This window comes from Monodelphis domestica, chromosome 4, assembly GCF_027887165.1.
Source record: "Monodelphis domestica isolate mMonDom1 chromosome 4, mMonDom1.pri, whole genome shotgun sequence".
Classification (NCBI taxonomy): domain Eukaryota; kingdom Metazoa; phylum Chordata; class Mammalia; order Didelphimorphia; family Didelphidae; genus Monodelphis; species Monodelphis domestica.
The window spans coordinates 271,510,938-271,583,026 of record NC_077230.1 but is presented as its reverse complement, the minus strand read 5'-3'; the positions used below and the strand labels follow the sequence as shown (position 1 = coordinate 271,583,026).

The following is a 72,089-nucleotide window of genomic DNA, read 5'->3' as shown; positions in this document are numbered from 1 at the left end:
ATAGGCAAATTTGGAAAGCAGTGGATATGTGGAGAAAGATAATGAGAAACCTCAAGGACATTCAATCTGAAATGTCAAATAGGTAATTGGGGATGAAGGATTTCAGCTCTGGTGAAAGACTGGGACTGGATATATTTCTTTGAGGCATCTGCACAGATAATTACATTGAGGGGAGCTGAGGGGGTTACTGAAAGAGAAAAGAAAAGGAACTAGGACAGATTTGTGGAGAATAATTAAAGAAAATATATAATAGGGATTAAATCACCAAAGAATATTGAGAAAAAGATAGAATCTGCAGAGCAGTGATCCATGAGCCTCTAAGTTGCAAAGATGAAATCACAGATCCAGGCAAAAATATATAAATCCTTATGAAAACCTAGGTGCTCGAGTAAAGCTAAGATCATTTCAACAAAAAGAGATCATGATAAAGTTACGTAATTTAAAATACCCCTTACATTCAGTCAGAATCAATACCAAGTATCGGTTAAAAAGCAGAAGAGCAATAGGAGCTAGACAATTGGAATTAAGTAACTCGCCCAGGGTCACCCATCTAGGAAATACCTGAGGCTCTTTTTTTTTTAACAGGTTATTGCACAATTATATCAAGGGACTTCTATAAATATGCCAGACTTAGATTTTAGTAAAGCACTTGATAGATTTTTCCATGTTATATTTGTGCATAATGTGTAGAGTAATTAGCTAAATGATTTCATTTATAGATGGATCAGTTTTAATGATTTAATTACAAGTCTCCAGTATTCCTTAATTTTCATTAATAGGACGATATCAAATCAAGGTCTCTGATGAAGTGATCAAAAAAATTTTTTTTAGTTCTTAAACATTCTTATAAATTATTTAATTTAAGGCTCAGATAGAATGCATGGAAATGAAAGACATATTCAAATATATTCAAAAATATATTCCTGGCACACAATAATCTCACCATGATGGAATGATGTGCTAAATTTAATAAGTGACATCTTAATTAGTATAAATGTAAAGTTCTATAGCTGGATTAAAAAGAAAATGCTTACTGTCTGTCTTGCAATCAATATTATGTTTTAATTCAAGGCAGAAGAGGGAAAGGGCTAGGCAATGGGGGTTAAGTGATTTGTCCAGGATCACATAGATAGTAAGTATCTGAGGCAAGATTTGAGCCCAGGACCTCCCAGGTCTAGGCCTTGTTTTCAGTCCACTGAGATAGTGGTAGTAGGTGCCCCCTACAGTTGGATTTTTAAAAATAAATTTTACAAATATAGAATGGGAAGACCTAAGACTAGTTCCTGTGAAAAAAATCCTGAAAATTCAAGAGGAATGCAAGCTCAATATGAGCCAATCATGTGTAATGGATGACACAAAAGTTAAAAATATTCTAGGATACACTGAGAGTCAAAGTTCCATCTCAAATATTGTATTCAGTTTGGGGACAGGGAAAGTAAGATAAGGGACAGGGAAGTAAGTTAAGGGAAGTAACTGGAGAGAGGGGGAATTGAGGGGATAAAAAAGAGCAAAATACTGTTGAGGAAGAATAGAGGAAAAACAGGATTTAAAGGAAATAATATGATGGAGGGCAATAGACAGTAATCATAATGCTGAATACGAATGGGATGAACTCACCCATTAAATGGAAGCAGATAGCAGAGTGGATTAAAAACAAGAATCCTACTACAAGTTGTTTACAAGAAACACATTTGAAGCAGGGTGACAAAATAATAAGCTAGGGTCTAAATCCTCACCAAAGGCTCAGACTAGGACTCCTGTCTTCCTCTGAGCCCCCAAAGATCAATCCACTTCAGCACAGACTGCCTTAGGTTGGGATTCCAGACATCACCACAGGGTTTAAAACTCAAGGGTCATGGGTTGGCTTGGACCTATATTTGCCCTGGCAGGGTCTCAGGATCTAAATATTTGTTTGGGATTAGATTCTGAATCTAAGACAGCAGATGAGGGATGGGGGGGGGGGTGTTGCTTGCTCTTGACTTGGTCTTTACTCCTTGCTTACTGTGCTCCCCTTTGACCCCAGTACCCCAGATGTTCTCTGCCTATCTTTTAAGTCTTTCTTTTCTTAAAAGTTGTTTCTGTCTGTCTCTTCGTTGGTTCTTTCCCTCTTGTATTCCTTTTGTAGCTTTTAAAAAGATTGATTGGAGGGGATTATGATGGTAACCTTGAGCTACTCTGCCATACTCCACCATCTTGGCTCTTCCCCCAGAAGTCCTTCTAGACCCTCAAAGCATACTATTTTTCACTTTAACTTATTTAGAGTTTCATTTTGATATTTTGGTTTTATGTGATCATTCTCTTATAGAAATGAACATTATGGAAATATGTTTTACATGATAATATATGTATAACCCAGATTAAATTGCTTACTATCTCTGGGAAGGGCAGTGAAGGGATTCAGAAGGACCGTTTGGATCATATGACTTCAGAAAATGTGTAAAACTGTTATTACATGTAATTGATAAAATATATTTACAAAAAACAAGTTTTATTTTTGAGAATGGATTTGGGAAAATAATAAAATTTTGGTATTTCTAAAATAAAGAGTGGTTCTCCTATATAGTAGAGGGGTCAAACAAATAGAAATGGGAACCACTAAACCATACATAAGGATGTCTGTGGGGAGCATATTAACTTAGAAAACCATATTGATATTTTCTATGTTCTAATCTATTTTATTTTGTGACATATTTGCCAATCACATTCTTAAACCCTTACTTTCCATCTCTGAATAAATACTGAGTATTGGTTCCAAGGTAGGAGGGTGGAAAGGACTAACTAGGAAATGGAAGTTAAATGACTTGTCAAAGTCATCCAGCTAGAAATTGACTGGAGACAGATTTAAACTGAAGACCTCTTATCTCTAGTCATTGTTCTTCCCTCCCAAATACATTTTAATCTGGTTCCTGTGCACTAGGGTGTTAACAGTTGCATGTTTGACACTTCCCTTCAACACAGCAAGACGATGGTAGGTTGAGGTCTTAAAGTTCTCTACAATGGGCTATCACCATTTAGTGGGGCATAGAGTCAGGAAATAGAGATCCAGTTAGGAAGATTGAATAGGAATTTCTTTTCTATAGTGATAAAAGTTGTTATTCCACTGGAAGCTCCTTATATCAATGAAATAAAAAGTTAGTAAAAAATGAATAATTTAAGAGCAAACTAAGAAATAATGAATGGTTTATTGAAATTTACACTGACTTGAAATTTATGAAGGATCATAAACAAAATAGTATACTAGATGCTTCCATTTTACTCAGTTTAATTTTTCCCCAAAAAAAGAAAATTAGGACTTTTTTGTCTTCTTTCCATAATTTTAAAGTCTTCAAAAATACCATGTTTCTAGGACCTAGCTAGTTACAAATTCAGTCTTCTGGTTTCTAAGTATCTGATCTGTTTTAATTTCAACTCTAAAATTTAAGAGAATATGAGAAAAATACTAAATACTATTCCATAAGGAATTGCATAAGGAAACACAGCCAAGGGGATAATAAAGTTCCCTGTTGAATGGTGAGCTTTTGGGTCATGAAGGGAAGGTTACTTCTGGAACATGGTGGAAAATAACAATGATTTATTCCCAGAAGGGTGTGAATCCCTAAAGAGATAAAATCTCAGGCAGACTCTCTGGGTTTCTAATAAAGTCTCTGGAAACTTTCTGCTAATAATAAGACTCTTATCCCATCAATGAGCAGTTACAGTGAGATTAAGAGATGATAATCTCTATCCTAATGTTAAAGAGAAAAGTTGAGTTAAAGTATTAATAACAATGTCATCTCTCAGAACTCCTAGAGTAGCTATGGAATCAAAGAACTTACTTGTATTGCAATAGAACAAAAGGAAGCAGAAAGGTCTGTGCTGAGAATTATCATTCCTAACTTCATTGCTCCGTTTTCCAAAGACTCTTTCAATGAAGACTCAGCAGTGGAGGGTAAGTACCATAATTCAGCACTGATCCTTTCTATCAAACTCATCACAATGAGAGTCCAATTCTTGGTGAGATCTCACTTCCTTATCTCTATTGACCCATTGCTAATCATGAGGAGCATACAGCTGGAAATGCATTGATGTGGTGGGGATGTGGGAGAGAGAAATGTTCATAGATATTGGGATTCATAGAGGCTTCAATCCCTGAATCCATTGGAAAATTGTTTCAATAGAGAAAACTACTTTGAAAGACTTCGAACAGGAATTGATTATCCCTAAGAACCTGTTTTCTTTTCTCTTAAAAGCCACTGAAGCCCTGGATACGAACTGATGAAGATGAGTCACATTTAGTTTCTAACAAAAGTTGATGCAATATTAAGAGTAGAGTTTCACAAATGTAATCTAAATTTAATTAAGTGGTATATTAACTAATTAATTTATATCTAAATATAACAGGGCATAAATAGATTAGAGTCCCCATGAGTGGATAATCAGAGAGCTGGAAGTCATCACTTTCTATTATCCCTGAACTCTCATCCCTGATCTGTTAGCAGATCCAGTTTTCTGTATCAACAATACATTCATCCCTTGGGGAGAATAAGGAAACCTTTTGTAAGACTCTTTTCCAATACTTTTGTTCACATATCTCTTCACTGAAATACTAATACATAGTAAAACTGGCACTGACCCTCTAACATAGTGAATCAGTGACCAGAGACAGTGGTGATAGACACCCCTCCCCCAACCACGTCCAAAGCAGACCTGAATTCCAGGATTTTTGGAGTTGTACATTCTTTGTCAACATATGCATGTGTGTGTGTGTGTGTGTGTGTGTGTGTGTGTTGGGGGGCTTATTGGTGGTGGTAAAGGATAATTCTCTCTAATATGTTACTTCTTTTCTATTGCCATAGATTCATCATCCAGAAAATGGAAATCAAACTTCAGTGACTGAGTTTATCATTGCAGGCTTAACAGACCGACCAGAGCTACAGGTTCCCCTATTTTTACTTTTCCTTGGGATTTATGTGGTCACCGTGCTAGGAAACCTGGGGATGATTCTATTGATTGGCCTCAGTTCCAACCTTCACACCCCCATGTACTATTTTCTCAGTTGTCTGTCCTTCATTGACTTCTGCCAGTCCACTGTCATCACTCCCAAAATGTTTGTGAACTTTGTGTCAGAGAACATCATCTCCTACTCTGAGTGCATGGTCCAGCTCTATTTTTTCCTCATTTTTATAATTTCTGAGTGCCATATGTTGGCAGTGATGGCATATGACCGCTATGTTGCCATCTGTAGCCCTCTTCTATATAATACCATCATGTCCTATCACATGTGCTCCCGATTGCTGGGTGGAGTGGGTGCTATGGCTGTGGTTGGTGCCACAGTTCACACGGGTTGCATGCTTAGAGTTTACTTCTGCAAGGACAATATTGTCAATAATTTCTTTTGTGATCTTCTTCCCCTCTTCAAGCTCTCTTGCTCTGACACCTATATCAATGAAGTAGTGCTTCTGGCTTTTGGTTCATTTAACCTTTTTGTCCCATCCCTGACTATTTTTAGTTCTTATGTTTTCATCCTCTTCAGCATACTCCGTATCCAGTCCACTGCTGGCAGATCTAAAGCCTTTAGTACTTGTAGCTCCCATATCATGGCTGTTTCTCTATTCTATGGCTCAACTGCCTACATGTATCTACAGCCTTCTACCAACTCCATGGACCAGGGGAAAGTGTCCTCCGTGTTTTATACCATAGTTATCCCCATGCTGAACCCCCTGATCTACAGCCTCAGGAATAAAGATGTCAAAATTGCACTGAAGAAAATCCTAGAGAAAAGACTGTTTTTATGAAGACAGAAATGGCCATGGTGTTGGCAACAAAAGTTCTGCTGGTGCTATTTTCCTTTTAAAGTGATCAGTCATATTTTCTTCTTAGGGGGCAGGATCCATTCATCTTCTCAGAACCCCTCTTCTATAATCTCCAAAGTCTCCTGTTCATCTTCTTATTCAAGTAAATATTTTTTGGATGTATCACAATTAGAAGCTAAACAGCTCAGGCATTAACTAGATGAACTATTGGCACTTTAGAATCAAAGTTTAGAGTAGCTATGAAGTCACTCTCATCCTTTTATTTCCTTTGATGTTGTATTAAATTGCTTGTCTGGAATTCCAGTGGATTATAGATATTGGACAGGAAAGGACAACTAAGTTTCACAAAGGATTTCACAAACAAGATTTAATTTTATTCTGACAATAACCCTAGGAAGAGGGTGTTGTTATTATCCCCATTTTACAGACGAGGAAAATGAGGCACAGAGAAATTATGATTTGCTGTGAGTGACAGAGCTTATAAGTGTCAGGCTAGATTCAAACTGAAGTCTTACTCAAGGACCAATGTTCCTTCTGATATACCATCTACATGTCTTTTAATTCAAATCCCTCATTTTATAGGTGAAAAATGTGAGGCACTGATTCATGAGCTAGTTCTCTCTTATTCCACACTACTGTCTCTCTTTGATCTATAGTCCAACTGGCATTATGTATGGGCAAAGAAATCTTCTAAATGTCAAGAAAATTTGTGTTCAAGTTTCACCTCTGATGCATGCTGATGTAACTAGTTAAGTCACTTAAATGTTCCCACTTGGAAAGAATTTCCTATATTGATGAAATTACAGATTCAGTACCTGGCCCTTGGGCAAGATATATAGTTTATTGTGGTAGGTAGGTGGTTCACTGGACAGAATGCTGCCTCTACAGTCAGAAAGATCAGAATGCAAATCTGGCTTTAGATACTTTCCAACTTGTGATCTTTGGTAGGTCAAAATCTTTGTTTACTTCAATCTTCTGAAATGTAAAATGGGGATAAAAATTATATGTAACTCCCAGGGTTGTGGGGAGGATCAAATGAAATAATCTTCGTAAAGCACTTAAGTACAGTCCCTGTGGCAAGAACCAAATTAAAGTGTAGTTGGGAAATATTCTACAAAATCAATTCAAGTAGAAGTAAAATATATATCACTTAATTATTTGTTACTAAATTAATATGCAGTTGACAGGGCTGTCTATGTATGGTTGCTCTGCATCTATTTCATTTTGAGACTCCAGATCTGGGTGCTCCAGGAAAATATGTTTGAGGAGAGAACACTTTTAGCTGGTAAGAATAACTGATATGTTTATTGTATTCATGGAATAGTAACTCTCTCAAAGGTGCTAGTGTCCTCAGATCATACCTATAAGCACAAAGCTCATGAGAATACTCGACTTTGTTCTCTGTAGGTCTCAGAACAACCTGCAGATTTGCTGCAAGTCACAGATTTCCAGTTTAACAGTGTCCTAGGGCTTCATACAAAGTCATGAAATCTCCAGTCCCAGCCTTGCATATAGGTTCTGATGCATTATGCTCTAATTTCATAGGGATGTGGAGGGATATTAGAAAGTTTGCATTTGCTGTCATGGTTGTCATATACACTCTCATCACACTGTGTTATGTGTGAAGAGATTCTTGGTAGAATAGCTCTTCCAAGGACATTTCTCCAGTCAATTTTGGAAAGGCTTCTCTGCATGCAACAGCTGTCAATTATCTGACTGGCTTTACAGCAAAGAGGAAGTGTGAGGAGATCTGTATTTATGCACATATAATGCAGCTTCATCTTATTCTGACTTGGGAAGTATAATTCTCAGAGCTGGTTCTCTATTTTGGTGAGTTTAAACTGAGCAGGATTATTCCTGACTGTCACTCAAAGGGCATCTTACTATAGGAATTTTCATGATCATTGTAGAAATTATTAGAGAATTTTGAACAGAAAGGTAGCATAAATTTCATTTAAAAACTCAAGTACATGAATTCAAAGAGATTTTTTAAAACTTCTGACCATACTAAGACTAAAAGAAGTTTTGAAATTAGCAGGTAATTTTCTGGGATTGCCAAAAATGAGCTCAAATGTTTTGCAAAAACTACAGGTTACTCAAAAACATGTTTCCCTCTTCTTTACATGCCAGGGTTGTGGTGGTAGATATTTTCTTGACCCAATAGGGACATCTAGCTATGAAGTTGCTCTCATTGTTTTTTTTTCCAGACTATTGTTTCCTAATATTTTTTGAGTTCTCATATTCTATCCTTTTCTATGAACTGTATAAACCTACTGTCTCCATTGTTTATTGTGGTTTCTTATTTCAGTTTAAGTGAAATTAAGCAATTTATTATGAGACCTTCAAAGTAGCCCTTGACATAAACAGTGATTTAATGGGGTGTTATAAAAGTAAAGATAGGATTCTTTCTCCTATAAACATTGTCCATAATAGTGTAACTCAGCTTGTCCAGGTATTGCATCTGACTCCACTATCACCAAACCTACTACTATTTTGCGCTACAATAAGTACCTTCCTTTCTGATCCCTGATGCCTCAATTGGCTCTGAATCAAATGATGAAGCAATAAATGCACCTAGGCTGATGAACACAAGACTGGATATAGTTCTATTAGATCAATACCTATCAAGGAATTAGGGAACATGGAGACCTCAATCTCCAAACCCTCAGATGGGTGTATCTATATGGTTATAAATCTAACTTAGTCTTAGTTTATGAATATGATGAGATTATTTTTCTGTAAGAAATGAAAAAATAAATTTTTTCAGAGAGATTGAAAGACAAATGAACTCATGGAGAGTGGTTTATGAAGAATCAGATGAAGAATTTATATTATAACATCAATTTTATAAAAATAAACCATCATGAAGACTTTTTGAAAACTGATGACAAACAAGATGTGGAGAAACCAAATAGTGTGTACATTAATAATAAAACTGTAAATACATACATCTTTTAAATCTTTAAGAATTATGATTCAATGATTTGATGACCATCTATGATTCCAGCGTATCAGTGATTAAACATACTCTCTTCTGACATCAATAAGGTGATGAATTTAGTGTGCATAATCACACTAAACACATGTACATCATATATTCACACCATATATACCTATACCAATATATGTACATATATATATCCAATAAGACAATGTGCTTTGCTTGACAGTGTATATTTTTTACAGGAATTTTTTTTTCTTTTTTCCCTCTAATGGCTTAGAGGAGAAAGGAAGGAAAATAGATTTGTGTTAATTAAAAGTAAAATACCTGAAGATATTACAGATGTTAAATGCTGCATGTGTTTTCAGATAAGGTCATTTTATTGTTTGTTTTGCTTAATAGTTTTACTTTGTTACAAGAGAACTCTCATGGAATGGGAGTAACCTGTAAATGCTGGTAATGTAAACATAAAATATACCAATAAAACTTAAAAATAAAAAGAATCTGTATGCTACATATATTTGAGCACTGTGTATTCTTATTTGTGAGGAAAGATGACAGAATATGGTGAGTGAAAATTAAGGAATCTCTAGACATAGTTCTTAACTTGGGCATTTCTTAGTGGCTGAAGTCAGTATAGCATTATGGGGACTTTAATCCACCTGGTAAAGTACAGAAACATATTCTGTGATAGTATACTCTAGATCCAATACAGAACTTTCCCTATGTCTCCATCAGATATCATGAGTGGACTCTGGAGTGAGACAGTCAATAGTATTTTGATAGTAGGAGATAGTAGGATCTAGTTAAGTCTTTCTCCAAGGAAGATGACTAAGACACATATTTTAGAGATCTATTTATTTTCATCTGTGTATAAAGTTGATCCTTTTTCAGAAGATTTAATTTCTTCTAGAACTGAACTAGCATTATTTGAATTAAACTAAATTCTTTAGCAAATTAATTCTTCAACTATAATCCAGTAAGATTGGCATCAGCTCCTGGAATAATTATAGAGCCCATTTTTAAAAGATGTGGTCTCTAAATGCTTAAATAAAAAAGCCATAATCACCATAATCTGAAATGTATTGATTTTAAAGGAATTCATATGGAACAAACTATTTTTAAAAAGAATTTTAGACACAGGTATTTTTATAATTTTGTATAGAGAAAACCTCAATCTAAATGAATCATTTATTTTCCTAATGATTTCCATGTGGAAACGGAATAAAAATGTCAATTAAGTGATAGCACCATTAGGCACATCCAGACTGTTAATAATTACAAAATTATTATTTTAAGACTTCCTGAAGTTCTGCAGAGAGTTGTCTTTGGTCATGTTTCATTTAAGATGTTATCAATGACTGAGATGGAAGCATAGATACCATACTTATAAAGTAGACAATTGACTTGAGGCTGGGGTGCATAATTAATAGGAAACATTATAGAATTTGCATCTAAAATTATTTGGACAGACTAAAACAGTATGAAAATTCCAATAATATGAATTTTATGGAAATTTTTACTACATTTTTATGGGAAAAAGGAACTCAAAAAATAAAAAGGAATAAATAAGAAACCTACATAATACTAAAAGCATCAAAACCAACAAATGAATATAATTAATAATCTTAAAGGCACCAAATGATTTGACGTTACAATGCATAAAAGGAAAATTATGTGAAAAACAAAATATGAAGAGTAAATAATCACGATAAGATACTTCTATCCCTTTCTCTCAATTCTGAATAAGTTCATGCAAGTTTAAGAAACATAAACAAAGGGGAAAATAGGAAATTGAACACATTTCTGGAAAAGACTTATGTCATGTTCTAAATGGAACAGCAAGACTTTATGTATTCATAGCACAATATAGAATTTTCTCAGAGATTGATCATATAGTATGGTATACAATTATTGGGGTGTATGGGGTGTTCAGGGAGGGGTAGTATCTCTGGTATGGAGGGCTTGTCGTGCCCTTCTTGGGCAGCTTCCCAGCCTCTGACCCTCACCTGACACCCAGCTCTCACTTGTGGCTCCTAGTAGCTGCTAGCATGCGGCAGCGGCCACACCCTGGGCAACGGCTTTGACAGGCCAGCTTCCAACACTGAGAGAGAGTGGGACTGTCTCTGTGCATCAGCTTTTCCACTTAAATCTCCTTCACACACAAGTGTCTTTGTGCACACTGTAAAGATTAAAATTTAGGGGAGACTGAGGCAGATAGAAATTAGTTTCTCTCTGCAAGGAGTATTATATTTTAGAGGTTTATTGAAGATTAAGGATTAAAGAAAATACAGAATAAGAAACACGTGCCTAGGCCAGAGAGGCCTAGATAAGACCTCACCTACATTATGGAAAGAGCCATGTCTGCTCCAAAACGGAAGTCCAAAAGAAGCACAAAAGCCTTTGCAGTCAGGTTAATTCTCGATCTCAGCCCACCTGAGAATTCCGTGAGATTACAAAGCATTTTGGGAAGTGGAGCAAGGCCTTGTGGGGATTGAAGTCCAGAGTTCAAGTCTATTTTTACATTTCACCGTTTGATCGTTTGAAAAAAATAATTTTTTTCCAAAGGATCATGAAATCATAATCAATTTAAAGATTACAATAATTTGAGGATAAGAGAAAAAAAGAAAAAAATAATAAAACCAATAATTGCTGAACACATTGACAAAAAGCCAGTTGGGGGAAGTTCCCTTTGGCATGAAAGTATACATACAAATAAATGTTCAATCAACCACACCCAAAGTTCAATTTTTGTGCAGCTGTCTGGTTTGGAGGCTTCTTCATGGTGGCTTCTCCAACAGTTCAGTTTCTGGATTCAGAGAGGTAGCATGATCTTTAACTAAAATTCTTCTCAAAAGGAATTTAAACTTTGCAATTTAAAATAATAATATTTTTTACATTACCCCGTTAAGAGGGTGATTGACAAATACAGGATCAGTTAGGGATGCATGGCTGAGGTATATGAATCAATTGGTAAGAGAAATTAACAAAAACATCAGAAAAATCAAAAAGAAAAGAAAAATTTCTGGATGAAAAGTCTTATGTGTAAAAAGTCCAAGTAAAAGAAAAATAAATCTATAACAGGTCCTTCAATCAGGGCCCAATCAAAATGATCTAAGCAATGATGCATTTACCCAGTCAATAGCCAGGACTACAGAAAGGTACCACACTATGAGAGGCAGAAAAGGGGACCAGATTATAGAAGCCAAGGTTTTGGGGATGGTCGTCTGTGAGTATCTTCAGAGTGAGTGTGGACACAAGGAAGGCCTACATCTTAACATAAGTCAAGTGTCGCAACCCCAAGTCTCACACTAGGTTCAAAACCTTTGTATTGGCCTAGAAGTGCATCAATCCATCCTGGATTGGCTTTTCTTTGGCCCTGTGCAATGGCTCTTTTGTGTATATCTTGTCCTGGAATCAGACAGAATCATTAAGCAAAGTCCCATAATTTATTTAAATAATTAGCGGCATCGTTTTTATAGTCACAAGCTTTTTAGGGCATGCATTAGCAAATGTATCTTAAACTTGTAGTACTGAAAAATCAAAAGGTTAAAGAAAATCTTAATGCTGGTGACATGTGCTTCAAATACAAAAAAGTAGAGAAAAAATAAAAAAAACTGAAAAAAGTATATTGTACATGCAAGAAAAATATAATAATAAAAGAGCTTTAAAAATTCAAAAATATAGCTTATAATCATTGACACTCTGTGTCAGCTAAGAAAATATAAAATACAAGGCTTTCTCACCAAAAATGAGATCCATTTCCTCTTCATGCCTGGCCATTATCACTGTGAGTAGAAGGCAAATGAATTGAACAAGGTAACAATTTTTCCATTTTTAAAAATACAGTTGTACAAATATGTAGATATCAATATCCCCAAAATTCTCAATAGCCCAATTAATTACAATAGCAAACAAACATACTATCATATTTCACATAAGTTGCTGATGGCATTTTAAAAACCTATGAATTGATGGACATTTGTCACAAGTTTTTACAAACATAGCAATCTTTCAACCTTGGTAATAAACATATTTTTAAACAAAGTAAAACTCATCTTGGGTTAAGAACATAATCAAGAAATATCATTCTGGTGGAAGTTAAGTAGTGAGCTGAAGAGTATAAATAAAGGGGTGCTCCATTTTTGGAGGCTTTTTAGGGGTACAAATGCCCTGAGATTAATTTCCCAACTTCCATTCACATGTGGGAAGTTTGGGGTTTATAAAATATATTTCACTTCAGCTATGGGCCTTACCTCGTGATAGGGGCAGGCAAAAATAACCAGAGATTGCTAAAAATAATTACAAAAATCATATTTAAAAAAACCCTTAAAATCATTTAAGATATTTAGCACATTAAATTTTCCAAAGGTTGTTATACAATTATAACCAATTCTGAAGTCCATCTACCCTCTGTGACAATTTACAAAGTGAAAAATAGAAAAACTGTTTTTTTTTCTTATATGGGCTTAATTACAATAATATTTTTTCAATATACAGTTATAGGGGAAAAGCAACAGAATTTTAAAACTCAGTACATTCAAAATAAATTCAATCAATCTTCAGTGTAACAGAATAATATTGAATCCAGTAATATGTGAACTTAAAATCACAAAATTATACCTTAAACAAAATGCATTAGAATACAGAGATTCATATAAACCATTGGTGTCTGAAATGCCTTAAAATCATAACCTCCAGTCTTTAGAGTTCCTTAGGTGTGTTTTTTTTAATTAATTATCCATTTAAATGTCTATTGTCCGAAGGCAGAGTAGTAAGGGCTAGGCAATGGGGGTTAAAGGATGTGCTCAGGGCCCCACAGCTGGGAAGCATCTGAGGCCAGATTTTAACCCAGGACCACATGTCTTTAGGCCTCGCTCTCAGTTCCCTGAGCCACCCATTTGCCCCTTCAAAGTTGAATCTTTTGGCTGAATCTTTCTTTTGGCACGCAGGTAAAATCAGTGAAATTACCAGAAAAGTCAAAAGGTATTCTTTTAAACAGCCCATTCCTTTTTAAGTTCTTGCTTAAAAGTCTGTTTCTTCTCATCTCCCTTTCTCTCTCCCCTCCTACATGCTGATCCACCCACATGGTCTATACACCGAGTTTGTTACCAGCTGGTAGAAATGAGTCCTGAGAGATCTGCTCCAAGGATCTGGGTGATGAGCCAGCTGGGGTCGTGCTCGTGGGTCTGGGGAGCATAAACAGGCAGGCAGCTGGCAGCAGATGGCTGCAGGCAGGAACATAGGCAGGCAGGGCCGGGAGAGCAGGCACCAGGTGAGAGGCCAGAAGCAAGAGCCAGAGCCAGAGAGGGCTGCCAGGGTGGGCAGAGCCGGGACCAGATCCAGGACGAAGAGAGTTTAGGATCGGGGGCTGCAGGCAGAAGCTGATCAAGATGGTTTTCGAAAAAAGCATCTTGGAGAAATGTGGATTAAAAAAATCATTATCTAGGCTAAGAAATTTGAGAAGTTCTCATCCAATCTAGTGGCCGCCAAAAACTGTAAAGATTAAAATTTAGGGGAGACTGAGGCAGGTAGAAATTAGTTTCTCTCTGCAAGGAGTATAATATTTTTAGAGGTTTATTGAAGATTAAGGATTAAAGAAAATACAGAATAAGAAACACGTACCTAGGCCAGAGAGGCCTACACAAGACCTCATCTACATTATGGAAAGAGCCATGTCTGCTCCAAAATGGAAGTCCAAAAGAGGCACAAAAGCCTTTGCAATCAGGTTAAATCCCTTCTCAATCTCAGACCACCTGAGAATTCTGTGAGATTACAAAGCATTTTTGGGAAGTGGAGCAAGGGCTTGTGGGGATTGAAGTCCAGAGTTCAAGTCTATTTTTATAACACTCATCTATCATAGATGAAAACACACAAAGACAATCATCATCCTTGGTTACTGAGAGACTACTACTATAGAATTATTGGCAATAAATGTGAAAAGGCAGAAATTGTCACTACATTCTTACAGATTATAACAAAATGAAAGAAATAATTAGTTCCATGGCCAAAAACCAAATATAGAAATCTAAATGAAGATTAAGGGATGGGATTCCAAAAAAATGAGTAAAGTCAAACAACAAATCAAAGAAACAATTAATTACTATGGAGTAGAGAGCAATTATGATGAAATAACGTAATAAAATTTATAGTATGCATCTAAAATAATCTTCAAGGTGCATCATATACTTACAAACATATATGAACAAAATAAAAATGAGCTGAATATACATTAAAGAAAAACTCCCTTACCTTCTTCCTTGGAAACAATACTAAATATCAATTCCAAGGTAGAAGACTGGTAAGGACTCTTCTGCCTTGGAACCAAAAATAGTATTGATTCCAAGATGGAAGGTAATGGTTCAATAAAAAAGGACTGCTAAGAAATAGCCATTTTGTATAAGTGACTTACCCAGGGTCATACTACTATGAAGTATCTGAAACTAGATTTGAACTCAGGACCTCCCATCTTGCAGACAAACAAATAGAGCTAAAACAAGAACAAAGATGAGATAATTAGGAAGTAAATAAATAAACTGTGACAAAAAGACATAATAAATAAAGCTAAAAATTCTTTCAATTGAAAAAAGTAATAAAACTGATAAGCCAAAGAAGAGTAGAAAATCAGATTAACAAAATATCAAATGAGCCAGATAACATTAGAGTAAAATGAGTAGCCAGAAAGAGATTAATGTATATCTTATAGAATTACATGCTAACAAAACTAAAAACAAAATGGAAAAAGAGGAGTATCTTCAAAAAATATAAAATACTTACAATATCAGAGGATTAGATAGAGCCCATAAATAACCCAATTTCAAAAAAGACAATAAATCTATCTGTAAAGGAACAAGCAAAGAATTTTTTTTTCCTGGTCATGATCAATTTATAGGAGAATTCTAGAAAAACTCTGAAGTTGATACTCAAAAAATTATTCTCAAAAATGAGAAAGAAGGAACCTTACTAAAAGTCTTATATGAGACAAATATAGTCTTAATATCTAAACCAGGGAATTAAAAAAATAGAGAAAGAAAATCATTGTTCACTGAACATTAATTAAAAAATTTTAGCCAAAATCCTCTCAGACTACAATGAGAACTTGATTATTATGATCAAGTGAGTTTTACCCAGGGGATGCAAGGATGGTTCAAAAACTGGAAAAAAATCAACTTAATTATTTATGTCAAAAACTGAATAATGAGTGGAAATAGTGGATACCTGAGAGTCAATGGACACCAGGCCCTGAGGGCATGACCTTAAGGTTTTCTGCTGACCAGTTACTACTTTTGGGTTCAAGGAACTCAGGCTAGACACCTTTATTCCTGGCTGTAGCATTAGGAGATAAAGAGTGATGAAAGAATACACAATAGTGTGTGTGGTCGCTGAGAGACTAGGGCCCTGTAGACTGTGCCAAGAGAACGTTAGGCCCTTGTTGGAGCCCCTGAGATCAATCACAGACTGGGGCTTGAGTGGGGGAATAGATATTATATCTGACCCTGGATTACAAAACTTGGAATGCTATAATGCCCAAAATATTATAAACAAACAAAAAAAAATACTCAAACCTGAGACACCATCCCCAGCACTCAAGAAACCTTGAAATCTAGCATAATGCTAATAATTAGTTCTTTTTGGTTTGGCTGCTAATTGCTTTTTTTAAATGATCAAGTAAAGTAGAAAAAACCCAACTATTGATAGTTATTATTGGACAGAGAAGATTTGGGTTCAGCTTCAGAGGACAGTGAAAAAGTACCTACTTCATATACAGCAAAGAAATATAATAAATGGTCATACACTCAAAAATAGATTTTAGAAGAGATTTAATAAAGATTTCAAAAACCAAATGAAAGAGGCTGAGGAAAAATTAGAAAAAATTAAAAGCAATATGAAAAAATTAAGGAAATCATGAAAGTCCACCAAAATGGAAAGAGATACAGAAACTCACAGAAGAAAATAATTTATTATAGAATTGGACAAGGAGAAGATAATGACTTCCTAAGACAACAAGAAATGATTAAGGAAAATCAATATAATGAGATAATAGAAAAGAATATGAAATAGCTTGTCACAAAAATAACTGACATGAAAAACAGAACAAGGAGACGCTATATAGGAATAGCTGGATTCCTGGAAATTACAGTAAAAAAAGAGAATTTAGACACCATACTCCAAGAAATCATTGAGGAAAACTGCTCAAATTCTAGAAACAGAAGGTAAAATAGAAATTGGAAGAATATACTGATGACCACCTCAAAGAGGCCTAAAGATGAAAATGCATAGGAACACCATTGTTAAGTTCTGTAGCTTCCAAGTTAAGGAGAAAATGCTCAAGCAAGAAGAAAAAAAATATATATATATATTGTGATATCTGCAATACACACACACTTACACAAAAAAAATAGATGGAAGATAATCTTAAAGTACAAAGCACTATCAGCTTATAGAACCAAGAAAGATTTTCTGGCAAAGGTAAGTTCTGATGTAATTTTTCAGCATAGTCAGGGAAACTAAGTTACATGAGGGAGGACATGATTCTGCACATGGTGAACAGTCATTGCAAAGACAGAGTCAAGAGATACAGCATCAGAGGAGTGTAAGTGACTAAGAGAATGCATGAAAAGAAGTGTCTTGGAAAGGCAAGAAGGAACTAATGTTGTTTTTAATAGGCTGTACATAGATTATTATATAATACATATTTCCATTGTAAGAAAATACTCTTACAGATGATATACCGGGTGTGAAATGGGGGAGAGGCATAAATGAGTACTTCAAGATGTAGGGTACTTGAGGTTATAGTGCACCTTCTCCCCTAAAAATTCCTTACTCCCTACAGGATCCCCTCACCCTTACAAAGATATCTGACTATGTTTAATTGATTGTAGATGAATTTAATAACAAGTTCAGACTGGAAAGGTATCAAGGTAAAGGGAATAGGGATTTTCCTATACTTTGCCAGAGATTGGGTTTGAGTCTCTCTCACCTTTTGAGCTGAGGCCAGGCCTCACAGACTGGTGGATGGTTTCTTTTATTCCTCTCTATGCTAATCTATGCTAGCTTTCTTAAATTCAAAATCTTAGTAGTAGATAGCAAGAGGAAGAAAAGATTTTGACCTTCAGACCTGGTTAGGCCTATCTCTTCAGGCTAGCACCCCTAATAACCAGCCTTAAGTTTAAACCACTCCCCTTAAATCCCTTTGTTTGATGACACAATCACAGGAATCCAGGTAGAGCACATAGTTTGGAAAAATCCAGAAATAGAGGTTCTATACAGAGATAGGGAGAGAGCACTCCTTCCAATCTGAGGGCAAAGAAAGAATGACCTTGAGAGCAAATGTCACTCTCCAACTCCACTCCCCCCTCCAACTGCCTCCACTGTCAATATCTTCAACTTTGTCCTTTATAATATTTTCTATTCTTTCAGAGTTCTGGGGGTTTGTGGTAGGTGGAACATCATTTTGGCAGCACACTGAATTATAATAAATCAAAGATTCTTTGGGTCAGCACCTTCTCTGACAAGTGGCAGGTTCCTGGATTTTCCCATTGAAGAAAGGTTATATTGGGAAAGGGGGAAAAGAACACATTCTATCCTGTCTCAAGGTTTTAATGTTCTTCCCTTTCAATGCAACATTGTTTTTGGTAAAGACAGTCACTCTAATTTAATATATTTCATGAACAGAAAATTCAGTTGAGCACACTATCCCCAGAACATACACCGTGACTATAAAACAACAGAATATCAAATCAGGAAACTATTACACTTAGTGAAGAATGTAAATTCCTCTTTTGTTGTTCAACTTCCGAAAGCGCTATGTCTCATTGGCCTTGTCAGTTCTTCTCATTCAGTCCTACACCTCTACATTTGCATATGGCACTATATTACCTCCTTCTTAAAACATGTGGGAACTTGAGAACACCATTCTAGTAGCTGCATCTCCAAGTTTTGAGTCATTTAAAATGCAATCCAATCACTGTCAATAAATCAATTATACTGACTTCCACATATCATGAATCTGTTCATCACAAAAGAGAAGGATGAGGTCTCTCTGACCAACACTAACACTGTATGATCAATCAGATATTATAGGGATGCACTTCCTATGTGACAAGAGTATACAGACATAATGGGAACAAACACCAATCTTATAGCACATGGTGTCTGGGCAAGCATTAAAAACACTGTGATGGATAAAAATTATTTACATCTTGCTTCCTCTTAGCCCTTTTCCTAGAGTTTCACGTAGCAACAATATCAATCAACATACATGGGAGAGGTGGGAGTTGCTGGCATTTGATCCAGGATTTTACAAATGTAGCATGCAACCTCCACTGTGTATTCTTCATACATCAAAATAAAGGGATGTTTCAGAAGTTCTTTATTCTTTGGCCTTTGGATTCATCCTTTGTAAGGCAGTGTGATCCCCAGACTCCATACATCAGAACAGATATAGTATCTTTGCCTCAATGCACTTGGGTCTATCCTTTCAGGTGCCATGTTTGGCCTGCACCCAGAATCTCTTGTTTTGTCAGTGGAGTCCACAAGTTGTCCACTAATACCAAAATCACAAAGTTTAATATTGTCACTTCTATACAGCAGAATATTAGAAGGTTTGATGTCTCTGTGAATAATTTTCAAGTTTTCTTTTATATGGTTTAGTGCTTTCACAGTTGCTAAAGTGACTTTGCCTAAAATTTCTTCTGGAATAACATCATCTAATACACTATATACATATTTGTAAAACTTGTCAAACGAGGTAGATATGAGTTCCATAGAGATCCAACAGTCACCCTCTCTGAAGAGTGCTCCATAAAACTGAACAATATACAGGCAATCTCTACTCCACATCACCACATCCAAGTCCATAAGTAGCTGTTTTTGCTCTTTTACATCCACTGTAGACCGAATTCTTTTAATTGACATTATTTGCCCACTTGGTTTGTGGACCATTTTGTTGACAGAACCATAAGCTCCTCATCCAATTTCTCAAAGGTCTTTCAAGTCCCCTGCAGTGAAATTCCAGTGCTGTTCAGGGGACATATTCAGTTTTCCTGATGATTCAATGTTGGGTGTTCTCAGTCTCTCTATTAGTGGGTTTTGGACTCCTGAAGGGTTCAGGGTAAACCATGTGGTAGATTTGAAAGGTAGATTTGCAAAATTCAGCTTCAATGCTTTACATTTACCCTGCATGCAGCCATGTGGCCTGGCCGAGGGGGTCCTATGGCACTGGGAGAGCAGCTCCTGCTCCCGCTGCTCAGGCTTGGAGCTGACATTGTTTTCCGTGAGGTGTGGAGCCTCCTTCTCCATTTCTGCCTACAATCAGGTCAGCTACCTAGCCACATGGTTAAAAAGGACATTGGACTTTAAAAAGGTCTTTGGACATTGTAAAAATTGCCCTAAGATATTTTCAACCTACATTGTTTTATGGGATTTAAAAAAAAGAGAAGAAAACCAAATCACAAGCAACAAAAATGAAAACTAATTTAGCAATAAAGAAAATGTAATTGAAGCAATTATTAGAAAGCAGGGTTTAAGGGGATATTCATGAGAACAGTGGCAAGGAAACACAATTGTCTGTTCTGGTATTAGGAACAATATAGAGAGCTGTCACCAATCAGCATGTACCCATGTTAAGAACTGGAGGTCCAATTGGAAAGAGCCATATCAAGAGCGATTGCCATAACTCTTTAAAGATGATATGCTGATATTCTTAGAGAATCCTAGAGAATCAACTAAAAAACTAGTTGAAATAATTAGAAACTTTAGAAAACTTGCAGAATACAAAATAAATCCACATAAATTATTAGCATTTCTATATATTACCCACAAAGTGTAGCAAGAGATAGAAAGAAAAATTCCATTCATAGTAACTCTAGATAATAGAAAATATTTGGGAATCTACCTGCCAAGACAAATGTCAAAGTAATGTAAACACATACACAAAATACTTTTTCGCACAAATAAAGTCCTATCTAAATATTTGGAAAACATTAACTACTCATGAGTATGGTCAGCTGATATAATAAAAATGCTAATTTAATGTAAATTAGTATTCTTTTCAGTGCCATACCAGTAAAGTTACTGAAAAATTGTTTTACACCAATAGAAAAAAATAATAACAAAATTCATCTGTAAGAACAAAAGGTCAAGTATTATCAAAGGAATTAATGAAAAAAAATGTGAAAGGCAGTAGCCTAATATTACCAGATCTCAAACTGTATGAGAAAGAGAAAGTAGCACTCATCAAAATAATCTGGTACTGGCTAAGAAATAAATTCATGGATCAATGGAATAAGTTATCAGTAAAAGACCTAATAATTTAGTGTCCGATGAAGCCAATTCATTATTTGGCAAAACCTACTGGGAAAACTAGAAAATGGTTGGCAGAAACTAGGTATAGAACAATATCTCATACAGTATACCAAGATAAGTTCATAATAAGTGTATGATTTAGAGATAAAGGGTGATATAATAAGTAAATTAGGGGAACATAGAATAGTTTACCTCTCAGATTTATGGAGAAGGAAAGAACTTATAACCAAGTAAGATATAGAGAACATTATATGATATAAAATGAATAATTCTGAATATATTAAATTAAAAAAGTTTTGTACAAACAAAATCAATGCAACCAAGATTAAAAGAGAAACAACTGTCTGGGGGAAAATTATAATGAATTTTTCTTACAAAGATCTCATTTCTCAAATTTATAGGAATACAAGTGTAAACCTCAAAATTTCTTAGACTTATAAATGTTGGAAATTTCACCATTGGGAAATTTCATACTTGAAAAATTTCCTATTGATAGTGGGTCTTGACTTTTGGAATGTGAATCCCATTGGCATGGGAGGTTCCTTCTCTTCCCTTCTTAAGATTACTTTAGGACAGAAACCTTTTGCTGAACAATGGAAAGGACTTTGACCTATGCTTAAGCATAGAACAGGAATTTCTTTGAGTCATGATTGATTTTAGAATTGATACAATGGAGATACTTGGAATAAATCTCCACCCTATTCAGTCCTAACAGGATTGAGTAAGGGCTGCAGCCTAGATCAAAATTTAATTATTCCAATCTCTACCCTACTCAGGTTAACAGGATTTAGAAAGGGCTGTAGCAAAGGAGCAAAGATTTAATCATTTGAAAATATGACCTTCAACAGACATGTGCAAAAGCCAGAAACCTCTGGGTGGTCCTGGGTTAAGCTAGAGCCTCCATTGGCACAGGGAAATTGATGAACAGTGATTGGTAGATGGGAGAACTGAGGGGAGGAACTTGGATGGTTTCCTGAAAGATAGGAGGGTCTGAAGACGGGAGGAGGGGGTTGAGTAGTTGGTCGGTGTGGTTCGTGTGGGCTCTGAGAAGCTTGCGCTGAAGGAAGCTGAAGGTGGGGGCCTCTGAGACTGTTTCTCCATTTTGGTCACGTGAGTAATAGGGACTGATCTCTTTTCTTTGCCCCAGCTATCTAAGGGCTTGGGCCTTTTGGCCCAGCCTAAACAGAAGGGGTATTTAAGCCCTATTTCCTTCTCTCCCTTTTCTCTCTCTCTATCTCTAATTACTTCCTCCTATTGTAATTAAACTCCATAAAAGATTGACGGCTGACTTAAGTTTTCATTTAGGAATTACATTGCTGATTCCTTGGCGACCTTAAATTAATATATATCAGTCTTTTAAAGTGATTCCCTTGTAACACAAGTCATTCCCTACTTGACAAATGATCAAAGCAATTGAATAGTACTAATTATATGAAAATATGTTCCAAATTACTCTTAATTATAAAAATCCAAATGAAACCATCTCTGACATACCATTTCAAACCTTTCAGATTGGCTAATAGGACAATAGAGGAAAATCATAAATGTTGGAGGGGATGGTGGCAAAATTGGGAAACCATTGCAATATTGATGGGGTTATTTGATCCAGTAATACCATTTATTAGGTCTATATCCCAAAGAGATAAAAATAAAGAGGAAAGGACTTACACAAAAATATTGTACCAGCTTTGTGTGTGTATGAGTGTGTGTGTGTGTGTGTGTGTGTGTGTGTGTGTGTGTGTGTGTGTGTGTGTGGTGGCAAAGATCTTGAAACTGGGAGGACAGTCATCAATTGAAGAAGGGTGGAAAAAATTGTGATATATGATAGTGATGGAATACTATTATGCTGTAAGGAATGACTAACTGAATGAAATGATTCAGAGTGAAATAAGCAAAACCATGAGAACATTATACACAGTAACAAAAAATATTGTACAATGATCAACTGTGAAAGACTTAGCTACTCTCAGAAATACAATAATCCAGGAAAAATCTGAGGAAGTAATGATAAAGAATGCTCTCCACCTCCAGGGAAAGAACTGTTGAAGTTAGAATGCAGATCAAAGTATGCTCTTTTTTACTTTAGCTTATTTGGGGTTTCATTTTGGGGTTTTGGTTTTATATGATTATTCTCTTACAAAAATGAACAATATGGGAATATGTTTTGTAGGATAATACATGTATAGCCCAGATCAAATTGCTTACCATCTCTGGGAAGGGTAGAGAAGAGAGCTAGAGAGACTGTTTGCTTATATAACTTCAGAAAAGTTGGAAATTGTTATTACAGGTAATTGACAAAATCTGTTTATAAAAATAAGTTTCATTTTTCAGAATGAATTTTGGAAAATAAAATTTTGGTTATTCAAAAAGAAAGAGTGGTTGCCCTATATAGTAGTGGTATCCTCCAGATAGAAATGGGGACCACTAAACTATTTGTAAGGATGCCTTTGGGGAGCATATTGACTTGAAAAATTTATATTGAGATTACCTATTTTCAACTGGATTTTTATTTTTGTGACATATTTCCTAATTAAAGTTATAAACCCTTATTTTCCATCTCAGAATCAATACTGTGTATTTGTTCCAAGGTAAGAGAGTGGTAAGGGCTAGGCAATGGAAGTTAAGTGATTTGTCCAGGGTCATACATCTAGAGAGTGTCTGGGGCCAAATTTGAACTGAGGATCTCCCCTCTCTGGGCCTGGTTCACAATTCACTGAGTGACCTAGGTGGTCCATCCCAATTATATTTTATTCTGGTTCCTGTGCACTAGGGTGTTAAAAGTTGCATGTTTGACACTTCTGCTCTTCAACATAGAAAGAGGACAGTATGTTGAGGGCTTAAAGTTCTCTACAATGGGCTATCTCCATTTAGTGGGGCATAGAGTCAGGAAATAGAGATCCAGCTAGGAAGATTGAATAGGAATTTCTTTTCTATAGTGATAAAAGTTGTTATTCCACTGGAAGCTCCTTATATCAATGAAATAAAAAGTTAGTAAATAATGAACAATTTAAAAGCAAACTAAGAAATAATGAATGGTTTATTTATTGAAATTTACACTGACTTCAAATTTATGAAGGATCATAAACAAAATAGTATACTAGATGCTTCCATTTTCCTCAGTTTAATTTTTCCCCCAAAAAAGAAAATTAGGACTTTTTTTGTCTTCTTTCCATAATTTTAAAGTCTTCAAAAATACCATGTTTCTAGGACCTAGCTAGTTACAAATTCAGTCTTCTGGTTTCTAAGTATCTGATCTGTTTTACTTTCAACTCTAAAACTTGAGAGAATATGAGAAAAATATTATTCCATGAGGAAACCTACTAAACAGTCAAGGGGCTAATAAAGTTCCCTGTTGAAGCTTTTGGGTCATGAAGGGAAGGTTACTTCTGGAACATGGTAAAAATAACAATGATTTATTCCCAGAAGGGCTTGAATCTCTAAAGAGATAAAACCTCAGGCAGACTCTCTGTGTTTCTAATAAAGTCTCTGGAAACTATCTGCTAATAATAAGACTCTTATCCCATCAATGAGCAGTTACAGTGAGATTAAGAGTTGATAATCTCTATCCTAATGTTAGAGAGAAATGTTGAGTTAAAGTATTAATAACAATGTCAACTCTCAGAACTAGAGCAGCTATGAAATCAAAGACCTTACTTGTATTGCAATAGAACAAAAAGGAAGCAGAAGGTTCTGTGCTGAGGATTATCATTCCTGACTTCCTTGCTAGGTTTTCCAAAGACTCTTTCAATGAAGACTCAGCAATGGAGGGTGAGTACCTTAATTCAACATTGAGCCTTTTTAACCAAACTTATCACTAGGGAAGTCCAGTTTTTAGTGAGATCATACTTCCTTATCTCAATTGACCCATTGGTAATCCTGAGGAACATGGAACTAGAAATAAATTGATGGTGGGAGAGGGTGAGTGAAATATTCAGAGACGCTGGGATTCATAGAGGCTTCAATCCCTGAATCCATTGGATAATTGTTTCAACAGAGAAAACTACTTTGAATGACTTTGAACAGGAATTGACTATATCTAAAAATCTGTTTTCTCTTCTCCAAAAAGACCCTGAAGGCATGGTTCAAAAGTGATGGAGATCAGACCCCTTTAGTATCCAACAGACACGGAAAAGTAGAATTTCACAAATGTGATCTAAATTTAATTAATGTATTAACTAATTAAGTAGTGTAAATCTAAATCGAACAGGAGTTAGCTAGATTAGGGTCCCCATGAGTGTGCAAACAGAGAGCTGGAAGTCATATCTTTCTATTATCCCTGAACTCTCATCCCTGATGTGTCAACAGATTCATCTATTTCTACCAACAATGCATTCATCTCTTGGGTAGAATAAGGCAAATTTTTGTATGACTCCTTTCCACTTTTGTTCACATATCTCTTCACTGATATACTAATACATTATATTAATAATACTGACCCTCTAACACAGTGAATCAGTGACCAGAGATAGTGGTTACAGACTCCCAGTTCCAAAGAAGAAATGGATTTCAGGATTTAGAGTTGTATATTCTGTGTAAACATGTGACTGTGTACATGGGTATGTGGTTGGAGAATCCTCTATAATGTGCTACTTCTTCCTTATTCCTACAGATCCACCATCCAGAAAATGGAAATCAAACTTCAGTGACTGAGTTTATCATTGCAGGCTTAACAGACCGACCAGAGCTACAGGTTCCCCTATTTTTACTTTTCCTTGGGATTTATGTGGTCACCGTGCTAGGAAACCTGGGGATGATTCTATTGATTGGCCTCAGTTCCAACCTTCACACCCCCATGTACTATTTTCTCAGTTGTCTGTCCTTCATTGACTTCTGCCAGTCCACTGTCATCACTCCCAAAATGTTTGTGAACTTTGTGTCAGAGAAGAACATCATCTCCTACTCTGAGTGCATGGTCCAGCTCTATTTTTTCCTCATTTTTATAATTTCTGAGTGCCATATGTTGGCAGTGATGGCATATGACCGCTATGTTGCCATCTGTAGCCCTCTGCTCTATAATGTCATCATGTCCTATCACATGTGCTCCCGATTGCTGGGTGGAGTAGTTGCTATGGGTGTGATGATTGGTGCCACAGTTCACACAGGTTGCATTCTTAGAGTTTACTTCTGCAAGGACAATATTGTCAATAATTTCTTTTGTGATCTTCTTCCCCTGTTCAAGCTCTCTTGCTCTGACACCTATATCAATGAAGTAGTGCTTCTGGCTTTCTGTTCATTTAACCTTTTTCTTCCAACTGTAACCATTGTTAGTTCTTACATTTTCATCCTCTTCAGCATACTCCGTATCCAGTCCACTGCTGGCAGATCTAAAGCCTTCAGTACTTGCAGTTCCCATATCATGGCTGTTTCTCTATTCTTTGGCTCTACCGCATACATGTATCTTCAGCCTTCTACCAACTCCAAGGACCAGAGGAAAGTGTCCTCCGTGTTTTATACCATAGTTATCCCCATGCTGAACCCCTTGATCTATAGCCTCAGGAATAAAGATGTCAAAATTGCACTGAAGAAAATCCTAGGGAAAAGAGTGTTTTCATGAAGATGGAAATGGCCATGGTGTTAACAGCAAAGGCTTTGGTGGTCCTATTTTCCTTTTAAAGTGATTAGTCATATTTTCTTCTTAGGAGGAAAGATCCACTCATCTCCTCAGAATCCCTCTTCCACAATCTCCCCAACCTCTTGTTTATTTTATTATTCAGGTAAATATTTTTGGATGAATCACAATTAGAAGCTAAGCAGCTTGGGCATTAACTAGATGAACTACTGGCACTTTAGAATCAAAGATTAGGGGAAGTAGTAGGTATTAAGTTCCTTCTCTGGATTTTTCAGAGGGATCATATATATATAAGGCAGAAAAGGACAGCTCTTTAATATTTGCAAATAATTCTACAAACATGGTCTGATTTTATTCTGACAACAACCCTTGGAAGGGGATGCTATTCTTCTCTTATTTCACACTGATCAATGTCTTTTCTCTCTCTTTGAAAGCCTATTGTCAAACTGGCTTCATATATATATTCCTAAAGAAATGTTGTAGAGGTCAGGAAAACATGAGTTCAAGTTCCATGTCTGATGCATACTGGCTTTGTGAGTATTTAAGTCACTTAACTGGTCAGATAATAGTCTAATTTTCCACTTTGAGAAAAAGAATTTCCTTGGAATTTCCTATATCAATGAAATTACAGGGTCAATCCCTCTCCCTATCTCTATTTAGCCATGACATGCTTTTAAAAAAATTGTGCTCTTAGGCAAGATATATGGTTTATTGTGGCAGATTGGTGGTTCAATGGAGAAAATACTGGCTCTAGAGTTAATTTCCAAATCTGGCTTTAGATACTAACACACTTGTGACGTTTGTTAAGTCACTTAATTTTTGTTACTCTCAATCTTCTGATGTGTAAAATGGGGATAAAAATAATGCTTAACTCCCATGGTTGGTGTGAGGATCAAGTGAAATAATCTTTGTGAAGCACTTAAGTACAGTCCCTGTTGCAATAATGACATTAGAGTGTAGTTAGGAATTATTCTACAAAATCAATTCAAGTAGAAGCAATATATATATATCACTTAATTATTTGTTACTAAATTAATATGCAGTTGACAGGGCTGTCTATGTATGGTTGCTCTGCATCTATTTCATTTTGAGACTCCAGATCTGGGTGCTCCAGGAAAATATGTTTGAGGAGAGAACACTTTTAGCTGGTAAGAATAACTGATATGTTTATTGTATTCATGGAATAGTAACTCTCTCAAAGGTGCTAGTGTCCTCAGATCCTACCTATAGGCACAAAGCTCATGAGAATACTCGACTTTGTTCTCTGTAGGTCTCAGAACAATCTGCAGATTTGCTGCAAGTCACAGATTTCCAGTTTAACAGTGTCCTAGGGCTTCATACAAAGTCATGAAATCTCCAGTCCCAGCCTTGCATATAGGTTCTGATGCATTATGCTCTAATTTCATAGGGATGTGGAGGGATATTAGAAAGTTTGCATTTGCTGTCATGGTTGTCATATACACTCTCATCACACTGTGTTATGTGTGAAGAGATTCTTGGTAGAATAGCTCTTCCAAGGACATTTCTCCAGTCAATTTTGGAAAGGCTTCTCTGCATGCAACAGCTGTCAATTATCTGACTGGCTTTATAGCAAAGAGGAAGTGTGAGGAGATCTGTATTTATGCACATATAATGCAGCTTCATCTTATTCTGACTTGGGAAGTATAATTCTCAGAGCTGGTTCTCTATTTTGGAGAGTTTAAACTGAGCAGGATTATTCTTGACTGTCACTTAAAGGGCATCTTACTATAGGAATATTCACGATTATTTCGTTATAGAAATTATTATTTTGAACAGAAATGTAGCATAAATTTCATTTTAAGAACTCCAGTACAAGAACTCAGAGATTTATTTTAAATTCTGATCATACAAAGACCGATAGAATTTTAAATCTAGTGGGTAGTTTTCTGGAATTTCCAAAAATGAGATTAAATGTTTTGAAAAAAACTAGATGTTAGGCAAAAAGATGCATCCCTCTGCTTCATATTCATGGGCTGTGGTGGTAGACATTTTCTTGACCCAATTATGGGTCTAAGACTATGGACTTAACCTCACTGTTTTCTCAGACTATTGATTCCCAATATTTTTTTTAATTCTCACATGTTATTCTTTTCTTCCAACTCTATAACTCTCCCATCTCAATCTTTCCATTTTTGTGTGGTGTTGTTTGTTATTTCAGTTAAAATGAAATAAAACAACTTTTTTGAGATCTTCACAGTAACCCTTGACATAAAGTGTGGCCTTATAGAATGTTGTAAAAGTAAAGATAAAATTCTTTCCCCCACAAACCTTGTCCATAATAGTATCATTCAGTTTGGCCAGGTATTGCATCTGGTTCAAATATCACCAAACCTGCTTTTCACTACATAAGTGCCTACCTTTCTGATACCTGATAGTTTTGTCAGCCATGATCCAAATGATGAAGCAATAAATACACCTAAACTAATAAAGGCAAGACTGGATATAGTTGTATTAGATAAATACCCATCAAGAAATTAGGGAATGTGGAAACATTCAATCTCCAAACCATCAGATAATGAATCTAGTGATATGGTAAATTTGAGTCAAACAGCATGTACTATTTGTAACTTTTGATGTACAAGTTAAGTTAATTTCCAGATTGGGTTGTACTCCTGTACTGGTCCACCAAGAGAGCATCAATGTGTCTGTATTCCCACAGTCCTTCCAAGAATTATTATTTTTTTCTTTTCTGTCATCTTTGTAAATTTGATAGGTTTGAAGTAGAATATTAGTATTGTTTTATTTACATTTCTCCAATTAGTCATCATTTGGAACATTTTTTCATATAGCTTTAGAGATCCTGAATTTCTTCCCTTGGTAGCTAACTTATTATACCCTTATGTAACTTACCAATTGGATATTGGTTCTTAGTCTTATAAATATGGTATATGTAATATTATTACATGTAGATGCATGTATTTTAATATATTTTTAAAAAGAGACCTTCACAAGAGGAATTTTATATGAAGTTTTTTTTTCCTCATATTTATCTGCTTTATTGGATTGGTTGTATAACAACTTTTAAAATTTTAGATAATCAAACATCCATTTTTTTCTTCTGTGATCCTATCTATATCTTTTTTTGTTCAAGACATTTTCTAGGATCTTATTAGTATATTTTCCCATATAGATTCAGTCATCAGATGGCTTGGAGATTGAGTCTCCACATTCCCTAATTTCTTGATGAGTATTTATCTAATATTTCTCCATTTCTCCTAATTTGTTTGTGATGTAACCTTTTACATCTAGGGCATCTATCTATGCATTACTACTGGACTTCTAGCCAAAATATATAAAAGAAAGAAGAAAAGGCTATGAGCATTATAATATATTAGTAGCATTTCTTTTAGTGATGTGAAAAAACTATGAACAAAAGTACTGCCCTTAATCTGGGAAACAGCTAAATAAGTGGTATTATGTGAATATAATGGAAAATTATTTTGCTGTAAGAAATGAAAAAAAAATAGATGATTTTAGAGACATGGAAAGACAAATGAACTGATAGAGTGATGAATGCAGAATCAGATGAAGGATTTGCATTATAACATAAATTTTATAAAAAATGAATCTTTATGAAGACTTTTAGAAACTGATGATCAATAAAATGTGGAGAAACAGGACTGTGTATATGTTAGTAATGTTATAAATAAAAACATTCTTTATATCTTTAAGAATTATGATTCACTGGCACAGCCAAGATGGTGACTTAGGAGCACCTAAAGCCTTAACCTCTCTGACAATTCTTCCAAATAAATATTTATATCATACTTCAAAGAAAAAAGAAATCCAAACTCAACATGAAGAAGTCATGAGACCCTCCTACTGAAAACAACTTGAAAGGTAGGCACAGGGTGTCTATTTTCATGGGAAAATGGAGACAGTCTCCTCCATCCAGCTCTGATACTTGCAATAAGACTGGGCTGACTGTATGAGTCCCTTGAAGAGAATGCAGCTACAAGGTTTAGCCTCTGACTCACCACATTTGGCCCAATGCTCTGATAACTACTGGCAGGAAGGAACTTTGGGGGGTGGCATCAGGAAGGACATCCTCCCCCACCCTCCTCATTGAGACCTGAGAAAAGATCAGGTTGTCTCTGTGAGACCTGGGCAGAGACTGTAGCCTTAAGGGTTCATCTCTGATCCACCACACATGGTCCAGGACTATACTAAGGACTGGCAGGGAAGAACTGGGGAAGGCCACCTGGCTGGGCACTCTCAGCCTGCAGGCTACAGTGAAAAATGTGCCCCAGAGCTGGCCAGCTCAGCAGGTTAGCTCAACTGGCTGAATTTAGTATTCTAGCAGAGGACTGAGAAAAGATAAGATTTTGTGTCAGGGCATAACAGTTCAAACATTTTGATTCAGCAAATCATCCAAGAGGCAAGTCTATATGGTCCATTGGGTATGTGAGGCAAGGGGAATTAAATAAAATGAGTAAACAAGAGGGGGAAAAGCTATAATTGAAATCTTCTATGGGTTTAAGGACCAAAGAACAAAACCAATGGATGAGGACAAATTCCAAGAAACATCAAAGCCCCTCCCCCAAAAAACCTAGGGAATTGGCTTCAGGCTATGGAGGAGCTCAAAAAGACATTTAAAAATCAAATAATACAGGTTGAAGAAAAATGGAAAAAGGAAAATAGTAGCCTGAAAAGCAAAATTAGTCATCTGTAAACAGAGGCACAGGCAATGAAAGCCAGAAAATGACATAAAAAATTGGAAAAAGAGAAGAGTGACTTGAAATGAAGAATAGACCAAAAGGAAAAGAAAAATCAAAAGGCCATAGAAGAAATTCAGTCTTTAAAATTTAGAATTGGGCAATTAGAAACTAACAACTTCATGAGATACCAAGACATATTAAAACAAAATCAAAAGAATGAAAAAAATGAAGATGATATGAGACCTTATTGAGAAAACTGAGATAATAGATCAAGGAGTGACAATTTAAGAATTATTGGTATTGGACTACCTGAAAATCATGACAAAAATAGCCTAGACATCATATTACAGGAAGTATGCAAGAAAGCTACCCTGAAATTCTTGAACATGAGGGAAAGAATCCATGGGTCATCTCCAGCATTAAATTTTTCCAACTCCCAAGAATGTCATAGCCAAGATCAAGAACTCCCAAGTCAAGGAGAAGATATTACAAACAGCTGGAAAGAAACAATTTGGATTTAATGGAGCACCATTTAGTATTATACAGGCTCTGGCAACATCCACAGTGAAGGAACAAAAGGCATGGGACATGATATTCTAGAAGTCAAGGGAACTGGGTCTGCAAGCAAAAATCAACTACCCAGAAAAAACTGGCTATATTCTTTCAGGGGAAAACATGGTTATTTAATAAAATAGAAGATTTCTAAGCGTTCCTGGGAAAAAAGACCAGACCTAAACAGAATATTTGATGCCCAAATAAAGAATTCAAGAGAAACATTAAAAGGTAAATAAGAAAGAGAAAAAATTTAAGGGCTTTAGTAAGGTCAAATGGCAGGCATTCCTATATGGAAAGGTGATGTCTGTAACTCTTAAAAATGTTATCATTATCATATTAACTAGAAAAAGGATACATAGTGGGTATGGCAATAAGCTGTTTAGAATGATATGTCAAAAAAAACAAAAAATAAGGGGTAAAAAAGAGAATAATACTAAGAGAAATGAGAAAAGAGGTAAAATAGAGTAAAATATATCACATAAAGAATCATTTGTGTGTGTGTGTGTGGGGGGGAAGATCAATACAATGGAAGGGAGAAAGAGGTTTGTGTCAGGTAATTCTTAAACCTTACTCTCAATGGAATTGACTCAGAGAGGAAAGAACAGTTAATACAGGGATACAGAATTGTCTCTTGTCCTATAGTGAAGTAAAAGGTTAATAATCAGGGTGGTGGTAGAGGAGTAATACAAGGAAAGGAGAAATGGGGGAGGGGCTTTAAAAGGCCCTATAGTAAAAGGGGAATAAGAAGGGAGGTTGTGAAATGGAGAGTAATATAATGGATGGGAAAGGGGGGAGACTGAGTAAAGGTGAAACACTGGAGGGGAGAGTAAGAGGGTAAGAAGATAGGATAGGATTAAAGGAAGAAGCCAAATGGAGAGGAATATACAGACAGTGGTCATAAATGTGAATGTGAACAGGATGAACTTACCCATAACACAGAACCAGATATCATAAAAAAAAACAAAATTCTTCCATATGTTGTCTACAAGAAACATACTTGAGGCAGGTAGATATTCACAGTGTAAAGGTAAGAGGCTGGAGAAGAATCTATTGGGTTGCAAGTGAAACAAAAAAGGCAAGAGTGTCAATCATGATCTCAGAAAACACTAAAGTAAAAATAGATTTGATTAAAAGAGATAAGGAAGGTAATTACATCTTGATAAAAGGCAGTATAATAAAGAAATATATCTACTTAACATATATGCTCTAAATGGTATAAAATCCAGATTTTTAAAAGAGAAACTAAAGGAGCTTAAGGAGAAAATATATAGTAAAACCATATTAGTGGGGGACCTGAACCTTCCCCTATTAGAACTAGATAAATGAAGCCAAAAAATAAATAAGAAAGAAGTAAGGGAAGTGAATTAAATATTGGAAAGAATTATGATTCAATGATTTGATGACCATCCATTATTCCAATGCATCAGTGATTAAAAATACTATCTATCATCTGAAGTGAAGTGATGAATTTAGAGTACATAATCACATACACATATACACTCTATATATACACTATATATACTTATACAAGCATTATATATATATATGTGTCTGTACATATATATATATATATCCAATGAAACGATTTGTTTTGCTTGACAGTGAACTTTTTTTAACAAGAAATTTGTTTTTTTTCCCACAATGCAATAGAGGAGAGTAGAAGGAAAATAGATTCATGTTAATTAAAAGAAAACACCTGAAGATATTACAGATGTTGGATGCTGCATGTATTTTCAGATGAGGTCACTGTGTTATTAGTTTTGCTTAATAGTTTTACTTTGTTATAAGAGACTTCTCATGAAATGGGAGTAACCTGTAAATGCTAGTAAAGTAAACATAAAATGCACCAATAAAACATAAAAATAAAAAGACTTTATATGCCACATATATTTGAGTATTGTATATTCCTATTTGCGAGGAAAGATGACAGAATATGATGAATGAAAATTAAGGAATCTCTAGAGGTAGCTTGTAACTTGGGTATTCTCTAGGGACTGAAGTCATTGTAGCATTATGGGAACTTTAATCCACCTGATAAAGCAAAGAAACATATTTTGTGATAGTAGACTCCAGATCCAGTACAGAACTTTCCCTGTGTCTTCATCAGTACCATGAGGGGACTCTGGAGTGAGACAGTCAATAGTGTTTTGATAGCTAGAGAGGCAGATCTAGTTAAGTCTTTCTCCAAAGATGACTAAGAGACATATTTTAGAGGATCTCTCTGTTTTCATCTGTGCATAAGACTGGTACTTTTTCAGAAGTATTAATTTCTTTTAGAATTGAACTAACATTATTTGAATTAAACTAAATTCTTTAGCAAATTAATTCTTCAATTATAATCCAGTAAGATTGGTATCAGTTCCTGGAATAATTATAGAGCCCATTTTTAAAAACACAACTTCATTTTTAAAATATTTTTATGGTTACATGATTCATGTTCTCTCCCTTCCCTCTTCCCACCCCCATCCCAGAACTGACAAACAATTCCACTGAGTCATACATGTATTATCACTCAAAACATATTTCCATATTATTCTTTTTGAAAAAAAAAAGAAATAGTGAAATCTTTTAAAACAACCCTCCCAAAATCATAGACCCATATAAATAAGTGATAAAGTATATGTTTTCCTTCTGCATGTCTATTCCCATAGGTCTTTCTCTAGATGTGGATAACATTTTCTAGATGTGGATAAAATTCTTTCTCATAAGTCCCTCAGAGTTATCCTGAATCATTGCATTGCTTTTAGTAGCAAAGTCAATTACATTTGATTGTCCTACAATGTTTCAGTCACTGTGTGTATAATGTTTTCCTGATTCTGCTCATTTCATTCCACATCAGTTCATGTAGGTCCTTAGAGTTCTTATAGAAATCAAACCATTCACCATTCCTAATAGAACAATAGTAATTCCATCACCATCATACACCATAATTTGGTCAGCCATTATCCAGTTGAGGGACAGCCCCTCATTTTTCTTTTTTTTTTTGTCACCACAAAAAGGGCAGCTATAAAAATTTTTGCCAAACAAATCCTTTCCCATTTGTTTTCTCTTTGGGATACAAACCTAATAGTGGTATTGTTGGATCCGAGGGTGCGTATTCTTTTAAAGACCTTTGGGCATAATTCCAAATTGGTTTCCAGAATGGTTGGATCAATTCATATCTCCACCAGTAATGCATTGGTGTCCCAATTTTGCCACATCCCCTTCAACATTTATTATTTTCCTTTGCTGTCATATTAACAAATCTGCTAGGTATAAGGCAGCATTTGTAGTGCCCATTTTAAAAAGATATGGTTTTGGCAAAGCCAAGATGGCAGAGTAAGGCAGAGCAGCTCAAAGTCACCATCAGAATTGCCTTCAATTAATATTTGCAAAATGCCACAAAAGGAATACAGGAGTGAAAGAAACAAGGAGACAGAAAAAACTTTCAAGGTAAAAGGGGAATATTTACAAAAATATAAAATGCCTAGATTAGCACAAGAGGAAATAGAATGCTTAACCCATTTCAGAAAAAAAATTGAGCAAACCATCAAGGAACTCTCTAAGAAAAAAAATCCCCGGGGCCAAATTGATTCACAAATAAATTCTATCAAAAATTCAAAGTACAACTAATATCAATACTATACAAACTATTTGACAATATAAGCAAAGAAGGAGACTTACCAAATTCTTTTTATGACACATATAAGGTACTGATTCCCAAGCCAGGCAGACCAAAAACAGAGAAAGAAAACTATAGACCAATCTCCTTAATGAACATAAATGCAAAAATCTTAAATAAGATGCTACTAAAAAAAGTTCAACAAGTTATCACATGTATTATTCATTATGACCAGGTGGGATTTATACCAGGAATGCAAGGATGGTTTATTATTAGGAAAACCATTCACATAATTGACCTGATGAATAATTAAACTAACAGAAATCACATGATTATCTCAATAGTTGCAGAAATCCTTCAATAAAATACCACACTCATTCCTATTAAAAACTCAAAAAATATAGAAATAGAAGGGTCTTTCCTCAAAATAATAAACAGTATTCAACTTAAACCATTGGCAAGTATCATCTGTAGGAGTGAAACAAGGATGTCCATTATCACCACTATTATTTAATATTGTACTAGAAATGCTACTCTAGCAATTAGAGAAGAAAAAGAAATTAAAGGGATTAAAATAGAGAGGAAATGAGACTGTCACTCTTTGCAGATGATATGATGGTATACTGAGAGAAACCAAAAAAAAGTCAACTAAAATCCTTAGTAGAAATTATTAATAATTTCATCAAAGTTGCAGGATATAAAATAAGCCCACATAAACCATCAATATTTCTAAATATTTCCAACAAAACTCAGTAGCAAGAGTTAGAAAGAGAAATTTTAGTTAAAATCACTAGAAAATATAAAATATTTGGGAATCTATTTGCTAAGACAAACTCAGGAATTATATGAACATGACTACAAAGCACTTTTCACACAAATAAAACTAGATTTACACAATTGGAAAAAACATTAATTACTCAGGTGTAGGATGAGATAATGTAATAAAAACGAGAATCTTACCTAAATTAATTTACTTATTCAGTGACATACCTATAAAAGTACCAAAAACCTTTTTCATAGAATTAGAAAAAAATTATTACAAAGTTCACCTGGAAGAACAAATATCAAGAATATCAAGGGAACTAATGAAAAATAAAATGTGAAGGATGGGGGCCTAGCAGTAACAGTTCTTAAACTGTACTACAAAGCACTGACCATCAAAACAATACGGTACTGGCTAACAGATAGAAAGGTGGATCACTGGAATAGGCTAGGGCTAAATGACCTCAGGAAACTAGTGCTTGATAAATCCAATGATCCCTGCTTTATGAACAAGAACTCACTATTTGACAAAAACTTCTGGGAAAATTGGAAAACAGTATGGAAATTAGATTTAGATTAACATCTCACACCCTATACCAAGATAAATTCAAAATGGGTAAATAACTTAACTATAAAGAGTGAAATCATAAATAAAGTAGGTTAATATAGAATAGTATACCTGTCAGATCTCTAGGAAAGGAATTTAAAAACAAACAAGAGATTGAAAAAAAATAACAAAATGTAAAAAAAATAAAAATAACAAAATGTAATAAATAAATAAATAAACAAAATGTAAAAATATAAATAAAATAAAATAAAATGAAAAATTTGATTATATTAAATCAAAAAGATTTTGTACAAACACAAGCAATGCAATTAAAATGAGAAGGGAAGAGGAATGCTATCCACATCAAGAGAAAGAACTGTGGGAACAGAAACTTAGAATATTTGATTTTTCACTTGTTTATATGGGTATTAAATGTGGGGTTTGGGTTTTTTAAAGATTATTGCAAAAATGATTGATATAGAAATAGGTATTGAATGATAATACATCTATAACCCAGAGGAATTCCTTGTCATATCTGGGAGGGGGGAGGGGAAAAGAGGAGGTAAAGTACATTAATCATGTAATTATGGAAAAATACCGAAATAAATTTTAAAAAATTATTGTTTCCAACTACTTCAAAAAGAAAGCCACAATCTCCATAATCCAAAATACATTGATTTTTAATAGATACATATGGGACAAACTATTTTTTTTAAGTTTTTTAGATGAGCAAGGCTGGGTATTTTCATAAATACAGAAAACCTCAGTTTAAGCGAATCATTTAACTTCCTGATAATCTCCATATGGAATAGGAATAAAAATGTACATTAATAAATTAAATACAATTAGGCATGTCCAGACTTAGTTAATATTTATTGAAGTATTATTAATGGATTTTTTTATGATAAGGCTTTAGTGAAATTCTGTAGAGTTGTTTTTGGCTAGATTTTGTTTAAGATTTTATCATGATTGAGATAAAGGCATAGATGTTATCCTTATGAAATAAAAAGTTGACATAAGCCTGGGCTGCATAATTAACAGGAAATATGACACAATTTGCATCTAAAATTATCTGGACAAATTGAAACAGTAGTCAAAATCTAATCAAATGATTTTTATGTATATTTTACTTCATTTTTTACATTAAGGAAGAACTCCACTTATTGACAAATATTACAATGTACTTGTGATTTACTACATACTTATTTTATAAAAATATATCAAATGTATTGATATTTTCTGTTTTTTTTAATCATCATAGTTATATCAAGTATCCTTACTCCTATTTCTGCAAGAAACTCATTGTATGACAAATAGTACATTTTTAGAAAGGAAAGTAATTCGTCCTAAGTGGTTGATACAATAAAAAGTCCGAAACTATTTGCAATATGTAAAACCTATGAACTTCCTGTCTCCTTGAAGAGGGTAGACAGGGAAATAATTTTTATGATTGTGGCACAGTCTAACCATGAGCACTTAATAGTCTTCAGCTACTTAAGTTATTCTCTCTTTCTTTAAGCTCTTACCTTCTGTCTTGGAATCAATACTGTGTATTGGTTTCCAGGAAGAAATATGCTCTATTTCTTTAATGAATCTTTGTAATTGTATCTATACAAGTATTTTGTGTGTTTTGGGAGGATGAGATGCAGATATTTTATAAATTTTGTACTTATTTAGAAAGGGATTTCCTTTTGTATTTTGTATTATTGCTTCTTTTTTGTTGTTTGTTTTTTGTTTTGTACATATGCTGCTGCATGTTGCTCACTGTGACTTTGCTGAAGCTTTAAATTTTCTATTAGTTGTCTGTTGATTTCCTAAGATGCTCCAAGTAAACTTTCATATTGTTGGCTCATAGGAATAGTTTTATCTCTTCTTACCTATCATTTGTCTTTTAATTGGCACAGTTAGAGTCAAGGAGACTCATATTCCTGAATTTAAATCTGGTGTCAGACACTTGTTAACTGTGATCCTGGGAAAGTCACTTATAGTTTGCCTTAGTTCCCTCATCTATAAAATGAGGTAGAGAAGGAAATGGCAAACAACTACAGTATCTTTGCCAAGAAAATCCCAAATAGGGTTACAAAGGGTAGGACATGATTGAAAAAACAAGTGAATGAAAACAAAATCCTTATATGTGATAAAAAAAATCTTCGTATGTAACTGGAGTTTATTATTTAGAGTTAAGATATTTATGATTAACTAGGCTAAAGTGTCCTCCCCTTTCAAAATTATTCTTACTTTCTCAAATTCTCTCAGAGGACTTGTCTCCTCTACCTAGAACATACTCCCTCTTTACCTCTGTATCTTTTAATTCTTAGTTTCCTTTGACATTTAATTCAAGGACTATATCCTTCACAATATTCCTAGGCTCTTCTTTTCTCAATGCTACCCCTTGAAAACACTTTTTAAATGTATGTTTTGTATTTACTTAGTTATATGTACATTATTTTTTCCTAGTAGATTGTCAGCTCCTTGAGGGCTGAGATTATTTTCTTGTTTGTCTTCAAATAGCCACTGACCTATCTAGTATAATAGTTGATATATATTAGGTATTTCATAAACACTTGTTGTTGAATATGTTTACCTTTTATTTATATCTGCATACAAGTTATACTCTTTCTAATAGCCATAAACTTCTTAGGGAAGGCACTGAGGCACTTTTCATCTCTGTGTTCCTAGCCTCATAACACTATGCTTTGCCTTTCCAAAGGGATCAGAATTGTGATTTCATTAACAGAGGGAACTCTGAGGAGGAAACTCCCTCTGCCAATGGAAATAGGTACCTGATTTGAAACTTACAGGTTTAGAAAATTGTCTGAGGACATTGAAGATTAAGTGAATTAGTCGAAGTTGCATAGCTAGAAAGTCTCAGAGGTAATCTTGAATCCAAGTCTTTCTCTTTACAAGGATAACTGGATCAATTATGACACAATTCCTCTTACCTTGTTCTGGTTTATGTTCAAATTAATTAAATAAAATTGGATCTTTAAGATGGTGTTTCTCAGGATTAGACCTAACTGGAGTTATCCTTCTGAATCTCTATCCTAAACTACATGATTGGGTGAAGTGGGATTACAGCCACACTTTCTTTACCCCCCAAGGAATTTTGGTAAACAATTGGGAAATTAAATGATATGTCAAAGCAAAGGATCAAAAAGGTAAACACTTGCAAAATCTTCCCCACAGAGCTGGATCCCTGATGAGGCCAGACCCTAGGGAGCCTTAGTCTGGGTTGTTCCTTATAAAGTCCCTGAAATCTTCATATGGAGACTAAAACCATCACATCACCTCAATGAGCACCTCTGTTAGACCTAGAAAGTTATGGTTTATCTGTTGCATTGGTGAAAGAGTTCATATACAAAGCTGTAATGAGAATTAATCTTCTCTACTTTCACACTCCCTAGATTGCTTTTAAATTGATATCAATGTTTTCATCCACTTAACAGGAAGCTTGAGATGATCACTAAGGACAAAGTAGATGAAAAATAAACAAAATACAATACTGGATGGTGAGTGTCTCACATAGTTGTCATGATCTGCCTTTTCAAACTTCAATGCATGGTATTTTAGGGTGGTAAAATTTCACTTTTCTATTCTGTTCAGTTCATTTGTAGTGAAAACTGGACTAATTTGAGCCTGATAAAGCCTTTAAAGTAAGAATTAATAATGTGCAAGTATAATAGAAATTGCAGTAGCTCTAGTTTCTTAGCATAAGAAAATCTATAAATAGCCAACAGCTACTTCAGTGAGATATTGGAAAACCATTAGACCCCGCTGAGACATTCTTTATCAAAAATAAAAAGGTGCCATACTTCCTACAATGCCAGAATTTAATCTCCATTTCTAGCCAGTTCAGGGAATTTGACAGATGGTTTTGTGCACCTTAAATTTCAAACACATGAACAGAAGCTTGAAAGATAAAAGAGAATGTAAAATAAGGTTGATGATTTCTCCCTATTTTTTTTTCTTTTAAAATGTTATTTGTTGTATAGATGTTATATGTTGTATAGCTCTTTAGAAAAGGAGATAAGGTGGAAACAAAGAAGGGAGAAAGTTTTTGTTTTGTTTATGTGTTTCAATCGAATCTTACATTTCTGGCCTCTTTTGGGATTTTCAACTATACTGGAATGATGTGTCACTTCCTTCTCCAACTCACTTTACAGATAAGGTAACTGAGGCAACAGGATAAGTGACTTGCCTACAGTCACACAGCTAATAAGTATCTAAGCCTGGATCAGAAATCAACTCTTCCTGATTTTAGGGTTGGTGCTCTATTTATTGCTTTAAATAACTACCCCTGTCTTTCTAGCCTAGCTCAGGGGAAATTATAATGCTGCCAAAAAAAATTGATAAAAAATATTTTTTAAAAGTGCTGAGAGGATCTCACTATATCTAAATCCTCTTTCCATGACTGATGCATTCTCTAACTTAATGCCAAAATTTTCATTCTTTTGCTTGGAAAAAAATCAGAAATTGTATTTTCTTGGATTTAAATGAACTATAGGACTGTGAGGTAGTAAGAGTTTTAGGTGTCCCCGAGGTCAGATACAAAAGCAAAATGAAAGCCCTAATTAATGAATTTCTTCAATTTTGAGAATTGCCTCTGGCTGTGGTTAATCATGAATATATTCTTTAATGACTATTTTTATTCCCATCCCCACAGATGCCATCCAGGCCATGGAAACAGGAAATCACTCCACAGTGACTGACTTTATCCTCGCAGGATTAACAGATCAGCCAAAACTCAAGTTCCTCCTTTTCTTCTTATTCCTGTGCATCTATGTGACCACTGTCGTGGGAAACTTAGGCATGATCACCCTGATTGGGTTCAGTTCCCACCTTCACACCCCCATGTACTATTTACTCAGTTGTTTGTCCTTCATTGATCTTTGCCATTCCACTGTCATCACTCCCAAAATGCTTGTTAACTTTATGTCCAAGAAGAACATCATCTCCTACAATGAGTGCATGACTCAACTCTATATCTTTATCATTTTTATTGTTTCTGAGTGTCATTTGTTGACTGTGATGGCATATGACCGTTATGTCGCCATTTGTAGCCCTCTGTTGTATAATGTCATTATGCTATTGGGCGGGATGAGCATGATAGGCTTGCTTGCTGCTACTGCTCAGACCGGGTGCATACTCAGATCATTCTTCTGCAAAGACAACATCATCAATCATTATTTCTGTGATCTCAATCCCCTCTTAGAGCTTTCTTGCTACAGTACCTATGCTTGTGAAGTGGTCATTCTACTCTTTGGGGTAATTAACATAATTTTCCCAATTCTGACTATCCTTAGTTCTTATTTCTTCATCATTGCCAGCATCCTCCGTATCCAATCAACAGAGGGAAGATTTAAAGCCTTCAGTACCTGCAGTTCTCACATAATTGTTGTTTCCATCTTCTATGGTTCTGCAGCATTCATGTACTTACAACCCTCCTCAGTTAGTTCTATGGACCAGGGAAAAGTGTCCTCTGTGTTTTATACCATCCTGGTGCCCATGCTGAACCCTCTGATCTATAGCCTGAGGAACAAAGATGTCAAAGTTGCACTAATCAAAATATTGGAGAGAAAAAAATTCTGGTGAAGAAAAGAAAAGTGAGAGAGACAATGTTAGAGATTGGAAGATGCAATGTTAGTTCTTGGAAAATTGGGATACATTAATATATCCATTGGGGGCATAGTCACTTTTCTGTTATTTTTCTCTTTTCCTTGGCTTCTGCATCTTTTTATAAACACTGCTCTGCATTTCTGAGAAGTAATGATGATGATTGGTTCTACTTATAAATAGTATCTATATCTTGTGCATTGGGTCTCATTGCTCTTAATATTTTTGCAATACAATTATTGAGCAGCTGTAAGGGTACTCTACTCAATAAAATAATTTTGTAATTATACCTTATCAGGTCTAAATTTATGATAATTTCCAGGTTCAAGATTGATTAGGTTTGGGTTTCAAAATCTCTCCTTTATACCCTGTTGACTAGGAGTTTCACCTTCTTGTGTTTTTTAGAAGAAATCCCCAGGAAATCTTAAAAATAGTTTTGATCCTCAAACCACCCAACCCTACTAAAGGTACTTGTGCCCCAGCAATAGGTATTAAGACTATTGGTCTAATCTGTCAACTGCCGCATTCTTCAGGGCTTGGCAAGATCTTAAGGTTCACAGCAATTCAGTTGTACTTTTGTTTACTCTTCATGTTTTTTTTTTTTACTTTTGATCAGCATAAAAATCCAATTAATTACTGATAAGTTCTATTATATTAACTTTTCCTACAAGTCTATTAGAATGTAGTGTGTTGAAGAGGATCAGGTTATAAAGAAATAAATACACTATGGTATGTAGAGAGGAGAACCATCATATAGCTTCACCAATTGTTTCCAGTTTTATAAAGGGCAACACACACACACACACACACACACACACACACACACACACACACACACCTTGTCAGTTACCAGACTACTATATCTATAAGGAGGAGAATATTGGAAGATCTATACTCAGGCAAATATAACATGAATCTAGTTTGAGTTAGCTCCTAAAATTACTATATATTATTGTATAAAATCTGAAGAGAAAGGCAATATAATTCAGAGGAAGGAGTGATGAGATTAGAGATAAAGTACTTAGATTGAAATCCCAGAATTTTTTTCTATGAATTATACTGCTTCTCTGTTCATATTTTATATAATAAGAGAGTCATAATTAGTTATTCTAAGAGCTAGATCAAATTAGATTCATATTACCTGCACCTGGGAATAGATCCTCCACTATCATTGTGGACAAGTCAGTTAAACTCTGATCCCATTTCCTCATCTAGAAAATCAGATAAATGACATTTAATTTCCATCCCAACTCCAAATCAGAATCTCTGTGGTTGTTTTCCCCCGAGTGACACACAGAGGGAGTTATTGAAATAAGCAGACAACCCACTGAAATAATCAAAACTTAGTTTATATTTATGGGGAAATATTTTTCAGAATCAAAGTAAACCTTTTTACTATACTCATGGGATAAAGAAGTAATAGCATTCTTTAAAAGCGATAGGAAGAAAGATGCCCAGAAATTCTATTGTTCTCTTTTCTGGAACTACTTGTTACCAGCTTTGTTGGATTTTTGACAGTTTATCTTTTTTTTCTTTTAATTTTAATAAGCATGATTGTGTTAACCCCTTAACTTATTGGAAAGGCCTCTATCTTATACACATTAAAGAAAATACTATCTCTTGGTATTATGTAGGCATTAATTATTATATTAAGGAAAGATCTATTTTATTCCTATATTTTCCAGTGTTTTTACAAGGAACAGATCATCCAATTTATTGTCTTTTTATTAATGTGGTCAGTTATGTTTATAATATTTTAATATATAATATAATATATAATATATAATATAATATAATATAATATATAATATAATAACATAGAGCCATCTCTGAATTCCTGGTATGTCTTACTTCATCATAGTATATAATCTTGGTGATGTATTGTAGTATTCCTATTAATATTTTATTTAAAATTTTGTATTGCTATACATTTGAGATATTGGTCTGTTCTCTTCCTCTCTTGATTTTCCTTGGTATAAATCAAGACCGTATTTTAAACTAAATATTATATAAAATTCGCATGCAAATCCAGTAGGTCCTAGAGTTTTTTTTTTTTTTGGAAATTTATAATGTATTATGGTTAGATCTTTTCCGAAGACACACACACACACACACACACACACACACACACACACACACACACACACATGCCTAATAGGAGAAAATTGAGGTCTTTATTATTGTGGTGACAGCTATTTCTTCTTCTAAGTCATTTAAGTTTTCTTTAAGTATTTAGACACTATAAAATTTGCTGCATATATGTTTAATTTAGATTCTGTTTTATTGTCCATGGTACCTTTCAGCAAACTATGATTTTCTTGTTTTTCTATTTTAATTAAGTCTACTTCTCGCCATTGTTCTGTCTGATACCTCAGTTGCTAATTCATGTCTTTTTACTTTACCTGAAGCACAACAGATTGTACTGCAGAATTTTATTTTAACTGTGTATAGCTTTCTGTTTCAAGTGTGTTTGCTGACAAGCTTGACAGACAACATATTTTGGACTATATTTCCTAATCCATTCTGCTATTATCTTCTCTGTTATTAGTTAATCCCCTTCACTTTAATAGTTATGATTTTTGATTGAGTTTCCTTCCATTCTACTTTCATACGTTATATGTTTCCTAAATAAAGAAGAGAGTAATGATAGGAAAAATAGGAAACAGTATCAATCCTTTAATTTTAGTGTAATATCCTAATATGTAATATGCTCTGCCCATTATGTATTTCCTTTTCCTAGTTCCCATTCACTAGCACTTAGCATTTATTCGATTTCTTTTGATTGCTCAATATTGCTTATTTTTTGTTTTTTTTTTTTAACCCAGTATTAGTGTTTCAAAGTTTTTGTCAAATTCTGGTCTTTTCATCAGGGATATTTGTTGTTCTTTACTTAAGTAAAGGTGAAATTTTTTCATGAAGGATTAATGTTCAGTTTTTGGGGGTAGATTATTTTGAAACTTAATTCTTTATCCTTTTTCTATTGTAATACTATATTACAAATTATTTTCTCCTATAGGGTTGTTACTGCTAAATTGTGTGATACTAACTAGGACTCCTTAGTATTTGAATTCTTTCTTACTACTGACAGTATTTTTTTCTTTCACTTGGATTCTGTTCCAAATATTGGCGATAATGTTCTTTGAATTTTTTTTTATTTATAAGTTTCTTTCTAAAGGAAAACAGATTTTTTCTACTTTGTTTTTGTCTCCTGATTCTGAGATATGGACAGTTTCTTTTATGAATTGATGAAATATGATGTTTAGTCTCCTTTTTACTTATATTTTTCAGAATTTCTAATAGTACTCAAACAGATTCCCCAATAATATATTTCCCAGGAGGATTGTTTTGATATGGGGTACTTTATGGATTTTTCCCTATTTTTTAGTCTTTTCACCTTAATTTATCATTTCTGAATTTGTCATGAAATCATTTCTATCTATTCTAATTTTCATGGAAAATTTTAAACCACTTTTTCTAAGCGGGTAAATGTTTTCAAATGTTCCTGTCATTTTGTTTCTTATCATTATGCTAGTGCTTTCACTTGTAGCTCTTTTTTTATTTATTGCTTTATCTCATCCAAGAAGCCTTTTTCCAAAGACATATTTTTAGCAGATTTGCATACAATGATTTGGCTTCATTCCCTTCTCTGGGGTTCTCAGAGTGAGTATTTCTGTCACATTTATGTGTTTTGGTGGGATTTTTTCATTTGCTTGTTCTTCCAGCCTATTTATTACCTTTAGAATTTATGTGAGGTTCAGTAATACTGTGTTTACAGGGGAAGTAGTCATAAATTCAAGAAAATCTAATATTTGAATTAAATAATCCAAAAAGAGAAAAGTAATGACAGATTGGATAAGAAGACAAAACTCTATAATCTATAAATAAGAAGCAACATATTTATAAAGCAAAACATACACAAAATAAAGGTGAGAGAATAGAAAAAATATTATTCATCAAGTGAATCCAAAAAGTCAGGTCTTACAATCAAACTGACAAAGCAAATACAAATCTCCAAAAAAAAAAATAATAAAAAGGAACAAATAAGGAAACTACATTATACTAAAGGAACCACAGGCAACAAATGAATATAACTAATAATCCTAAGTGCTGTAAATCTTGAAATCTCTCCAACTTGTGAATGTTAAAAATTTCCCCATCGGGGAATTCTTAATTGGAACAAATTCCCTACTGAGAAACATTCCCCATTTTGATGTGAGAACTCGCCAGGATCAGAAATTGGAGGACCATTTCTCCAACCATACTTAAGACTGCTTTAGGAGAGAAAACTCCTTGCTAAACAATGAAAGTACTTGGACCCATGCTTATACTAAGGCAAGGAGTTCTTTGAGCCAGGCCTGTTTTTAGAATTGATACAATGGGATGCTAGGTACCTAAAAGGGTCGGGCAAGTTTTCTCTTGATGAGATTAGTTGACTTGGCTGTGTTTTCTCTCGTTCAGACTTACTGAGGAGATTTGGTCGGCACAGCAGCATTTTTTCTGATTCAGACTTACTGAGGAGATTGGTCGACTTAGCAGGAATTTAGATGGGCAGTCCTTTGGAAAGCATCTACAGTGATTGGTAGATGTAGGGACTTAGGGGAGGTGACATGGGAGAAAAACCCCTATATAAGAAAAAGCAGAATCTCTTGAGGAGAGATCCTTTTGAAGAAATCCTTTTGGAGGATCTCTGATGAGGATTGCTTGGGAAGAATCTCTTGAGAGAGGCTCTGGAGAAGGGAAGCTCTTGGAGGACAATCTCTAAGGAGGTCTCGCTGGAACTCCTCTAAGGGGACTCTGTCCCTCTGGAGGCTCTGGAGAGAGGCCCTTTGGAACAGTCTCTGGCTGGAAGGCTCTCTGGTGAAGTCAGCTGAGATGGAGCTGGCCTGGTGTCACTAGAATCCTTGCTTAGGCAGACCTTGTGGTGAGTGTTAAAAGACTGACTGACTGATCCCTCTCTCTTAAGACTCAGGTCTAGGCCATGTTGGCTTAAGGCCCTTCATACTTATTTCCTTTTTCTCTCTTTTCTTTAATTCCACATTTGTATTAATTAAAATCTCTATAAAACCCAGTTGACTTGGGTATTTGAATAATTGGGAATATTTCCCTGGCGACCACCTTATATTTGATTTAAAAACCAAGACACTGTAGTAAAACGTATTTTCTGTGGTCAAAATTACTCACCCTCTCTTATATCTATCACAATTTATATCTTCCACCATTTTAACTCACTACAGTTTATGGGCTTCACTATTCTAAATCTCACAATGGATAGATTCATAGATAGATAGATACATAGATAGATGCATGGATGCATAGATAGATAGATAGATAGATAGATAGATAGATAGATAGATGAATAGATAGATAGATAGATAGATAGATAGATAGATGGATAGATAGATGAAGAGATGGATGGATGGATAGATACATATATAGATAGATACATAGATATAGATAGATGCATAGATAGATACATAGATAGATGCATGGATACATAGATAGATAGATATTTATTATAATTTGATTTCTTACTTTTCCTTACAACTGTATTAGTGGGGGACTTGATGGAGGAACCAAAGTTGCTAGACACTTGGGGATTAAATATAAAGTGACACTTCCTTCCTTCCTCCCCTTCCCCCAAATTGAACTGTTGACCAATGGAGTCAGTCTAACTAGATTAAAAGGGTAAGTAAGATTTTGCTTCAGCGTCCTTCTTGAAATTATGTTTTTTTTTTTAATTCCAATCCTAACACAATGAATCTGATTCAAGTTTCTATTAAAAATCAAGATGTCTATTTTATTTAGGTGTAAAGGATGAAGGGTAATGAGGACAGGGGGAAATAGAAATCCCTAGCTATTTCCCCTATACATATCTTGAGGGTTTGAACCAGGGAATGTTCTTTAGAAATAAGCTCTGGGTTCCCCAAAGGGAAAAAAGAGAGTCTTTATCCTAAAGATTGTCACCAGTTGAGAGAGATTTTTTGCTGCTCAGGTAAAAGGATTGAGAGATTTTTGTATCTTCACAGCCAATGGTAGTTCCCTCCTTCTCTGCTCAAGAAGCCCAAGACAAGAGTTCTTGGTTTCCCCTAACTGCCTTTTGAGACTGGCTAGAAAATTCCATACCATCCCCTGATATCAACTGGTGTTCCATCTGCTTATCTTTTGAGACATTTCTTCAAAATTCTATTTTTTCATTGCTTCTGGTCTTTCCCTCTTTATAGACAACCAATTTAACTTTTTTCTTTGTTTGAATGTTGACGCTATGCCACTTGAAATATATATATATATATATATATATATATATATATATATATATATATATATGTTTTGTTGATGTTAATTCATTGCCTAGGGTACCTTTCAGCGAAATGCAGAAACTGGCTTTGACACAGACATTCTTTATTCTAATACCAGTACTATATTTATAATGCCATATTGTCAAATTTATATGAATGAACCATTCTCAATTAATAAATGGTCAAAAATATAGAAAGTTTTCAGATGAAGAAATCAAATATATATAGAATTCATATGAAAAATACTTTAAATCATTATTGATTAGAGAAATGCAAATCAAAATAACTCTGAGGTATCATTTCACAACTATCAAGTTAGCTAAAATGAAAAAAGGGCAAAATGACAAATGCTGGAAGAGATGTGGGAAAACAGGGATACCAATACACTATTAGTGGAACTGTGAACTGATATAACTATTTTGGAGAGTAATCTGGAATGATTTCCAGAAAGTTATAAAACTCTATATACCCTTTGACTCAGCATTATCACTATTAGCTCTGTTTTCTAAAGTGATAATGGAAAAGGGAAAAGAACCTATATGCTCCAAAATATTTATAACAGTTCTCTTTGTTATGGCAAAGGCCTGGGAATTGATAGAATACTCATCAATTGGGGAATGGCTAAGCAATTTGTGGAATATTACTGTGATGGAGTACTACTGCCCCATGATAAATTTTATGAGCAGGCTAATTTAATTTTATAAATGTAAAGACCTACACAATTTTATGAAGAGAGAAATGAGCTGAACCAAGAGACCATAATGTACAGCAGCAGAAAAATTGTTTGAAGAATAACTTGTCCACCTCCAGGAAAGAACTGATAGATAGAAATAAGTAAGAGAGTTTTATATGTACATATATATTTGTCAAATGATGCCTTCTCTAGTTCATGGACAGAAGGGAAGGAAGGACAAAGAGATATACTTGGAATTTTTTTTAAACATTATTTTGTTTGGTCATTTTCATACATTGTTCATTGGAAACAGATCATTTTCTTTTCCTCCCCCCTACCCCCCCCTTCCCTAGCCGAAGCGCGATTTGTCTGGGTATCATATGTGTCCTTGCTCTGAACCCATTTCCTTGTTAATGGTATTTGCATTAGGGCGCTCATTTAGCGTCTCTCCTTGATCATGTCCCCTCAACCTCTGTAGTCAAGCAGTTGCTTTTCCTCGGTGTTTTTACTCCCTCAGTTTTATACTTGGAATTTTAATGTAACAAACAAATCATTTTTTAAAAAGCAAAAAATTATACTTTCTAATACTCAAAATAAAATATAACTGTTTGATATGTTGTTTGTTCTATTATTTCATGGTGGTTTGTTAGTATTACCTCAACAACTCAAAAGCAAACTACTTCTAGACTAAGTTATATAATTCTACCACTTTAGCACATTGGTAATCACAGCTTAGTAAGAATAAATACTTCCTGATTCATTACTTGATGATAATAAACTGGGGAGTAGGAAGACTGGATAAAATGCACCCAAATTGAAGTTATTTTATACTGAGGAGCAAAAGATTATTTCTCTAGATTGTCATTTAACTTTTCCAATTTCACTGCACTCTTTCCCTCTATATCCCTACCTACATTTGAGTTAGATATTGCTTTCTCACATACTTAGAAAGTTGATTTGATGTCTTCTTGGACTATCACCTTTCAAAGGTCTTATTTTCTATATAATTTAATTGAATTTTGCATTAATTCATAAATAGTGGGTGATTTAACTATGGTAAAGATAATAATGCTAGATTTTACTGTTGTGTTTAGTAGATAGATAATTGTCTTCAACATTAGTAATAACTGTATTCAACTCCTACTTCACAAATTTTTGGTTTTATGACTTTTGGCAAGTCACTAACATTACTGTATGTATCAACTTGCTAAGGCTAGAAATTGCAAAGCAGTTACTAATCTTTGTTAGATTTTCCACATTGGGAACTTCCTTTACCAAAAAAATTGCCAGTCTAGTTTTAAAAAATCCTAACATAACATGTCATGAGCACATCAGAATTATTTTTCCATTTTTTTCCATTTTTCCATTATTTCAAAATTTCCAGATGTGTTGCAATTCTAAGAAAGTTTTCCAGAAATTCACATACTTGTGGCCTAACCACATCTTGAGTACTCAAGAAAAAATGAAAAGAGGATTATCTTATAAAGCAGCCTATTAAACAAGCAAAGCATGATTAGAAGTTACTGATTAAGTTGAATTGGGACAAGAATATGATCTACAAGACAAATTACCTTTTCCAGGATAAGCCTGTATTGTAGATGAACTAAAACCCTAGGGAAGTATACACCAGTTCATAATAAGGCCCTTGGAAACTATGCATTAAACTTAAAATATAAATGTCTCATGAATCAACAGTTCCAGTGAGATTGAGACATGGTGTTCTCTTTCCTGCACATACAAAGGACCCTTGGGATAAACTAATAACAAAAAAACATCATCTTATCATCTTTCAGAACTCCTAGGGCAACTGAGAAATCAAAATACATGCTTACATCACCACAGAAGGAAAAAGGAACAAAAAGATCCATACTGCAGATGATCTCACTTGACTTCTTGACAAAGTGCATAGATATCTTCAATGGAGACCCAACAGTGGAGGGTGCCTGCCTCAATTCAATTGTCTTAATTGTTTATATTAAATCAATCATTATGGGGGTCGCTCTGATACCTGATTTCCTCCTTTTCTTTGATTCACTGCTAGCCCTGAGCACTAAGGAGAATACCTCTGAGCAAAAGACATCTAGAGACATCTAAAGATGCTGGGAATGTTAATGGCTTTAATCCCTTAGTGCCTTGGGTAATTGCTTCAACAGAGAAGAATATGGACAGGAATTGAAGAGAGAAGGGCCTTAGAAAGTAACTTAATGGAATACCTGGAAGTTATCCTGTTCCATAACTCCTGAGCATTTATTTTTGTCAACAGAATGAGTCTATACCAGTAACAAATTCCTTGCTAATACAGAATGAGGAAAACTTGGCCATAGCTCATTTCTGACTGTTGTGTTTTTATGAACTATCATTCTAGTACTAATTCTTAGACAAAATAACAATAAGAATAAAATAAGATTAAGATGATAAGGCAAAGATTAAAAACTAGTAGTAATTAAGACTTTGACATGTCTCATCATGCCAAACATCAATGAGATCAATAACCCTAAGAGCAAGCACTGAATAAACAAAAAGTTTGGGATTTAGAGGGACCCATTCAATGTAAAACATTTCTTTGGTGTAGTGGGGAGAAGGGGGTATATGGAGATCTGCTCTAATGAACTGCTTTCCCTTTCCTACAGGTCCACCACTCAGAAAAAGGAAATCACTCTGAAGTGACGGAATTTATCATTGCAGGCTTAACAGACCAACCTGAACTCCAGATACCTCTTTTCATCTTCTTCCTGGGCATCTATGTGGTCACTGTGGTAGGAAACCTGGGAATGATCATCCTAATTATTCTTGGTTCCCACCTTCATACCCCCATGTACTATTTCCTCAGTTGTCTGTCCTTCATTGACCTCTGTCAATCCACTGTCATCACCCCCAAAATGCTTGTGAACTTTGTGTCAGAGAAGAACATCATCTCCTACTCTGAGTGCATATTTCAGCTCTACTTCTTCATTTTTTTAATAATTTCTGAGTGTTACATGTTGGCAGTGATGGCATATGACCGCTACGTTGCCATCTGTAGCCCTCTGCTCTATAATGTCATCATGTCCCATCAGGTCTGCTCCTGGCTGGTGGGTGCTGTGGGTGTTGTGGCGGTGGTTGGTGCCACAGTTCACACGGGTTGCATGCTTAGAGTTTACTTCTGCAAGGACAATATTGTTAATAATTTCTTTTGTGATCTTCTTCCCCTGTTCAAGCTCTCTTGCTCTGACACCTATATCAATGAAGTAGTGCTTCTGGCTTTTGGTTCATTTAACCTTTTTGTCCCATCCCTGACTATTTTTAGTTCTTATGTTTTCATCCTCTTCAGCATTCTCCGTATCCAGTCCACTGCTGGCAGATCTAAAGCCTTCAGTACTTGTAGCTCCCATATCATGGCTGTTTCTCTATTCTTTGGTTCAACTGCATACATGTATCTGCAGCCTTCTACCAACTCCATGGACCAGGGGAAAGTGTCCTCAGTGTTTTATACCATAGTTATCCCCATGCTGAACCCCCTGATCTACAGCCTCAGGAATAAAGATGTCAAGACTGCACTGAGGAAAATCCTAGAGAAAAGAGTGTACGCATGAAGAGGGAAATGGCCACTGTTATGGGATCAATCGCTCTGTCAATGTTGCTTTTCTTTTACAGGAATATTATCTTGTCATCTCATAAGGTACAATACACTGATATGATCCTTCTTTTCCCAACCCCATTACTATCATGTACCCCTTGACTTTTGCCTCTCCTCCCAATCAGTCACATTATAGAAACTGTAATAATCAAATGAAGACCTATTAGTAATGAAATACAAAGTATCATGTATTAAATCAGAGTGATTGCAAGCATTTTTAGACCCTAACAGTGCTGTATTTCACTTGTTCTCTGGAGTCACCATTCTGTAATTTTCCTTCATTTTTATAAATTGATTTTCTATATTTAATAGCTAACATTTGCAAAGACTGTGAAGCTCATAAAATACTTTACTTACATTATCTCATTTGATCCTCACAGTCTCAAGAAAAGGTACCAGTGTACGGGGAAAGCAAAGATGAAAGAGGTTAAATTATTACCCAGGGACAGACAGCTAGTGATAGCTTGAGGTAACAATTGACTCCAAGTGCAAAATTATTCACTATGCCACTTAGCTGCCTTAATGTACGAGAGGATTTTAGTTCTTTTTTTAAAACCTTTATCTTGGTTCCAAGGCAGAAGAGCAGTAAGTGCGAGGCAATGGAGATCAAGTGATTTGCCCAGGGTCACACAGCTAGTAAGTGTCTGAACCCAGGACCTCCCATCTCTGGGCCTGACTCTTAATTCACTAAGCCACCTAATTGCTCCCAGGATTTTAGTCCTAAAAAAGGAAGAACTTTTGAATCCATCTCAAGCTCCTGATTTTTAAAATGAGGGATTTTATACATGGCACTAATAAATGTTTTGCTCAAGATAGCACAGGTACAATTAAATTAGAATTTATGCAAGGGTCTCTAATTCCTGAATTAGTACTCTTTCTATTGTAGCATTCTGTTTTCCAGATCTATATTGTCTCTCACCTTGGCCTGCCATCCACTTTGTGATCCCATTTACTCTTATCTGCTTTTCTGTGTTGCACTTAGAGTTTGTGACTCATTGCTTTCTTTATGTTCCTCTTCTATGTGCCACTTAGGTCACCTTATTTCTCTCATTCAACTAAATTCAATAGTCATTTATTCAACATTTTATATACATAAACCAAAAGATAGTGAGAGTTCACTTGTTTGAAGGATAGTCTCTTAGTAGAGTCATAACAAATTTATTTTAATTGATAATTTAGACAATATTTTTCTTAATTTTGAATGTCAATTTATTAGAGCAATATTGCTGATAGATTTGTTGTGGGATATATACATTTTTTCATATGTATATAATTTATTAGATATGGACACAGATGAAAGTTTTGATGCTAACCATAAGCTAAGGTGGAATCATTCTCAGTTTGGGCAGAGATACTAAACCTAAAAAAGGAAGGGGAGAGAGAGATGATAATATATATCTAAGTTAAATATTCCCTGCCCTCAAAGAGCTTGTAACGTATCCAGAGACATCATATACTTATATCAAATATATAGAACATATTTTTGCTAGAAAGACATGAAAGGAACTTGAGGAGTAGGGGTGGAGATGAAGAGGTTTCATATACAAGGTGGTATCTGACCTGAGCCATGCAAAAATCTAGGTGTTCTAAAAGGCAGAGGTGAGGAGTGAGTATTTTTTTGATAAGAGGACAGTCAAAGCAAAAGCATAGAAATTGGAGATCAACTATCACATGTGAGGAAGACTATGGAAGTCAGTCTTGCTAGACTGTAGTGTGAATGGAGGGAAGCAATGTGCAATAATGTTAATATAGATTGGTGCTAAGTTGTTGAGGGTTTTAAATGATAAAGAAAAGCAATGATATGTGATCCTAGAGTTAATGAAGTTTACTGAATGGGAGATTGGCATGGTCATACCTTTGAATTAGGAAAATCACTTTGACAACTATTGAAAAGATAGATTTGGAGTGGAGAAATATCAAGTGGGGTCTACTGCAGTAGTAGGAATAGACGGGTATTGAAGAAGTACAGGCAAAAGATAATAAAAATCAGAACTAGATTGGTATCTTCAAATTGAGAGGGGAACAAATACGAAAAATGCAGTATAGGTAAAAATGACAAAAATTGGCAACTGTTTTTATGTGATGTGAAAATGATTATTTAAGAATAACAATTGGGTTGGAAATTTGGGTAACTGAGAGATGAGTGACACTTTTCAGCAGAAATGGGGTACTTCAGAAGTGAGATGAATATTGGAAAAAAGATCATTAGGTGATTTGGACAGATTGAGTTTGAGATACCAAAGTGATATTTTCTTTGCAATATCCAGGAGACAGCAGGCAACATGAGATAACAGTTCAGGATAGAAACTATATTTACACACACACACACACACACACACACACACACACACACACACACACATATATATATATATATATATACAGATATAGAAAGATATAGATATAGAAAAATGTAGATATATAGATTTGGAAGTCATTAATAGAAAGATGATAATTTAATGCCTGTGCATTGAAGCTAACCAAAAAGGAAAGTATAGAGAGAAAAGAGAAAAGAACCCAGGATGGAACCAGGGGGAGGATGATTGGTAGGTATAGTGTGGATATATATCTGACAAAGAAAACATGAGGAGCAGTCATAGAGAAAAGAACTAACATGGATCAATGTCACAAAAACTCAAATATAACTGCATGGAAGATGTATAGTGAGAATGAAAATTATTATGACTCTTTCAATCTCATAGAACCAAACTTATCTAATGAAATTCTTATCCAACTGATTTTTGTTTATTGAGTGACCAAGATCAGTCACTGAGCCTGAGCCTTCATATGATCCTTTTTTTATTTCTGACATGGAGTTATTATCTTGTCCCATTAGTGACCAGGATATAGGGCACTACTCCAAGAAAGAATTTCACAAACAAAATGCAGAAACTGGAGGCAGAAGGAGTATGAGTATCAGAAAGGAACAGCTAAAAGTCATTCTCTTCCCTGACCTTTTGAAAATAGAATTATACTCTTATTAAACCTGAGAGCCTGGGGGAACAATGAAAGTCATCTAGTTTTATGCTTGTATGTTGTAGATGTAGAGCCAAGGTCCACAAAGATTAAATGACTTATCCAGGATTTTAGATCTAGAAAATAGTTGAAGTGAGATTTTAACCCTGATCCTGCTAACTCCAAGTCAAATGCATTTCCTCTCAAAGTGTTAACAGCTCTATTTTATTTTCCATCAGCTATATATTTGCTATACTAGCACAATGAGACACAGCTTGCATATCAAATATTACTATGAAATTGAAGAATTACTTAGTGTCCAGGAGGGCCTGAGAGGTAGAGGTAAAGGGAATGAGAGAGAACAAAGATATGAGTCTACCATTCTGTGTGAGCCTCTGATGGATGATGACGATTATTGGAAGTCTCTCTAAAGTAGTACCTCTTCCCTATCCATGATGGATATTGCATTGATGGTGGTACAAATGTCACTTTTCCCAGCTACTTACTGAGAATTTTCTAAGGATGTCTATGTAAACATCACTTTTAAAGTGATCTCCCAGGTCCTTTTCTTCCTAAACATGCAAAGTATTTTTCCCATACAGGGCTCATTGCAGTCCTGAGATTAAAAACTCAAGAAAATGTCCTTTGCAAAGTCTGAGACTGTAGCAGAGTGAAGACTGGGTATCACGATGGTTGCCCAATCTAGAAAGGCAGGCAATACATTTAAATTAGGACAAGTGGCTATGTAGAAATGTAGGAAACAGCTAGAGAATTGCACCAAGTTATTTTGGTCCATCCTCTGCATCAGGGCACAATTCACCTTAACATTTTCAAAAACACCTAGCAAGATAAGCCATACCTCCCAAATCACTTTCAAATCTATGATATAATGAAGTTTGGTAGTAGTCTCTCAGTAACCGAGGATGACGATTGTCTTTGTGCGTTTTTGTGCACAAAGACCCTTGTGTGTGAATATTTAAGTAGAAAAGTCGATGCACAGAGACAGTCCCACTCTCTTGGCATTGGAAGCCTGGGTCCAGTGGTATGAAAAGTTGTTACACCTGGAGACTTCCTCAGCTGCATTGGATGGCCGTGTTCTCTTTTGTGCTCCAACACGCCCTGAGCACTCCACAGTGCTTTGCTGCGTCGCCATCTCAGCCTTTGAACCTTCTTATTGGTTTCTTCCGTCTGTTCCGCCGAAGCAGTCTTCACATGCTGGGTGAGCAAAGCCCTGGTTCACCAGGGGTCGACGACCCTATGGCTACCCTCACAAGGTTTGGCCGGCCTGTCGAAGCTGTTGCCCGGGGTGTGGCCGCTGCCGCATGCTAGCAGCTACTGGGAGCCACAAGTGAGAGCTGGGTGTCAGGTGAGGGTCAGAGGCTGGAGAGCTGCCCTAGGAGGGCACGACAAGCCCTCCATACCAAAGATGAAGTTTAAAGAATCCAGAAAGTGGGTGAGTCAGGGAAACCTGGGTTTGGATCCTGCCTTAGACACTTACTATGTGATCCTAGAGAAATCACTCAACCTCCCTGGGCCTCAGTTTCTTTTTCTGTAAAATAAGGGCCAGAAAGATTCCATGCCTTTGCATATCCCTTCAAACTCTAAATCTGTGATCCTGTGATTTGTGATCCTTCATGATTTACTAAAATAGATTTGACTTCTGAAAAATTAATGAAAAAGTATGCTGGGGAAAAAGAGAAACAGATGTGCCTCTTTCCATTGGTATGGAGAACCTTGGCATGAGACATATGTTTGTATATGTTCACACTGATGCCCATCAATCCATACAGATATGGATATGCATAAAACACTGACCTCAAATCTTCATTTTCAGATGCCAAAACACAGAGAGGCTTCTCTGGTCATCTGATATCTTTCTAATCCCCAAAACTGTACATGTTAAATTGAACTCAAAATAGATCGTGAGGATACAGATTATGATTTCTGTTGATCACTATTTAATTTACTTCATTAGTTAAGAAACATATCTGCAGAGCAATTAACTCAACATAAACCAGGGAAGATAAACTGATACAGTGATGAAAGTATCAAAGGAATTGGGAATTGAGCCCTATCTGGCTTCTCAGTATGACCCTGGGCTGGGCAAGTTGCTTAACCTCATTTTGCCTCAGGCTCTTCATCTATAAAATGAGAATAACAATAGCAGTACCTCCCAATTGTGAGGATTAAATGAGATAATAATTGTAAGCAATATATAAATGTTAACTCCTCCTATTATTATTATTCCCTGAGTTTACTCATTGATCAGTGACAGGATACTTAGAAAGGAAAGTGAATGAAATAAATGACTAGTTTTTACCTTATTAAGTCTAACTTTTGATGCTTTGATATTTTGTTGACTCTCACCTAACCCAGTTATATTCCCATGTCATCTAATACTACTCAGATTAAGCCGTTCCTTCTGGTCAGTCTTATTTTCTCATAGTTCATGCAAGTTACACATTCATTGTATTTCCTAGCTTTGCTCAGGTAATTCCATTTAACCAAAATGCCCTTTCTTTATGCTGAATATTCAAACTTTACCTCTTTTTTCCAGGAATGGATCAATTTTCACCTTCTCAATTAGGCCTATATTAAAGATGCTTATATAAGTTAACACTTGTATTAGCACTTAATTTCATAATATTGAACAGAAATCAAATGATTCCACTGGTATCATCCTGACTCACATAACTAAATTGAACCAGTTTAAAGCAGTAAACAGTCATGCTTCATATCTATGTCCCTCAACTAAGGGCCACAGGTATAATCTATATTTAATAAATATATTGATGTATTAATCTATGGTATTCATTTATTGAGAAGGTAAGGAGGTATAAGATAATGGAAAAGTCACTTTATTTCACTATGATACCTCAATAAAAGCAAAAGTTTCTGAGTCTATTATTTCATGTTATAATTAATTTTAAGGATGACCCATTTTTCTTCTTTTGGTGCCTTTCCTAAAATCAAATAAGAGACTATGAACATACTGAAAGAATAGAATAAGTTTCTTCTAATATGTGTTTTTGGCTTTTTTATAATTTATTTTTGTTTTATATATATATATATATAACATAATATACTATGTAAAATAAAATAACATGACAATATGATTTATTATAAATATGTAATAAATATGCTTATCTAAGATAAAAAAATTCTCATGTTAACTATATTCAAAAATGTCTCATTATTTTCTTACCCATCTATTCCATTCTCTCCCTCCCCCAAAAGGCAGTTTATATATATATACATATGTTTATATATGTATGTATATATGAACATACACATATTTCCCTACTTGTCATATTGTAAAATATGACCAATATTGCTTACACTAGAGGAAAATAATTCATGGAGGAAATCAATTGAAGAATGGTATGCTTCAATCTGCATTCAAACTCTATCTGTTCCTCCTATGGAGGTGGACAACCCTTTTCATCATGAGACCCTGGGAGCTAATCTGGATCCTTATTGTGTTGAAAATAATTGAGTCATCCACAGTTGATAACTATGCACTATTATTGTTATTATGTGCAAGGATCTCCTGGTTGTGTTTATTTCACTTTGCATCACTTCATAGATGTCTTGCCAGGGTTTTTTCGTGATCATTTTGTCATTTCTTAAGGCACAATAGTATTCTATCAAAATCATATGCCACAACTTGTTAAGCCATTCCCCAATTGAGGGGCATCCCTTCAGATTCCTGTTCTTTATCACCACAATGAATTTAGGGCATATTCTTTTCCTTTTTTTTTTCTTGGTCATTTTAGGAAATAAACCTAATTGTGGTATTAGTTCTAGGTATAGTACTTAATCAAAAGGTATATACAGTTTTAAAACTCTGAGTATCATTCCAAATTGTTCTCCCAAATGGTTAGAGAAATTCACAGGCCCACCAATTATGTATTAGCATTCCTACTTTCCATATCCTCCCCAACATTTGTCATTCTGTCCTTTTATCATTTTAGATGTTAAATGGTATCACAGAGATGTTTTGAATTGCATTTCTCTAGTCATTAATGATTTAGAGTAATTTTCGTATAGTTATGTATAGCTTTGATGTCTAAATTCACAAACTATCTTGCATATTTTGGCCACTTATCAGTTGATGAATGGTTCAAACTCATATATTTGACAAAGTTCTCTAAATATTTTAGGTATTAAACCTCTATCCAAGAAACTGTCCAAGATATTTTCTCCAACTTATTGCTTTCACTCTAGTCTTGGATAAATTAGTTTTATTTGCACAAAACTCTTCAATTCAATGAATACAAAATTATTTTCCAATTCAAAATGCTTTATATCTCTTGTTCATTTATAAATTACTTTTCTATCCATAGATAATATGTTCCCTATACTTCTGATTTTTATGATACAGATCATGTATCCTTTTTTGATCCTATTTATAAATGGTGTAAAACATTGGTCTATACCTAATTTCTGCCAAACTGCCTTCCAGTTTTACCAATAATTGTTACCAAACAGTGAATTCTTATTAGTCGAACTTGGAACTTTACCCTTGTCAAACATAAGGTTCTATGACTATTTGTGGTGTTTCTATTCTGTACTACTGATCTAGTTTTCTATTTCTTAACCAGTAATAGAATTTCTTTTTATTCATGAATTCTGGACATTTTGAATTTTAAAATTGTTGATCTCTCAGAGTCATATTCACCTGTGAGGATATATTAAGTAGACTTCTATCCTGTGTCAAACACCTACGTAAAATTTTTTAATACAAAATTAAAAGATCTGGAACATACATGTGAAATGCCTTTAAAAAGTTAATCTTTGAAGTGTTATTGCATAAAATTTATTATAATAAACTTCCATATAAAACCCAATGAAATCAATATTTGTTTAATGAGAAAAGCAATAATCATAGAAACAACTCACTATACAGAGCACTTTGCAAACATTACTGAATAGCAAATGATATTCTGTTATTTCTTTGTCATAGACTGAAGATACTGAAGAGGTTGGTCAATATAAGATGAATGAAACAATTGTAGGCATGGTTTAAGGAAATTGAATTCAACATTTGACTCTCATTTTTAGATTAAATTTAATTAATAATTAGCACAGTACCTGGCACATAGTAAGTGTTTAATAAATGTGTGTTGCCTTATTATTGACATGAGAACAAATTGATAAAGGCTTAGCTGCAATTCTTACTAATTTAAGGAAATCCATTCATATCCAAGTTTTAAGTGCTTTAATAGGTATGTGTTGTATTTTGTCAAAAGATTTTTCTGTATCTATTGATAAATTACTTTTGGTGATGTAATCAATTATATTAAACATTTCCCATATCAAATTATCTATATATAATCGGTATAAAACCTGTTTGGTCATGATTTATAGTCTTGATGATATATTGTTGTAGTCACCGGACTAATTATTTTATTTAGAATTTTTACATCCATATTCATTAAAGAAATTGTTCTATAAGTTTCTCTCTCTGTTTTTCTCTTCCTGCTTTAGGTATAATCAATGTATTTGTTTCATGAAATGGGTTCTTTAGAATTTCTTCTTTACTAATTGTCCTAAATAATTTATTTGATATTAGAACAATATGATCATTAAATATTTGATGAAACTCAATTGTAAATCCATCTGGTCCTGAGGCTTTTTTACATTATGGCAGACAAAGAAAATGCTCAATTTATTCATGGTTTTATGTGATCAATGGAAATCAATGGGAAAGGGAAGGAGAGAGGGATGGGGAAGAGAGAAGTGGGAGGAGGAAAGGAGGGAAATGAATCCACTGCCATATCTTTTTTCTTTCCTTTATTTCAAATTTCCCAATTCATCTTTAGGTAAGGACTAGTAAGAGACTCATTCTAAAGCTGTAGTGTAATGTGTCTGAATCAATCTTACCATCCTTAACCCTCTTGGCATCAATCCACAAGCCAGGTTACAGCAGGGAATTCTTCCCTCCAGAGAAAATCTATTAAACAAGAGGGGATCCAAGAGGTGTGCCAAGTGTAAAAAGAAGAGACAAATGTCAGTGATTTCCTCCTAGCACTGCTGGATACTTACTGAGGTGAGACCTGGGGGATCCACTGTCTCAGAATCCCTAATAAGGTCCAAAGAATTTGTGATTTAAGGCTCAGACTCTCATATTGATTAATTAAGACTGGAGAGATTATGGTAAGATAGGCACATTTATACACTGCTTGCCAACCTAAGAATAAGTACCATTAATAGAAATTATTTTATTAATTTGTAAATTCACAAATAAAAATGGTTACATCAACTAATTCTTATGGTAAAACTGAGAAGTTATGTTTTCTCTCCTGTTTTATTAGACAATTATCTGAAATGGTGATTCCAGGATTTGTCTCCTCAAGATAAGGAGTAAAAGTGGAACCAAAAACTGAGGTCCATGTTTTCACAAAAGAAGCGGAAGGATCAGTGCCAGAGATTGCCGCTGATTACCCCATTAAGGCCATTTCCCATTTGTACATTGTTGTCAAAGACAGTAAAAGGCTTAATATTAGAAGGTGAGTATATGATTCAAATTTCCTGGTTCACCTTTCTAAACTCAAAGCTATGGGAGCTTGTAGCTACTGAAGCTTTTGCCCATTCTCTTTCACTTTCCACTATGACTAGTGAGAGGCTGGTGACCCAAAGAGCACACATTCATAAGAATTTACAATGTTCCAGGCATGGTGCTAGGTGGTTAGATAGAAACAAAAGTTATATATTTCCCTCAGTGAAGGAGCTTGCAATTTAGCCAGAGACAGCATGCACTTTTATCAAGCATACAGCAGATAACTTTTGTAGGAAAAGCATTAATAACTGAGGATGGGGACAGGACAGAAAAAGTTTCATTTAGAAGGTGGTTCTTGATCTTAGCCATGCAGAAATGGAGGGATTCTAAAAGGCAGAGGTGAAGAGTTAGTATATTTCTGATATAGGAGATAACCAGTGTAATGGTATAGAAAATGGAGATGAGCAGTTGTGGATGAGGAAACTATAATGTGCAGTAAGGGGATAATATGTAATAATGCTTGGAAGGGTAGGTTGGTGCTAAACTGTGAAAGTCTCTAAGTCACAAATGAAAAATGTTATATTTGATCCTAGAGGTAATGAAAGTTATTGAATAAAAGACTGACATAGTTACATCTGAGAATTAGGAAAATCACTTCATCACCTATACAAAGGATCGATTAGAGAGGGGAAATATCAAGTAGACTGTTGCAGTAGAGGAGACAGGAGGGTATTTTAGAAGTTTAGGTAAAAGTTAATAAGAACCAGAACAAAGTCATTGGGTATGTAAGGGAAAAGAGGAGAAAAATGGGGGAAATGTTGTAAAGGTAAAAATGAGAAGATTTAGCAACTGTTTTTATATGTGGGATGAAAATGAAGATTTAAGGATGATCATGAACCTGGGTAACTGAGAGGATGGTGATGGTTTCAATAGAAATGGGACAGTTCAGAAGACAGATGAATATTGAGGAAAAGATAATGAGTTGCTTTGGTTATTTTGAATTTGAGATGCCAAAGAGATATTTTATGAAATGTCCAAGAGACAACTAGGGATGATGTGGGATGACAGCTCAAGATAGAAACTAGGGCTGCATATAATTTGGAAGTCATTAACATAAAGAGGAAAATCCAATGCCTGTGAGTTGATAAAGTCTACCAAAAAGGAAAATATAGAGGGAGAAGTAAAATAAAACTCAGGATAGAATTAAGGGGAGGGTAGTTAGTGGGTATGATATAGGTGTTGTTCCAGCAAAAAAAAGACTTGAGAAGGATTACTCAGACAGACAGGAGGAGGACTATGAGGGAGCAGTGTCACGAAAACCCAAATATAGTTATATGGAAGCATGAGTAGTGAGAAAGAGAATTATAATGGCTCATTCGGTTCCCCAGAACTTAATCTATTCTTATATAATCATTGTCTAACTAATTTCCTTTTACTGAATGATTATTGGTCACTGATCCTCAACATGACCCTTTTCTTATTTCTGACATGGAAGCATTATCCCACCATAGGAAAGTATAGCCCCCAAGTAATGACTGCTCCAACAGAATTCATAAAGATGATGTAAAAGCTAAAGGCAAAAAGATACATCTGAGTATTTAAAGAAAAAAAAGCAGCTAAAAGTCACTCCCTTCCTTGTAGGATTTTATAGAATTTATAACTAGAAGTGATTACCACAGCCATCTAGTTGTATGTCTATATTTTATAGATGGGGAACTAAGGTCCACAGAACTTAATTGATTTATCCATGAGCTTTAAAGCAGTAAAGATGGGATTTTAACATAGGACTTTCTAATTCCAAGTCAAAATATTCCATCCACTTTAGCATATTTCATGTTATCAGCAGTTGTTTTCCATTTTCCAACAGTCATATTTATATCTTTACTATTCTAGAACAAATTTGGAAAGAGCTTCCATGCCAGTTACTATGAGGTTAGAAGAATTACTTGATATCCAGTGGCATGAGATAGATGTAAAGGGACTGAGAGAAAACAAGGATATGAAATCTACCATTTTGCATGAGACTCTGATGAGTAAGAGTGATTAGGAGTTTTTCTAAAGTAGTATTTCTTTCCTAGTCCCACAGATCCTCTCCCAGAAAATGACCATGAGAAATAATTCTCCAGTGACCGAATTTATGCTTTCAGGGCTAACTGATTGGCCAGAGATCCAGCTACCCCTCTTTTTCCTGTTCCTTGGAGTTTATGTGGTGACTGTGGTTGGGAACCTGGGCATGATCATATTGATTGGGCTCAGTTCCAACCTTCACACCCCCATGTACTATTTCCTCAGTAGCTTGTCCTTCATTGACCTCTGTCATTCCACTATAATCACACCCAAAATGCTGGTGAAATTTGTGTCAGAGTATAATGTCATCTCTTATCCTGAGTGCATAACTCAACTCTACTTCTTCCTTATTTTTGCTATAGCTGAATGCCACATGTTGGCAGTGATGGCATATGATCGTTATGTTGCTATCTGTAACCCCCTCCTTTACAATGTCACCATGTCCCATCAAGTCTGTTCATGGCTCGTGGGTGGGGTGTACCTACTGGGCTTTATTGGTGCCACAGCTCATACCAGCTGCATTCTTAGAGTGCTTTTATGTAAGAACCATATCAGTCATTACTTTTGTGATCTCCTTTCCCTCTTGAAGCTCTCTTGTTCCAGTACTTATGTCAATGAAGTGGTGATTTTGTGCTTTAGTGCTTTTAATATACTCATCCCTAGCATTACCATTATCTGCTCCTACATCTGCATCATTGCCAGCATCCTCCGTATTCGCTCCCCTGAAGGAAGGTCCAAAGCTTTCAGTACCTGTAGCTCTCACATGTCAGCAGTTGCCCTCTTCTATGGCTCTGCTGCATTCATATACCTGCAGCCTTCTTCAGAAAACTCCACAGACCAGGAAAAAGTGTCTTCTGTTTTTTATACTATCTTTGTGCCTATGCTGAATCCCCTGATCTATAGTCTGAGAAACAAGGATGTAAAAGTTGCCATGAGGAAAATTCTGGAGAGAAGAAGGCTCATATAATCAATGTTAATATTAGTTCCATGAAATAAAGAACCACAAATAATTGTGTTATTTGTTTTCACATGCTTTTTGTGAAGGGAGTGTGAAGAATCCATTGTCTTTGCCTTGTCATTAGTGGGATTCTGTTATTACTTCTATTTCCCCACTGCCTCCTTCCTAAGCTATTTGCCTCCATTCCTATTCATTTTACAGAGATGATGTAGAGAAATTCTAATGGAAAAAGTCTACTAATAGCAATGGTGGTATTCCACCTGCAGTATATTATAGTGGGGTCTGTGATTGAACTAATGAAATCCATTATTTTTGTTTCTTCTTAGTTGTATTGCATAGAGGAATAGGCTCAACTAAATTATGATAAAGGACAATGGGTTAAAAGCATTGTAGCTGAATGGAAAACACAGAACCATTTGGATTCAGGATGGAAGGGGAAGGAAATAAGTATTTATAAAGCAATTGCTATGTGCAAGAAACTGAAGAACAATTTTTGCAAATATTACCTCATTTTCACAATTAATTCGAGAAATACAAATTAAAACAATTCTGAGGTACCATTTCACATCTATCAGATTAGTTAACACGACAGAAAAGGAAAATGATAAATGTAGGAGAAGATGTAGGAAAATTCAAATACTAATACACTGTTGGTAGAGCTATGAACTGATGCAACCATTTTGGAATATAATCTGGAATCATGTCCAAAGGGTCAGAAAACTGTACACCCTTTGATACACTTCTGGGTCTGAAAACTAAAGAGATAAATGATGGAGGGAAAGGACCTTTTGTACAAAAATATGTATAGTACTCTTTTGGTGGTGGCAAAGAAGTAGAGATTGAAATGATGCCCATCATTTGGAGAATGGCTGAACCAATTGTGGCATGTGATTATAATGGAATACTCTTGTGCCATAAGAAATGACAAGCAAAATGAAAACAAAAAAAACCTGAAGAGACTTAGATGATTTGAGGCAAAGTGGGGTGAGAAGAATCAGGAGAATCTTGTACACAATAATAATGTATGATGATTGTTGTGAATGACTTACCTATTCTCAACAAGGCAAGAATTCTGGACAGCTCTGAGACTCATGACAAAAAAGTTCATCCATCACCATAGAAAGAACGAATGGTCTGAATGTAGATTGAAGCACGCCATTCTTCACTTTATTTCCTCCATGAATTTTTCTCTAGTGTAAGTGATATGTATCTTGTTTCATAGGATGATGAACATGGAAATATGTATTGCATGATAATGTATGTACAACCTATATAATTTTATCTGAAAGAGGAGAGAACACAGATTGCAAAATGTCAAAAACAATTATTTAAAAATTGTACTGACATGTAATTTGAAATATAAGTAAATAAAATATTGTCTCATTTGATCCCCAAAACTACCCTGCAATGTGGCTATTGTATTATCTCATTTTTATACTTGAAGAAATTATAGAGGTTAACTGACTTGTCCATGGTCACAAAGCAAGTAAATGTCTGAGGGCAGATTTGAAATCAGATCTTCCTGATTCTAGGCACTGGCACTCTACCTACTGCACATCTAAGCTAAAATAAATGCATCTCTCTGATTATAGATGGAGAGAACTTTGCAGTTTAGCTCCAAAGGGAGCATAATGAACCATAAGCCTGACTATAAGGGAAGAAGAGCAGAAATGTATAAAGGAATTAAATACTCATATATTCCTGATTTAAGTAAGCACAAATAACTTATTTCATGTCTGACCATCATTTAAGGATGGTCTAGTTCTTTTAGAGGCCATAGAAAAACTAAATGTCATAGCTAGATTGTGGAAATTGTGGAAATTATAAATCCTGAAATGGAATTTGGTGGGGGCAGCCCAACTTTTGTAATATACTTGGGTCTGGCTTTTCTATACTGGAATTTTGTAGGAAGAATTTAAAGAATGTGTTAGGAATGTTATTGAATTTCACATAAACCAAAACAACTCTAAGATGTCACTCACACATATCAGACTGGCTAAAATGATAGAAAGATAAAAATCACATATGTGAAAAAATGGGGACACTAATATAGTGTTGGTGGAGCTATAAACTGATTAAACCATTTTGAAGAGCAAATTGGTATTACAACCAAATAGTTATAAAACTGTGTTATGATAAATAAAACACTATTGCTGAGTCTGTTTCACAAGAAGATGGTAGAAAGAGGAAAGGAACCCATATGTTTGAAAACATTTGTATCAGCTTTTTTTGTTGTGGCAAAGAATTAGAAATTGAGGGGATGCCCATCAATTATAAAATGGCTAAACAAATTGGGCATATGATTGTGATGGGACACTACAGTGCCATAAAACAATGATGAACAGATTGATTTAAAAAATACTTAGAAAGAACTACACAAGATAATGAATGGTGAAATTAGCAGAAACAGGAGAACTTTACACATAGCCACAGAATTAATGGTGGAGGAATAAATCTTCAAAAAGTGAACAAAGAGATGAAACATGAAAGACAATTTATTTGTACATGTTGATCTATCTGATGATCTCTTCTGTGATGTGGGAAAGGTGGGGAGGTGACTAGGACACATGGACAAGATTTATTATATAGCTATAAAGAAAAGTAAGCTAAATATATAGAAGAGTCATGATTTTATTTGTTTTTTATTTTTTTATTTTTTATTTATTATATCTTCTTTCCCCTTATTTGGGGAAATTTTTCTTCTGTCTGGATTTGTAAAATTTGGGGAAAAATTTTTAAAAGGAAGGTCAAAAAGAAAAGAATTTTGCTATAATAAGCATGCAACATTTGTAGATAGTTTATGAAAGCTGTTACCTTGAGATTAAAAAGTTCCCTTTTTGGCCCATCTAGGACTTGTATCCATTCTGACTATACCAGATAACCTTAATGGTATGAACAGGGTCATTCTACATTCAATTTATTTTAGCATATTAACATATATTTTTCTAGCTATTGTAAAAAGGAATTCTTTATTCCTTATTTAATTTAACAGAGGACTTGTAGGTCTTCTTACCATAGGGATGTGTACGGATTAATCAGCCTGCAGTTACAGGAAGTAAAAATCATAGAGACAGGAAGGAGAAACCATAGAGAAAGGAAGTGAGTTAGAAAAAAGTATGAAAGGGGCAAATGTGAGTTGGTGTGCCTGTGAGTTGCTGACAGTTAGGGCTGGCAGTTATGGGAAGTTGGATGCTGGGTGTGTTGAGTTGGTAGTTGGCATTTAGTTGCTAGAATATGAATGTAGGACTCAATTTACTGAGAGGGTTTTTGGCTTTAGCCTTTACACAGCTTTTTTTTTTCTTTCTTGAAGTTTTTGGAAAGTGGCTGGTCTTCATTGACAGACATAATTGGTATTGGATTAAACACTGAATGGGTTGATTTTGATTGGGCTGAATTGAGTTGGTACTTTGTGAGATGACTATTATTAGTGATTGTTATTATAGACAGTTTTGGGTAGTAATTACAGGTAGTTATAGGATAATTATTATAGATATTAGAAAATTTCTCTATCTCTTTCCTATCTTTCTCTCCTTTTGTATATTCTTTTACTATCTCTATTTGAATTAAACTAAATTGTCAATTGTTAAAAGCTGCTAGAAGTTTTCTTTTCTCTGGCTTAAAGAGATAATATTAATTTACAACTCTACTATATTCTCATTAAACTTAAATTATTAAAACCTGCACTCTTATTTTGTCAAAACTGCTAATTTAACTCTTACAGTATGAGCTTCTGAAGTATTATTTAATGTATATTTTAGTTTTATGTGTATTTGATCAATAGATACTTTCACTTTTCAGTGAGAAATCTGTGAGTTTGTGATTTATCAGGCTATATTTCATAAAACATACAATCACTATCTATGTTCATTAACTCATTTAATTTTCTGGTATCTAAAACATTGATCATTGTAGTCTTTAAATAGCCAAATAATTCATGGAGGTTCAAACCATTTCTGTAACTAAAATAATATTTCAATAAATACTAGACAAAAGAAATCTATAGGAACAAAAAAGCACATAAAAGTTGTTTTCAAAAAGATAAAAGCAGACTTCCAGGTAATCATGGCTGCAATCTAGACACCACACGCTTCCTCTCCCCGGCACCGAACAAAATAGATTACATCAAAGGAGCATAAGGAGGTTTAGTGGGGGAGGTGGGGTGGGGGAAGGGCGGCTCAGTTCACTTTTCTGTGCAAGCTTTTCCTTCTTATTTTAGTGTGGAAATGTTCAAGCCCCACGTACCTTTGCCTCTGTGGGGTACTGGGGAGTCCTTCTGTTCCTCCAAAGGTGATTTTATGCTCCTTTGATGTAGTCTATTTCGTTCGGTGCTGGGGAGAGAAAGCGTGTGGCGTCTAGATTGCAGCCATGATTACCCGGAAGAGGCCACTCTTCTTTAATACCTTGTTGTCGCTCTTTATCTGTCTATTTGTTTTCAGAAAGAATAGAGATCCAGTAATACCTCTAAGACATACTAAGAAGTCAATAGTAAGCCTGGAACTCATTCTCCCTAACTCTCAATGGATAGATGAATGTGTGTTGTCTTTGTTGCTGTCTGGGTCTCTGTCTTTGTGTAGATATGTTTATGGGGGCATGATATATGTATGTGTGCCTGTGTCTGAGTGTATTTAGGTGTGGTATTGTTCTTTCCTAATCTTAGAGAAATGAACATCTATAGACAGTTAACCCCAATATTATACAAACTATTCGACATAATAAGCAAAGAGGGAGTCCTACCAAACTCCTTTTATGACACAAACATGGTACTAATTCCAAAGCCAGGCAGGCCAAAAACAGAGAAAGAAGACTATAGGCCAATTTCCCTAATGAATATAGATGCAAAAATCTTAAATAGGATACTAGCAAAAAGACTCCAGCAAGTGATTAGAAGGGTCATCCACCATGATCAAGTAGGATTCATACCAGGGATGCAGGGCTGGTTCAACATTAGGAAAACTATCCACATAATTGACCACATCAACAAGCAAACCAACAAGAATCACATGATTATCTCAATAGATGCAGAAAAAGCCTTTGATAAAATACAACACCCATTCCTACTAAAAACACTAGAAAGCATAGGAATAGAAGGGTCATTCCTAAAAATAATAAACAGTATATATCTAAAACCATCAACTAATATCATCTGCAATGGGGATAAACTAAATCCATTCCCATTAAGATCAGGAGTGAAACAAGGATGCCCATTATCACCTCTATTATTTGACATTGTATTAGAAACACTAGCAGTAGCAATTAGAGAAGAAAAAGAAATTGAAGGCATCAAAATAGGCAAGGAGGAGACCAAATTATCACTCCTTGCAGATGACATGATGGTCTACTTAAAGAATCCTAGAGACTCAACCAAAAAGCTAATTGAAATAATCAACAACTTTAGCAAAGTTGCAGGATACAAAATAAACCCACATAAGTCATCAGCATTTCTATATAATTCCAACACAGCTCAGCAGCAAGAACTAGAAAGAGAAATCCCATTCAAAATTACCCAAGACAAAATAAAATACTTAGGAATCTATCTCCCGAGACAAACACAGGATCTATATGAACACAACTACAAAACACTTTCCACACAACTAAAACTAGACTTGAACAATTGGAAGAACATTAACTGCTCATGGGTAGGACGAGCCAATATAATAAAAATGACCATCCTACCCAAACTCATCTATCTATTTAGTGCCATACCCATGGAACTTCCAAAAATTTTTTTTACTGATTTAGAAAAAAACATAACAAAGTTCATTTGGAAGAACAAAAGATCAAGGATACCCAGGGAATTAATGAAAAAAAATACAAAGGAAGGGGGTCTTGCAGTCCCAGATCTCAGACTATATTATAAAGCAGCGGTCATCAAAACAATTTGGTACTGGCTAAGAGACAGAAAGGAGGATCAGTGGAATAGACTGGGGGCAAGCAACCTCAGCAAGACAGTATATGACAAACCCAAAGATCCCAGCTTTTGGGACAAAAATCCACTATTTCATAAAAACTGTTGGGAAAATTGGAGGACAGTGTGGGAAAGATTAGGCTTAGATCAACACCTCACACCCTACACCAAGATAAATTCAAAATGGATGAATGACTTGAACATAAAGAAGGAAACTATAAGAAAATTAGGCGAACACAGAATAGTATACATGTCAGACCTTTGGGAAGGGAAATACTTCAAAACCAAGCAAGAATTAGAAAGAATTACAAAATGCAAAATAAATAATCTGGATTACATCAAATTAAAAAGTTTTTGTACAAACAAAACCAATGTAACCAAAATCAGAAGGGTAGCAACAAATTGGGAAACAATCTTCATAAAAACCTCTGACAAGGGTTTAATTACTAAAATTTATAAAGAACTAAATCAATTGTACAAAAAATCAAGCCATTCTCCAACTGACAAATGGGCAAGGGACATGAACAGGCAATTCTCAGCCAAAGAAATCAAAACTATTAATAAGCACATGAAAAAGTGCTCTACATCTCTTATAATCAGAGAGATGCAAATCAAAACAACTCTGAGGTATCGTCTCACACCTAGCAGATTGGCTAACATTACAGCTATGCAAAGTAATGAATGCTGGAGGGGATGTGGCAAAGTGGGGACATTAATTCATTGCTGGTGGAGTTGTGAATTGATCCAACCAT

General features: G+C 34.9%; 5 protein-coding genes and 1 pseudogene across 5 annotated transcripts; 5 read left to right on the top strand and 1 right to left on the bottom strand.

Moving 5' to 3' along the window:
• Positions 1 to 4,841: 4,841 nt before the first annotated feature.
• On the top strand, positions 4,842 to 5,774 carry LOC100016553 (olfactory receptor 150-like). Its single transcript, XM_016422585.2, has one exon. The coding sequence runs from the start codon at positions 4,977 to 4,979 to the stop codon at positions 5,772 to 5,774; it is 798 nt and encodes a 265-aa protein (XP_016278071.2). The 5' UTR covers positions 4,842 to 4,976.
• Positions 5,775 to 18,897: 13,123 nt separating this feature from the next.
• LOC100616674 (dual specificity mitogen-activated protein kinase kinase 4-like) lies at positions 18,898 to 19,721 on the bottom strand (annotated as a pseudogene).
• Positions 19,722 to 25,654: 5,933 nt separating this feature from the next.
• Positions 25,655 to 26,593, top strand: LOC100016509 (olfactory receptor 150). The gene has a single exon (XM_003341312.2). The coding sequence runs from the start codon at positions 25,790 to 25,792 to the stop codon at positions 26,591 to 26,593; it is 804 nt and encodes a 267-aa protein (XP_003341360.2). The 5' UTR covers positions 25,655 to 25,789.
• Positions 26,594 to 41,426: 14,833 nt separating this feature from the next.
• Positions 41,427 to 43,266, top strand: LOC100619985 (putative olfactory receptor 8G3). The gene has a single exon (XM_007495453.3). It carries the CDS (start codon positions 41,430 to 41,432, stop codon positions 42,342 to 42,344), a length of 915 nt encoding a protein of 304 aa, XP_007495515.2. The 5' UTR covers positions 41,427 to 41,429; the 3' UTR covers positions 42,345 to 43,266.
• Positions 43,267 to 51,964: 8,698 nt separating this feature from the next.
• LOC100619945 (olfactory receptor 150) lies at positions 51,965 to 52,906 on the top strand. The gene has a single exon (XM_016422584.2). It carries the CDS (start codon positions 52,106 to 52,108, stop codon positions 52,904 to 52,906), a length of 801 nt encoding a protein of 266 aa, XP_016278070.2. The 5' UTR covers positions 51,965 to 52,105.
• Positions 52,907 to 64,499: 11,593 nt separating this feature from the next.
• LOC100016394 (olfactory receptor 8G1) lies at positions 64,500 to 65,441 on the top strand. Its single transcript, XM_007495050.3, has one exon. The coding sequence runs from the start codon at positions 64,509 to 64,511 to the stop codon at positions 65,439 to 65,441; it is 933 nt and encodes a 310-aa protein (XP_007495112.1). The 5' UTR covers positions 64,500 to 64,508.
• The last annotated feature ends 6,648 nt before the right edge of the window (positions 65,442 to 72,089 follow it).

What these genes read in the sequence shown, in the direction of transcription:
- LOC100016553 (XM_016422585.2), top strand. Translation starts at nt 4,977, where the DNA reads ATGATTCTATTGATTGGCCTCAGTTCCAACCTTCACACCCCCATGTAC.
- LOC100016509 (XM_003341312.2), top strand. Translation starts at nt 25,790, where the DNA reads ATGATTCTATTGATTGGCCTCAGTTCCAACCTTCACACCCCCATGTAC.
- LOC100619985 (XM_007495453.3), top strand. Translation starts at nt 41,430, where the DNA reads ATGGAAACAGGAAATCACTCCACAGTGACTGACTTTATCCTCGCAGGA.
- LOC100619945 (XM_016422584.2), top strand. Translation starts at nt 52,106, where the DNA reads ATGATCATCCTAATTATTCTTGGTTCCCACCTTCATACCCCCATGTAC.
- LOC100016394 (XM_007495050.3), top strand. Translation starts at nt 64,509, where the DNA reads ATGACCATGAGAAATAATTCTCCAGTGACCGAATTTATGCTTTCAGGG.